At 41.9% G+C, this 68,559-nt stretch overlaps 1 protein-coding gene across 2 annotated transcripts; it reads left to right on the top strand.

The window, feature by feature from the left end:
* Window positions 1–2,474: 2,474 nt before the first annotated feature.
* On the top strand, window positions 2,475–57,649 carry tle5 (TLE family member 5, transcriptional modulator). 2 transcript variants are annotated; one of them, XM_031736036.2, is made up of 7 exons: window positions 2,475–3,531; window positions 26,745–26,833; window positions 33,518–33,581; window positions 41,616–41,660; window positions 49,966–50,028; window positions 50,816–50,890; window positions 52,553–57,649. In XM_031736036.2, exons 1-7 carry the CDS (start codon window positions 3,505–3,507, stop codon window positions 52,775–52,777), a joined length of 588 nt encoding a protein of 195 aa, XP_031591896.1. In that variant the 5' UTR covers window positions 2,475–3,504; the 3' UTR covers window positions 52,778–57,649. The 2 variants fall into 2 exon arrangements, with proteins under 2 accessions (XP_031591896.1, XP_031591895.1); XM_031736035.2 differs by having other exon boundaries at window positions 2,477–3,531; window positions 52,550–57,649.
* Window positions 57,650–68,559: the final 10,910 nt, after the last annotated feature.

Here is a 68,559-nt window from a genome sequence, read left to right on the forward strand (position 1 = left end):
TAATCGCACACTACTTTTTACGAAACTATTTTGATAACGCAGCACACTTTTTTTTTTTTTTTTTTTTTTTTTAAATTGCTTTTAGCTCCTTTTAAATCTGAGATTAAGACGTCCTAAAATGAGTTTTGAAGTATGGAAATCCCAGCTTCTGATGTGCACAAATGTATACATTCAATATTTGGTTCAGCCTCATTTACCATGAGTTACCCCAAATTGTTGCAGTGGAGGCGATTAGCTTGTGCCTCTGCAGAGGTGTTACTGAACCCAAGTTTATTATCCTCCTCTGTGGGCTTTGGCCAGCTCACACACGTGACTCAATCAAGTACACTAATAAGGTGGTCAGCAAACCATTTGGTGGTGGTTTTAGCACTGTGGGCAGGTGCTGTGTCCTGCTGAAAGGAATTTAGCATCACCGTAAAGTGCTCTAAAATCTTGTCATACGTAGACGGCTGTGTTGACTGTGGACTTGGTGCTTGCTGGTCCACTGTGTTTTACCAACACAAGCAGATGACATGGCACCTCAAATCATCAGACTGGAAAACGTTCACTGGACTTCAGACGCCTGGATTCTGAGCCTCGCCTTTATTTTCCAAGTGAAAATGTGCAAACTGTACAACTCTTGTTCTCTTTAGCCCAGGTAAGACGCTGTATAGACGCTGTCACTGGCTCAGGCGTGATTTGATATTAGGAAAGTACATAAACGAGGTGCTTGATGCTTATTTTGTTTCTAAGGAGCCAGACTTTATTGTAATTTTTAAAATGGTCTTGAACAGTTTTTCCTACAGCTGATCTAAAGGTTTTTCAAAGTTTTTCTTTGGCCATTGGGTGCTTTTTCAGTCTTGTCCTTGACCCTGACCATTTTCAGAGGAATATTATTTTTTTGTTTTGTTATGCCATTTAACACTGACATATGAATCATTCAAGCATACAAAAGGCCCCTAACTAAAGGGATGATACACAGTTGTCTACACATAACAGACAAATTGGCAAATAATCAATTTTAAAGTATCTTTGAGCACTTTGTTGCCACCAGTCTGATGCAAAAACAAATAAAATGTTTCAGTTTTAAGATGACAATTTGACAGCTATAAGTGTTTTTGCCCTAAAAAGTGATTCCAAGAAAGCCAAAGAGGCGTCACATTGTTGAAGAACAAAGGTGGTCATAGTATAGACTGAATTTCAAGCTTTCCGACTGTTTTTGCCTCACATACTTCCATGCATGTTTCCACTTCGGTGCATTCATTTATTGAATCATGTCCCATTTTTCCTAACAAAACAAAGCAACGAGGGGTGATTCAAAACTTTTGCATCTTACCGCAGAGTTAAGGAATTTTCATTTATAACTTCACTCATAACCAGGGGTGCACATAAGTGGTCCGCAGGTGCACATTCACTGTCAAAATAAAAGACGCGCACAAGATAAGAAGTTGCAACGCGCGTTCGCGTACATAAGATTTTCTGGAGCAGGACAGACATTTGTTTAGAACTCTTAAAGATGTCGAAGAAGCTCCTTTAAGCAATTACTTTGGTGTTCCTCCACCTCCAGAGAAATGTCAGGAGTCCGAACAGCAAAAGAAGCGCGTATTCTCGGAAAAATGGTTGCAGGAGGTGAGCTGGCTTCAAACAAATGATGAACGCACAGAGATGTGGAGCAGAATATGCCGTGAAAATGCCACTCTGCGGACAAAAACAGTGCCTTTTATATGTATGCAAACGCACGTTGCAACTTCTTATCTGGTGCGCGTCTTTTATTTTGACAGCGAATGCGCACCTGTGGACCACTTATGTGCACCCCTGCTCATAAAAGTCCAAAACACACTCTGTGGTTCTATGCCCATAACTGTGAATTTACAGGTAAATAAGTCATTTGCTCCCAGTAGAGTAGAGTTCACGTAATAGTTCTTCAGTTCAGCTCTCTACAACAGGGATGTCCATTTTATATCGTTTACTTTGATATTAATTGGGCCGAACCAGTGAAACTCCTGTTTCTGTCAGTGCAAAGTAGTTTAACTACACATTTAATCCCCGAGATATCTTAATATAAGAAAAAGAAGTGCAATTTAAGCACTTAAAATTCTCAGCTTTTCTAAATCTGCTTGATGTATGAATTGTAAGTGTGGACCTACTTTTAAAAAAGTTTCCATAGTAGTTTAAAAAAAATAACTTTTCAGTTACATAATTGTCTGTGTACTTACTTTGGTGTAGTGTGAGTGGACATGGGGGAGTTCTGTATCAGTAGGAGGTTGTAAAATGTAAGTCTAAATTTTATTCCCTCATTCAAATGTTTCAAAGCCATTGGTGGGCTGGATTAAGTGGTTCTCGGACCGATTCTTGTCCGCGGGCCTTATGTTTGTCTAACAACTAAAACCTTTTTTTTTTTTTTTTTAATGTTATATTTTTTAATATAATAATTGCTCGTTATTCTTGGCGATAAACTATGGCGCACAAACCTCCTGTGGTGAGTGGGGCGAGCCTGTGTGTGATGACCTGTCCGCATGAGGCGCTGCTTGCTCAGACTTGGGCCTGCCGCTGCTGTAGATCCGCGGGGTGTAGAGCTGCTCTGCGCGCATCTATCCGCGGTGTTTCTGTGTGGGGCGTTCAGCCCAGCAGCGTCGCCTCTGCCTACCCTGCCTACCCCGCCTACCCCACCAGCTTCGGGAAGGGACTGACTTTCTGGCTCCGCTGCCGATCCTCCTGCACTCCCTCCGTTCAAGAGGGGATAAACACTGAGCGTTAAAGTCCAAGCCGGGCAGCGTTGCAGTTTCAGCGTTAGCGGCGATTGTTATTTATTTTTATCCCCCCCCCTCCCTCTCTCTCTCGCTCCTCTCCACTCACGCGACTCAATTGTTGCCGTTGGACCAAACGGGGTTGAACTTGAAGCGAACCCGCAGACATTTTGTTATTTCTGAGATTTCTTCTTCACTTTTTTCATCCCTGTGGAGGCAGCTGGCTACGGGAGCGAGCCGCGAGCTGTGAGGGGGCCAACGGCACGAGGCGAAACACGGTCGGCGTTCACCTTCCGCTCCGCTCGCGGGCTGCATCCAAACATTTACTGCATGCACGGCGTTATTAATTTACCTGCGCTGAGCTCGCGACGCTGCCGCTCGTGCGTTAAGGCGGAAAGCTTACATCGGCGATGAATCATTTTGACTGACAGCTTTTGAAGAATTAGCTAGCTTTAGCCAGCACTGATGGTGCTTTCCTGCTCACGCTCGCAGTAAATACGGGGTCGGGACAACCCAGATAGCACACCGACTCTTTTGCCTCTCTAACGGCCGCAAAGTGCATCACTTATAATCGGCTTAATTTTATATTTATTTATTTAGTTTTTTAAAAGGGGGTGGTGGGGTGGGGGGAGTCCCCTAGCTACTGTTAGCTAGTCATCCTGCTAACGCTGGACAGCTCCTGTGTACGGCTGGGCTAGCTTTGGACAAAAGAAAGAGCAACGCAAGGGGACATATAAACACCGTGTTTGGGAAGGAGAGCAACAAACAAGGAACTGACATGATGTTTCCACAATCAAGGCACTCAGTAAGTGGCTTTTCATCTCAACAGTTAGGTCTGCTAAGTGTTTACGCATGCAGGTTGTGTCAGGTAGAGAGGAGATTACGCATGTGACTTGTTTCATGGCTGCAATTAACAGAGTTGCGTTTTTTAGTAAGAAGAAGCAGCATTTTGGGGCAGTATCACAGTGTTGGCTTCTAACTGCACTGTTTAGTTCTGATAAGTTCTGTAGAGGACGTGTGGACTCGACATGGCAGTATTTGTAGTATTTGCATTGAAAAGCTGTTAAACTTTTGTTTCTCCCAGATGATTGCACTGAAAATCATCCGAATCAAACATCTCAGTTGAATGCTGTCACGTTTCATGTGCCATGTAGTTTCATTCTCCAAAATGCCAAAAAGCAGGCATTTAGGCAAATTGAGCTGTGCACTGTTACATGCAGGTGGGTGATTTTTTTTTTCTATTTTTTTTATTTATTTATTTTTATGAGTGGAAAATGCACATCTCTGTTCTCCTAAATCCCAAGTTTCCATGGTAACAGATACTCAAGTCCAGGGCATGCATTCATCAGTGAGGAAGACTCTCAGCCCATTGGTCAAACATTTATGTTTAGTAACTGGCAGAACTGTGTCACCTGTCACTGCAGTTGTGTCAGGATGGCTTTAGAGCCCTGATTCTATTAGCTATAAGATTAAATTAAATAGTATGTGTTTTTTTCTTTCTGGGCTGACACGTGACTTAAAATGACATTGGAAACCACCTCCATTATGTTATGAGAAACCTTTTGGTGGCCTCCAGTTTTTGCCCCCTGCAAAGGTGAAAGTAACAGTGTGATAGATCCAGGTAAACACAACAAACAGCAAAAAGACTTTGCTTTGCTGTTATGAATCATGCCCTCTGTTTTTCTCTGGCAACATTTTGTTGCCACCGCTAGTTCTCTTACTGTTGAAAGGGTAAGGGTTGTTTGCTGAAGCCGAAACCAGAATGTCTTCTGACACGAATGCTTTGCCCTTTGGCAGTCTGTGTGGCAGCCTGATTATGCTGCACTGTGCTGCTGCTGCTGCTACTGATGTGAGTCTTCAGAAGTAGGATGGAAGGATTTGGGAACCTCTGGTTGCAGTCTGGCTTGTCAGATCGGTGGAACCCTTCATAAGCACAGAGTCCCAAGAAACCTCAGCGAAATTATGTTATTTTCAATACCATCTGCAAATCCGAGAATACATAAATCTCTGTTTTATCCTTATGAATATCCCCTAAAGCAGAGAGTTTATCAGAGGTATGAAAGCAAGAGAAAAAAATGTATTTGTCTACAACCATTTTATTAGCGTAATAACCAAATCAGATACAATTACAGCCTCTTACATTTTGTTTGTCCTTGTGCTAATTAATATGCTTAAGTTACAAACAGACCTTTCACAGTTGTTGAGGTTTGTGTAGCTACAACGTGTAGTTACATATTTAGGAAAGTGTAGGGCCAGCTACGGCGTAGCGTATGGAGCTCTCTGAAGTCTACCCTGTAGATTAAACACAGTACTATAAATCAAATATTATGCAGGACACAAGTTGGTCATCCGTTATTCTTTATCTGTATTTAAAACTGCTGAATTTCATGTGAGAGAAAGCAGACTTGAATTATTGCTTCACTAACTGACTGCAGTTCAAGGTGGCTCTCATGAGGTTGGGAGACACCCCCCCCCCCCAGTCCATACCCAAACCCTGCATTTATTGCAGATGTACTGAAGTGAACCTTAATGTATAGAAAACACCTTGTTCTTAGTAGCAGAGCAATCCAGTTTAAACAGTTACGCAACTTTAGAGCCAGCGTAATCTACATCAATACTTGCATCAAACAGAAAACCGATAGCTGCCAACAGGCAGAACAAGAACTCCTGTTCTGACAAGATGTTTTGGACTTCCTCTCATAACGTGCACTGTCAAGCGGCAAGAAGGGGTTGACATTAAAGTTCTGCCTGCATACGAGGATTTCCTCGGGTCACAGGGTGGCAGCGTACTTGACTGCTTGCTTTAAATGTGTTCACTGAACTGATCATGGTGATTTCATCTTTATCCTCGCCCCGCAGTTCTGAATTAAATTCATCGAGCAGGTCAGTCAGATCTGTCAGGAACGCTAAGTCCAAAAGCTACTGGCAGTCCTCTAGTTTTGCACGTTTTCGAGCTTTAGAAAACCTTTGATTTCAAACAACATCTTGCCAGGAATTTCACACTACTTAGCCATCTAAAATTAGTGTGAAGCAGTGGCTCTGTCTACTGTAAATAACCCAGTACACTTTGAACCTGTACTTGAACTACTTCTTGTTTTTTTAAGAACTGTAGCGATAAGATGCTACCATTGCAGCCTTGCCCGTGGTGTTGGGGTGGTAAAACCCAACTCTTTTAGGGTGTGTAGCGTTCATACCTCAGAAAATTTCCTTAGTAAGAACAAATGGGCTTAGAATTTGACAACATTTGCGTACAAGTACTTTTGTGCCGTCTGGTTACTATTTAGTTATGTCCTTACTGTGAAAAATTGCAAGTGTGTATGTGAGACACCGGGGAGTTTTTATTTGTCACTTTCACCATGAAGACACAGTAACATGTTGAACTTGTTTGCAGATAGAGATGAATACTTGAGTCTACCTTGATTAGAGGACAGAAGTGGATAGATATCAGGTACAAAAACAGGAAAAACAGTGTGAAGTCATAACATTTAGTAGCATTTAAAAAAAAATATTGAAAGTTAATGTTAAAAGTGTTTATTCTGTGTAACAGTCAATTGAGTCTGTTAGGTTACCTAATTTTTGTAGTGGTTGTCTAAAAGAAAACAAGTACCACCTGTGCATAGTCCCAGCAGTGTTGCAACTTGAGTCTCCTGATAGAAAAGGACATTTAGTCACTGTAGTTATTCATATAAACACTGGTGTACATTTTTGTGTAAGGTGTGTTGTGTAAACCACAACACTGTGGAGCTACTACAATAACGCAGCTGCTGGCACCTTGTTTACTTACAGTTGTTTACTTGCACTTACTGCAAGCATCAATAAAACATTGTTCAGTATTTTTTTTCAGTATTGTCATTTATGCAAATTTTCTTGAAAAATTGTGATGTCATTTTGAGGCTATGTCGCCCACTCCTCATTACAGTTGTGCATGACTATCTCTGGAAGAGAAAGTTATTATTGTAGCTTTTGTCTTTGTCTTTGCCAGAGTGCTGGTTACCACAACACTGTGTATATCCTCCCAGACACTCAGATTATTAAATACTCCTAACATTTGAGTGAATAACAACCTCTCCATTTTGTTTGCTTCCTGTGGATCCTAAAGAAAACCTTTTATCAGAGAGTACAGTAAAGGTACCGTTTCTGGACAAGCGAAAAAATAAAACAAAAAACTTATGTCAGACAGTTGTTGTTATTGTATTATTAATATTAAAACCTGCACTCCACATTGGGGAATTACTGGGACGAGATGCCATCTTTGGTCTTCTCTCATCTCTGGTTGAAGTTGTAAACCAGTCACCTCCTGATGGAGTGAGTCCTCAGTCACCTTTTCCAAGGTGAGAGCAGCTGGGCCACTCCACTCCTGCCTGTCTACTTATCTAGGAGGTTATTTTTCTAATCCAATTGAGTGCTCTTATGCCTTATTGGAGTATTAAGACCAAACTCACAGGATTAGAAATGGGGTTTGGGAATTTAACGTCTTTTCACCGGAGCTGCAGCTGGTTCAGTCTTAACCGACTACAGTCAGTCACGCCTAACCTTTCACATACACACCGCCCTCCACCTTGAATTTTCACATAAATAAACTGTACAAACACACACATTCCCTATTCAAATCCTCTCTTCAGTCGCTGCTGTTGTCATAAAGGTTCAGGGATGGGAAGTATATGTGACACCCATATAGATATGAGTGTCACCGATAAGGACCTGGCGGATGAGAGAAGTGGCACCGCGATATAGCAAACTGATGGGTCTCGCAAACAAATTTAGTTACTTACACATTCAACAATCCTCTCATGTCAGATTTTCAGGGGAACCTCTTATTGGTTGGGATGCTTATTAAAATATTTAGGTATTTCCTATTTTGAATTTTTAAAGCTGTTGACTTTACTGAGACATTTGAGGCACATTTCCTCAATGCAAAGTGTATCTAAAAGGCATATTTGCAGAGGCCGGTAGGCTTTTAGCTGTTTCATAATTGTACACAAGTGACAGATGTTCCCGTCTCCATACTTTTTGCTGTTTGGATAGTTGCTTCTTTCCACAGATAACTGAACCCATGGACCATATCAGCTAAGTCAATAACATTACAATTTTAGCAAACATTTAAGTGTAATTTATTTGCTTCATTGTATTTTCAGTCCACTCTACCTTTGTTAAGGCTACAAATTTAAATATACTGATTCAAAACAATTTTATAGGTTTCATATACACTGAAGCAAACGCTATCATATTGTCTGACGCTGGGAATACAACGGGCAGCTGGGTCTTGGAAGCAGTTTTGTTCCATACTTGGCATGGCTTTAGATCAAACTGGGAGCATTTCAGAAGCAGTGTTCACTCTGTATAAGGTTGTTTAATTTGAAAATTGATTAGATTCTCTTTGCCATTCCTGTGGCTTGACTTCCTGCCCTCAAGTGTTCTGTGCAACTTGACTGCTTTGGTTAAAAAAAAAAAAAAGACCTGCTTTTTTTTTAAGCAGCACAGAGTGGAGGACTGCTGGAGGAACACTTCTGAAATATCTGCTGGAATTACAAGTTGTTTTAGGTGAGAATGAAAAATGTGACCTTGATGACGAAGAAGAGGCTATCTTCAGCTGCTCTGTTATTCACAAGGGGTCTTCACAGTGGGTAGCTCGGCATGTTTGATTTGGCAGAGTTTTTACGCTGGATGCCCTTCCTGATGCAACCCAATAAGGACTTGTGTCTCCTCTGGGATCCACTCGGGACACGATCAGTAAGCGAATGTGTAAACACTGAACTTGACCTTGACCTTAAGCACAGTTTGGGTGAACACCCATTAGTTGATCAGTAATATTTTAGGAAGAATAGAGATACTTGTGAATTTTGATCAGTGCATCCCTTGCTGTGAGCTCATCGGTCATTTTACTGTTTAAGCTATTCATACATGATTTTTGTTAAGTGATCCTAAGGAATGGCCAGTTCATTGCATGCTGCTTGGTTATTGACATTTGTTTGCCATTCGATGAAGCATTTTGAAAACAGCCACAGCAGATATAAAGTGTTGTTGAACAAGTGAATAATTCCAATGAAAATGATAAAAGTCCAAAAACAACATAAATAAGAACAACGATAATACAATAAAAACAAATAAGATCACTGTCTTATGTTGGGTCAAAAGTCAGAGTGTATAAATGTAATTAAAAATAAGTTTTAAAAATGGACAACATAGGGGACTATCTCACGTGCAAATGGCAGCAATGGAAAATGCTCTGTTCTCTTTGAGCTTCCACTTAGGTTTCTGTATAAATTGGCATTGTTAGTCAGACTGTCTAAATTCTGCCTATGGAGGAAAGGTTTTACCTTTGCCAATTACCTTAAATGAAAGAAGCTAGATTTCACTAGTGCACCAATTTAACTGTCCAGTTTAAAGTCACTGTCTATTATAAAGCCCAAATTTGAGGGAACAAGTCAACAGGAGGGGGGCCATAGGAACTACTGGGTCTATACACCACCACTTCTCTTCTCTTTCTTTTCATTAAAACATAAAAAGTTACGGCCATCTAAGTGATGATGTCACCAAATACTTACAAAAAGTGATTTAATTGAGATTGCATTCTTTCGCCTTAACAGGAGATAGAGCTGACTATCATCAGCATAGCAGTGAAAGGAGGTTTTTTGAATGGATCCCAGTGGAAGCCCTAAAATTGAGCCCTGTGGAACTCTGCATTGCAGGGATCAGAATCAGTGAGACAGACAGAAAATAGTTGGAAAATAGACCTAAAGAAGTGCCACAAGATGCTGTAAATGACTTATTAGGATATCATAGTCGACTCTATCAAAAGCAGCGGTTAGATCAAGCAGAGGAGGAATTACATAGTCACCAGAATCTGTAGTAGGAAGGGTTTTAAATACGGATTGGAAAAAACTCCCAGATATCATGCTTTTCCAAAAAGGTCAGTGGTAAATTGGTTGCTAGTGGACATTTTAACCTCCAGTTGCCAAGGTAACCCTGTAATGTAATTGCCACCCACTCATATGTCAAAGAGCCCCACAGATGCTGGTCTAAAATGTCCTCCAGTGGGTTATCTGATGTTCATATATCAGCTAAGGAATCAAATATTTTGCACTTGTAGTTAAAAAAGAATTGGAGTATTCCCTGCAGACTGGAACATTTCTAACGTTTTTAAACATCTGGCACAGTGCTCATCGCTTTGGTTTCTAAGTTCCTTGATACCGGAGTTTATAGTGGAAAGTTGGAAATTTCAAATTGTACTGTAACTTTCACGTAGTTTACCACAGTGTTAAAGAAATAAATGTACACAGTTAACTTTCACGTTGTGTTTGTGTTATTAGTTGGTGCTTTATGGCATCGGAATAATTGTTTTCCATAGAACTTTGGAGAAAGTTGAAGGTGCACTGCTCAGCTGGCTACATGACAATGATGGAGGAGGATATCCAGCCCAAAGAGCTGCAGCATGGCTCTGACTCTACTCTTACAAACCAGTGGGAGAGTCTGGTACAACCCAGCCGTGGACAATAACTTGCGCTAGCTTCAGAGCAGAGAATTCAGGTCTTGTCAAAACCATGCGGCTTAGCTGGCTTATCCAGCGCCTGTGCAAAATATTGCGGCTGTGGATGGGAGCAGAGTTGACTGCTTCTGTTGTAAGACAGAGATGTTGTATTTAAGCTGATGCACTGCTGGCTCAGCGGTTGAATTGATATTTTTTGTTTGCGCTTCTTTTCATGTTGACACTAGTGATCTTTATTTGGCGCTGGAAGGGCGCCAGATTTTCTCCATGCAAGAAAAACGCTCATGTCTGAGTGTCAGAATCCTTTAACATATTGATAAAGGCAGCAACGTTGCATATCCCATGTCTGAAAAGGGCTTTAGAAACAAAGAAGACTAAGGTTTCCGAGGTTTAACGCGGGATTCACTTGTCATTTTATGTCAGTGGGCACGTTTTAATCCCCCGTTGCAGGTTACAGGCACAGTTCATTGGTTTAAGAGGGAAAAGCCTCATTTGATCGTGGCACAGTGCCTGACCCAGTTGACAGCATTTGCCATATTGTTTGGGTGTTGATTAATCCTAATGCAGCTTCAACAAAGCTGGCTGTGGCGTGAAAGTGGAGCAACTGAAAGGCCTGGTGCCAAATCCAGAGAGTAGCGCAAGTAATATGGAGGCAAAATCTCACAAGTCCCCTGAGCATGTGCTCGACTGTAGAGATGGCCACAGGTTGCACACACACACACACTCTTGCACACAGCACACACACTTCCACCTCCTCTTGCCTGTCTCCCTTTATCATGTGTTTCCTCCCAGATCTAATGTAGTGGTGGGAGGGTCAGGGGCAGAGGGTGCACAGGCATTATTAAGCCCACTTGAATTAACAGAACAGCCCCCAGCCTTTCCTCTAAAGCCTCCAGCTGGGGGGAGCTTAATCCCCATGGTCCCCTGTCTCGCCCATTAAACAAACTCCCCCCGCCCCTGCTCCATCGCTCTGCTGCACACACACAGACACACGTTACTGTGTGTCTGTGTATGAGAGAGAGCAACAAGCTTAACTATGTGTGTCTGATGATTGGCGGCGGGGGGGGGGGGTTACTGGACCTTAGTGCGTGCACAGTAATACGCACAGAGGCGAGCATGACAACGCACAAACATGCACGTTGGCTTTCTTTTCTGGTAATTATTGCTCTAGTACATGCATAGAAATAAAAGGATTTTTCCCTTTCAACGTCAATAAGAACCCCCCACCCCTCCCTCGCTCTCACACACACACACACACACACACACACACACACACACACACACGCACACACATTCTTACCAGCCTCAAGGGTCTTATCTGCTTTTTGTATCTGGGGAACAAATTGAATGTGGGGCTTGACACACGCAGGCCAGCAGATGTCTGGGTCATTGAGGTTAGGCCAGCTGATTAGCATGACAAACACAGCCCTGCATGTGCCCCCCACCCACCAACCCACCCAAACATCACCAACCTGCAGGAGGCCCCTCATTTAAGTGGCCGAGTAGAGGCCATGGGTCACAGGTGATGTTGATTTTGGTGAAGGGCCACAGTGGATGATTGTCAGAGTGCTTTGGGGTTTGGTTAAAATGGAGGGGTGTAGATTGGTACAGCCCTTCTCTTGTTGAGCATACACACATACTGACTTAGGCTCAAGTAGGCAGAAAAGATGCGAGTACAGATTCAGACACTGACTTATACCTCCTGCTGGTGGCTGGCTTCCCAAACTCTGCAAATGCACATTGGAGGACAGCGAGCTGAGTCTGTTCCTTTTTCTTCTTTCTTTCTAAACACAGAAAGCCCACCTGAAAATGAGAAAACACTGCAGTGACAGCATAATTTTCATGCTTTCTTTTTCTTCAACAACCCATTTATGTGTTTGGTTGTAGAAGAAACAGTTTCTGCTCACCTATAGAGTAGATCAGATGTGGGAACATGCTATGTAGTCAAAACAATAGATGGATGTAGTCATTCATATTATGCATATTGAAGCCTTGCCATGTTCTTTTTTTTGAGCAAGAAATTATTATATTTGGATTAGAGATTCCCCAGTTGACTGGCCAGAGACAAGAATCTGTCTGTTTCCACTGCTCTCCGCACATATGACCATTAAGGAGCTAGTCTGTGTTATGCCACAAAGCCGCACAGGCAAATAGTTGGACACATGCTTAAAGCCTCTTACTTTGTTGTTAGCTTGGAACTGAGTGAAGACTCAGACTTTTCACTAAAGTAAACAGCAGAGAAAACCGCATAAATGTTCGTGACAACAAACCTAATGAGTCACTTAAACATGGACATTTTATAGAAATTAACAAAGAAAAAGTGGCTTAAACTAAAGCTATCCAGAACTCGGAGCCAGCCACAAACTAACAGCCTCAGTTTGAGCAAAGGATCAAAACAGTTATGAGAAAAATTATAGAGCCGAATGAATCCGAGAGAAGGGTTGATGTCCTGTTATTCAGTGAAGTTATCAAGTATATGCATATGTATTGTATAGGCTGCCAGTTTTAGTTCTTATAAAGAATAAGAATAATTGGCAGATAGCAAATAATCAGAAATCATAATTTGCTGAGAAAATTGCAATCGGTGCTGCTCACACTCTGCAAACCTGCTAGAGTGTGCTTGGGTCCAAGTGACATAAATTTTGTCCACATACTGTGAGTATGAGGCTCCGTGCAGACGTCTGCGTTCCTGTAAATTTTATATGATCACACAGACTGAGAAACTGCACTGCAGTGTATCAATTATACACACGGACCCTTCAGGCAGACTTCCAGCAGAATTCCCAGAAGTAGAACAAGAGTGACGATCGGTCCATGGTGTTTGAACTGCCGAGGGGCGCAATGCAAAGACACATCTGATTAATCTAATTACAGTTTCACTGACCAAAACGTCTTGGATGAACTGTACACAAGAAGCTATATTATTAGTTAGATAGCTGCATTAAAAATGCTCCAAAAGGCATCAACAGCACAAACAAAGTTAAAAGATCAGTGGCTTCACTTAATTGATTTGTATTTGGGTTTGCCTTGATGATAGCATAGGGGTAACTTGGGCTCTGTGGTTCATGATTGCCATTTTAACCCCTTACCTTGCAGTTCTCCGCATGTATGCCTTGTTTGTGTTTGACTCCATAAATAAGTTGCCTTTTGCACATCATCAGTTTGACAAGTTACTAGAAAAATATGACCATGTTTTTGTGAAAAAGGCTGAAGAAAAGGCAGATTAATGTAAACTTTAATTCAGTACTGTTGGGCAAATATTAGGAGTTGAGTGCATTAAGATAAATTGAGATGGGAAAAGATGACGTGATAAACAACATGGTAATGGACTGGCATGCATATAGGGGCTTTTCTGGAGTTGCTGACCGCTCTAAGCACTTTCGACTTCAACCCACATTTATACATTCACACATTGCTTTATTCTATACACTTAAAGCACTTTGTCTGCCACTCATCACTGGCTATTTTAGAAGCACGAGTTAACCTAACATGGATTTAACCTGAGCACTCAGAGGAAACCCATGCATGCACAGGGAGAACATGCAAAACCCCAGTCTGGATTAAAAGTCGAAATCTTCTTGCTGTGGAATGACAGTGCTGAAAACGTCATCACTGTATTTATAGTTTTTCATGCAGTAATTGTTGAAGGTTACCGTTTTCTCATCATATAAATATCAATGCTATTTTAGTTTGCTGCTGCTTCAGTTGAGCAGACGCTGTAGTGTTTGGTGATTCAGATTCTTCAGCCCACATCACATCATGATTTGTGCTCTGAGTTTCAGTCACTTTTGGCTTTTATCAATACTGTTTCCACTGAAGTTTAGCCAATTATAGCATACTGTACATTAGTTAGTTTGAACTTTAAAAAAGTAGGATTCATAAGTATGTCTGCAAAGAGGAATATTTTTTATGTATATTATGCATAACAACAAACGCACAAGCACCTTGGAGTTTATGGCACCCCAGAGAAGCATATGGCTTGAACAAAGTACTGAATCAAGGTGACGGAAAACGTGTCACTGCTCTATAAATGATGCACTTCCCTGCTGGGCCAATCAGTCACAAAACTCTCACCTTGTGGTGATTTTATAAATAAATAAATAAAGAGAAATTAACATGATTATCCACAGATTCTGATGAAAAGAAATAAACAACTAATGGCGTATTTTTAAGGTACAAGCAAGGCTAAACTTTTATGAGAGAGCTCGTAAATGCTTGTTATGTGCTGTATGTGTTACAGTTACTGTCATGAAACCTACAATGAAGCTTAACTGAAGCTACCAGTTTTTTTTACAGCATTAAAAAATAAAATAATTGTAATTTTAAAATGAAAATATATTTCATAGTAATTGATTTTCATTTTTAGCTTCTCTATTTAAATCACCCCTAAACTTCTTTAGTGGCGAGGAGTCAATTATCCATCTCTTATCTGTCTATTTGTCCATCTATCTGACTCCAATTGACAAGATTCAGTATTCCTCCTTGAAAATTGAACACACTGATCACAAAATGATGATAAATGTCTTTATCCAAAATGTGCTCAAGGTCATATTTGTCTTTTTACGATCACTTTTCCATTTTACAGGAGTACTGGTCAGATTTTGTGAGCCTATTTAGCTTCTCAGTGTCTTTTCTTACTCTCACTTAGTCCAATACAGGTAACAAATGACAACAAAACTTTCTTTATGTATTTCACACATTGCAGTAACCTATGAATTGTGATGGATCACAAGCCAGATGAGGGACTGCGTCATTGACATTCTGGTTTTGTATGATTATAATACAGAAACTAAAGGTTCCACAGAAGCATGAGACTTGCAAGTTGAATTGTCGGTGCATCACTTTGTCAGCTCGGGCTGCTTTGCTTTACACAAAGTACCACAGCAAATTTACCAGAAAGAATGTGACCATAAACAAAAACAGATGTCCTGTGTTTGGTTTCGCTCAAATCTGCGGGAGATACTGATGCATGTTTCTGAGTGCGCTTGCGTGTATTTCTGCTGCATTGCCTTCACGGACGAGGCCTGCATGTCAAGGTTACAAATTCACAAGTAATAGAGGACTTTGTTCATGTGGGATGTCCTTTTATTGTCTGTATACATTCTTCTCTTTTAGCATGAGTACAAAATGTGTGTGTGTGCCCGCGTTTCCACACAAAAAAATGTGGTAATGACTTTGTGCGTGTGTGTCTTTGCATGCATGTTTGCAAGTTTCTCTTAAAGTGTGTGTGTGGTTTTCTCGTGTGGGAGTTAATGTTGGGGGGATGTAGTGAGGAACTGCATCAGTATTCAGCAGTTGCTTCCTAGGAGGAGAGTGTGGGAGGTGGGAAGAAAGGAGGGTGGCGGTGGGTGGGGTAAACCTTCCCCAGAGCAGAACGGTGCGATGGGCTGGAACAAAGCGGCTCGACGGGAGGCGGCTTGATTGCCCCTGCCTGGCCGCGGCCCGCAGATCTGCCAATGTGCAAAGGCGAATTAGATGTTCTGTTTGTGTGCCTAACAGCGGTAAGGCCATGACTGAAACAATATGCTACCACATCCCCACCAACAGCCTTATCAGAGACCATTCAACAGCAGGGCAATGAGAACCTCCCTTGTTCAGTCTGTCCTGGTCCCATTACTATAAAAAACTCATTTGCATGCTGTTGGCGTAAACATGAAATCAAATAGAGCTCATCAGCATACACTTGAAATTACAATACTCTGATAGAAAACAATATGTGCCAAAGAACTTTGGAGTTCCCCCGGTGTTGCCCAAATATCAGTGCTCCAGCTTTCTCCTTTCATTGTTCACTTACTTGTTGCAAACTTATCTAATCTTCCCTTCTTCGTTCCCGGTCTTTTTTCCTTCTTTGGCTGTTGTAAGTAATAACCTTGGTTTTTACAAGCAGGCATCAATCATCTACACAGCCGTACTGGGTGTAATCTTAAAGCCCCCCTTCTGCGAGTCTGGCTTTAATCTCAGCCATGGTTTCCAAACCCACAGTACTGTCGGCCTCACCACTTTCCCCACTTTTGACAAATTGCCCATTTCCCTTGGCTTTGCAATCTCTGCACTCTTTTCCTGTGGTGTGTGTGCATGTGCGTGTGTGTGTGTGTGTGTGTGTGTGTGTGTGTTACACTATGCCTCCCCCACCTTATGTTAGGTCTTATTGTGTACAAGCCTGTGTGTGTGTGGGTATAGTGTACTATATTTTTGTACACAGGTGCATCTGTGTTTGCAGGGCAGCGTGCTGTAACTGTCATGTTTGTGTGTGTTTGTACTGTGTACTTGGCTGGCCTCGCTCGGGGGGGTCAAGATAGTTCAGAATGGGGAGGGAAGGTAAGACATGCCAAGCCTATGTTTGCAAGGGCACTTCACTCGAAGTGATAAAAGTAGAATAATCCCCTTTAAAGCGTCTTAACGAGGTCAAATCTGTTGGGCTGCAAGAGGGAGGTGTGTGTGTGTGTATGTGTGCTTGTGTGTTGTGGGGATAATGCTGCAGAAATGGGGGTAAGCCTGTGCTTGGTTTGTGAGAGATAATAATCAAAATCAAATTCCTGGCCGAAACAGGATTAGGCTCTCCCCGTGCTCTAAAGCCCTGTCCAGAGCGGCTGAAGACACAATCCTATTCCTCAGCCTCTCCTCTCTGATACATACACACACTTAGCCGCTAACATAGCAAGGCTTCCTTTTGGCCCAGACAGAGTTGGCTGGGGGTGAGCTTGGATGTGGGCCAGTTAGCCCTGTCCCTCTCTCAGATCACTGGGCTCATATGCTTTAGTCCAAACACTAATCCGGGATATTTAGATGGAATTGTTTGGTTGGAGCTATTCTTAGATGGAGGATGTGATCTTGTTTGCTGCTCGTGTGTTAGCAAAAAGCTTAAGCCCTCAAAGGCTCTGTGAATCATGTCAGGATGGATTTTTGCTGAAATGTTTGCCCAAATAAACGCACACACCATGCGTTCGTTTCACCAGTACAAAGAGACGGGATGATGCTGAAAGTGGAATGACTGGAGTCGTGCTCAGACAAATGGGCGATGGGTTGCATGTATATTTATAAATGCAGAAGACATTGTTTACAGTACATGTTGGCATCAGTCTGAGTCAATGAGTGAAACTCATCTGCAATGTGTGCCTTTGCCATAAGGTCAGGTGGTTGTCAGCCTGTTATATTCCTATGTAAAAGCAAGGTTGCTGAGTACCTATGTCATTTTGCTGTTAAATCGCCATACTGCAGCAACTTCATCACTAAAGGCGGAGGATTTTCTTACTTTCTGTTTTAGTTCCGTGCATTACTGGCTGGAGTCCGAATGCAACTGGTTAATGTGAATTTCTCTGATGTTGAAAGCCACAGGTTTGCAGATTTTTTTTAACTCACAAACAGATTGCACATAACTGCCAACTTCACCCCATTAAATCATAGACTGATAGCAACTTGACTCCATCTTTGAAACAACTATTTCAAAGACGGTGCATTTGCAAATTAATTTCACACGGTTGCAATACTTATGTTGTTCTGCAGTCTCCAACTGCTGCTTTCTGTGGTGTGACTGTAGCATTATAAAGCAGCTGTACACGCAGGTTTGACATGCTATCTAAATTGAGTTAAATTTCAGTGAATACTAGTGCATAAAAACTGCTTGTATAAAATCATCAAATTTAATAAAAGGTGCCAGAAAGTTTACAGACTTTGACTCCACACACTCTTCCAGCTGGAAGTTATACTTATGTCACCGTCTTTGCTCTTGAGGAAATCTCCCATTGATTTTAAATCATGACAGCGCACAGAATGGATGCGCCAACACCGCATTTCTACTGCAGTCAGTGAACGTGGCTATAGCAGGTGTGAGAGTAGTACACAAGTGGCGCATATCAGTTTTATAGTCATGAAGTGTTTGTATTTAAAAAAACAAACAAACTGCCAGTGTATTGCTGTAGCGCTGGGTTTTATTTTTATATTTCCTGTAGAGCTGGGCAATAAAACGATAACGATATGTATTGCGAAATAACTTTTTCTCCATAGAAAAATTAAACTATTGCGATAGGCCTCATCTCTCTTGTCCTCTTAAAAAAAAAAAAAAGAACAGCCAATCCAAATTAAGTAGCACAGAGCCGAACCAATCACAGGCGCAGCATCACGTCACGTGACTTGTTACGTACAGCACAAGCGCCAAGGCGCACATGTGTATTTGTTTTTGCAGCCGTGGAGCCCGAGTAATGAAGGAAAGGAGTTTGCCGACTAGAGAAAAATCAACCGAGAGCGTGAGCGAAGGTTACCGAAGAAAAAAACAGATGATGGTTCCAATGCCGGAGAGCTTGTCGAACAGAAGGGCCACAGAAGTTCCGTAGTGTGAAGGTATTTCGGCTATTTCAAGTCTGACAAAAAACAGAGTAGCGCGCACTGTAAATTGTGCCGAAAGCAAGTCTGGAAATACAATAAAGCGGTGCATGCTCAATCTCTGACTGAAAGCGCTGATTCGTCATTCGGCTTTTGTCAGACTAAAGTCACTGTTAAAACTGTTTGAAAAGCTAAGCTATACAACAAGGAGAGATTGAGAATTTCCTTTTAGTTCTCAGTTTATTTGATATTGACAAAAGTTAGTCAATTTTGTCTGTTCTTCTGTAAAACGACCTAAGATTTATTTTTATAATTAATATTTTGTTTCTAAGTGGAATTGACAATTTAGTCTGTTTTGTTTGTTCTATTTTGAAACTTAAACACTTTAGCGGCTGCCTTTTGTGTAGTTTGCAATATTTGCCTTTATTTATCTGAAACTGAAGTCTCATGTTCCTTACGTACATCTACCCTGTTGAACTTATTATGGGAAATAAATATTTTAATTAAAACAAGCTGCTAATTATTTCACATTTTACTTGTGAGCAACGGCACATTTAAATCTTACAAATATAGTTATTTGGCTTATATCGTGATATATATCGTTATTGCCTGAAATGAAAAAAAACATATCGTGATATGAAAAAATCTTATATCGCCCAGCTCTAATTTCCTGTGTATAATCTATATGTCTTTACTTATTCCTGTTGCATAAAGTCAGTGAAATACATGGCAGGGTATACGTGCTGGTTTCAGAATCAGAATCATACAGAGCCTACAGATTCAGATTCATGACGAGTATTTGGTGTACATTATCACTGGATTTTTAGGGTGCTTCTCACTTTTATGGTTGAAAATCTGCATTATTATTGAGTCCTTGGTATTAGAATATGTCTAAATGTAAGCACTTGTACTTGGTGTGAAAGTAAGTTGAACTGGGGCATCGCCCACATGCATACTGCCAGCAGTAAATTACCCATAAAATGTATAATCTCACCATCAGACTCAACTAAAAAAAGAATACTCTTTGTTTTTGCTTTCAGCAGAAAAAGAAATCAGATGGAAACACTTGTTCTTTTCAGCCACGTAGAAAAAAACGTCATGCCTGAAGAATAATAATATGCCTATACTCCACACTCAGATGGGCAGTGGGAATCTGTGATGGACAGAAAAGCCGGACGGCTCAAATGGCATCCTTGAGACTGTTGCTATGGAGCAAACACAACCTGGCATTGAAAAATAGGCCAACTGTTCGTCAGTGTGGATCTTCTGCATTCATTTAAAAGTGGGAGTGAGATAACATCCAGTCATTAGTGAGTGATTACAATGCCAAGGTTTCATCCCTGCCCCCAGCACACACATACATGCACGCACACACACACACACACACACACACACACACACACTCCGGCTGAGATGTAAACAGTTAGGCAGTGCTCCAGGAAATACAATCCCCACACTGCTGCTACCCTCAGGCAGGATTTATACTGAGGAGGATGTTTTCCAATGTATCCTGCTGTTATTGTGTGTGTGTGTGTGTGTGTGTGTGTGTGCGTGTGTGTGTGTGTGCGTGTGTGTCCGTGCGTGCATGCGTCACTGTGTGTGTGTAGATACATGCTGTTGTCTCCGCTCTGTTTGTGTGTCTAAATGCTCCACTGTATTCATGTATTGTTGGTGTGTCTAATCACTGTAGTGTGATCTATGTGTGTGTGCGTAAAGCTGAGTGCCCTCTGTAATCTCCATCCTTTGCCATCGCTTTTGTCGACTGATCCGTGGAGCAGAAACGGCCTTAGCCTGATTCTTATTTAAAATAGACATTATGGTTCACAGTAGACTTCACATGGATTGGACCAGATGATGAGGCCAGGAAGGGTGGGTGCTTGGGGAGGGGCGGGGGTGGGCGATGAGTGTGCTTAGGGTTGGTGGGTGGGGGATGGAGGTGGGGCAGCAATTTCCTGAAACGATGAATCCCATTTATTCGCTGAAGACTGTCTCAATTGCCTCACCAGCGCACAAAGCTTTTTAATGCTTTAATTACGTCTCAAAGGAGCAGGGCAGAATCAAATTAGAGATTGTCCTACATTTAGGTGCTATGCGCACACGTGTGTGTGTGTGTGTGTGTGTGTGTGTGTGTGTGTGTGTGTGTGTGTGTGTGTGTGTATATATTATGCAAATTTGTGAGGGTGTGTGTGTGTGTGTGTGTGGGCTGTTGTATCCTTGTGTATGATTCATGGCAGTGAACATTTGTTCCTCTGGCAGCCGAGCACCATATATAGAGGCTTATCACACCCCACACACAGATGTGCACACACACTTACACACACACATCCTCTCAACCGTTTACACTGTCTAGGCTATTCCTCTGCAACACAAACAAAATGCAACACACACACACACACACACATACATTAGCCCAGCTCTCTCTTGGACAAACACATCCACTCACGCAGCATGCAAGCACCTTTTTTTTTGTCACCGCAGATGGCATGTGTCACAATATTACGGCAGTATTTCATTAACATTATGGGCATCCATCTGTTGTGTGCTCTCAGGTCCCCATAGAGCACCTTGTTTTGGTCACTGACAGAGAAAGAGATAATAAACATTGTTAACAGTGTATGTTTCATGGCGCTCGGATAGCCTTACATACTCTGGTTGTAGAGTGGTAAAAATCTCTCACTAGCACTGTGAGAATTGTGCTCATAGCTCTTGTACTTTGCTGGATGTCTTATCAGAAAAAGGGTTTGATTTTGCTGTAGAGTTTTAAAATATACTTAAAACTGTGAAGCATTTTTCTAAAGCTATATTGACTTATGCAGCCACTTGTTGACAGCTGCCAACCACTCAGTCTATCTACCTTCCTACATACGACACAGTTTGCCTTTCACCATCACGCTCTTGTCCTTTTGTGCAATACAAATAAAAGTAAAGTCTATATCTCCACGCCTGAAAGGCTTTAGATCACGCCACCTTTTTCCTCCTCCAGGCACATGAACTGAAATAAGCTGATTGAGTTTTTTTTACATTTCTGCAGAAACTGAAGAGACTTTGCCATGCATTTAACTAATTAGTAACTAAATTTACTAATAATTGTAACTGAAAATTAATTACTGAATTTATTACAGTAATGCATTACTGAAAAATGTAATGTGATTACAGTAATTACACCCAGCAAGTAATAGTCAAATCCCAATCTCTTTCCCTTAGGGCCGTATGATGCACTGGGGTAAGTAACAGTGTTGCCATTGCTGCAAAAATAAATGAAATAAAATGAAAAATATCAAGCTGAAAGTAGAGAGTGTAGAGTAATTACTCAAGAAGCAGAATTATCAATCAGATGTGAAAATGTCATCAGCGATTTGGAGTCAAAGTTGGGCTAATAAGCATCAGGTTCCTGTAGGCTGCAGATGTTGTAATTCATTCTGTGGCTGTTGTAAATGTGGAGGAGCAATATTTGTCAGACACTGTTTGTCATTTTTGGTGAAACTGAGCCACTTGTCCTCAGTGACTTCAGTGTGCTGTGTGTGATGTACTAAACTAAAAATGACTTTTTTAATGTGACATTTTCATTATCTTGCCTGATAAGTCACACAAATCTATCATCGCTGTTTCTTTATCCAGTTTAGTTTATTAATTGACATGTTATAACTATGGCAGCCAAAAGCTGATTTCTTATTTCAGGCTGTTATATAATGTGAATCTTTTGCTGTTGCATCCAACATTTCTCACCTGTTTCACAAGATAGTGATGGAAAGGTGAGACAGAAAAGGTGTCATTGCCATAAAAGCCCTAATCTGGCCCTTGTGAGTCTTGGTGTTTGGTTTTATGGTGTGTTTTTTAGAAAGTTCTTGCTCCTTTTCTTGCTTTCTTCTGTTTCTTATTTTTCTTCCTTCTGCCTCCACTTCTTTTCTCTTCTTCAGCTACCTGGGGCAGCTGACTCTTTGGCATGTTAAACGCTTGCATATTACAGTTCACATAGAGGAAATCGGATCTTGAGCAACAGCTCTGCCCTCTGGCACAGGGGGCAGCCTGTACATAGACACACAAACATGGACACACAGTGCAGTGTGAGCTCCACGGCTGCCTCTAGCCAAGTGCCTTGTGTTGACACAGGCTCTGTGTGGCACAGGCCCATATAGCTGAGCTGTTGTTTGCTGAGCTTGGTCCATGCCGTACTGGCTAGAGAGATAATGGAAAAGGTTATTCTTCTTTACAGTCGAAGCCTCTGTCTCTAAGCAGCAGACTGGTTTGTTTGGGATTGGGGTTTTTGTGTCTGTAGGCAGAATTATAATGTCAGGGCTTCTCGTACCATTTGGAAGTGTAATGGCCGAGGTCACTGTCAGAGTTTTACGGGACTGCACGTTTTATGTTTTTCTAAATAAAAGTCTTAAGTTCCTGTGCCTCTTCCGATCTTAGCGCTTCTGAATTTCCCAAATGTTTTGCGGCCATAGTACGAAACGCATTTCATACATGTACATGATACCAAATGTTTTTACCCTGAAAGAATGCCTTCCCTACTTAAAACCATGGTGGAGTACTCGCTACTGAGCCATTAACAAAAAAGCGAAAAAAAAAACAACTTTATCCTGTGAATCAAATAGATCTGCTCTTACAACCTGAAGCTATCTTGTTGCTTCGCATAGTCTCAGTCTATTGTTCTGTGAATGCAGAGGAGGCTATTTGCAGTTAAAAATGATACTGAGCGGCATGTCGTGGGGAGCGGGGTACAAAGCGACAGGTCATTCCTAACAATGTCGGGCTAGCTTCCTGTAAGTGCTGCAATCAGAATTCTGATGGTTTTTTGTACCTGCTCGATCGTAGTGTGGAAAATGTCTTTCTTTTTTTTTCTTTTTTTTCTCCCCCCCCACATGACGCATTATGCAGCCTGCTGAGAAATAATGAGATTTTGTCCCTATTTGGGTTTGATGCTCTCTGTGCTCCGTGGATCCACTGCTGCCCGGGGAATGTAGTGTGGAGAGAATTACAATAAGGGCTAATGGCAACATCCAGGCTAGGCAAAAGATGTTGTTTGCTAAAAAGCCCAATGTCTCTTTGACATGACATGGGTGTCATTTGAATCACAGTATATCTAAAGTGCTCTGTGGTTGTTTTTTTTTCTTTTTTCAGTGTGGCAGGTTAATTTTGAATGCACAGGCCACTCTGGGCATTAACACATGGCTTTGAGTTAAACCAGTTTAAAGTAACACAAACTTTTAAATAGGTAGCCTTACCTATTTTAGCCTTGTCTTTTACCAGTGAAACAGATAATCAACCCATGTAACCTTTGCCTCCCAACAAATGAACTTTTAAGATTCTTTTTAAAGGCATCAGTGGGCGCCACAATATCTCAGAGATGAGCTGGCACTGCATATGCTGAAGGCTGCTGCAGGAGCTTGGGTTTGAATCTGCCTCAGACCATTTCCTGTGTGTCATCCCCCCTCCCTGCTTTCCTGTCTGCTTTCTATGCTTTCCTATCAATAAAGGCAGAATGCCAGAAATGAATCTTTTAAAATCACCATAACCAAATCTGTTATTTTTTTGTATTAATGTGGTGTAAAACCAACCTTGTCAGGTGATTCTCCAAATTAGCTCCAAATAGACAGTGTCATTGTGTTATTTTATGTATGCTAATTTAACAGATCGGCCACAACATAAAAAAACAGTGACTGAAGCAAATTCAAATGCAGTCATCTAAAGGGAAACCCTGGGTAGTGGAATTTAATGTGATTTTTACCTTGAAATATACCACCCACCTTAAACTTTTTGGAAACCAAGGAAGCACCCAAAAGACAGCGCTTCCAGCCAGAATCCTCAGGAATGACTTGAGGAGAGTTAAAGGCACAGATCCCAACATCACTGAGCATCCAAAGTACACGTCAGAGCAAGCCTGACCCATGGAAACCCTGCCCACAGCACTCAAAGTATCCGCTTCCAATATCCTCTTTCCAAGATAGCACAGGGGAAATTCTCAGAAATTCTGTGTCTGTGCCCTACTATGTCATACCTGTTTTGCTGGCATATGGGTAACTTACAACACAGTCTCTGTAGTTATTCATAACAGCACTGCTGTCTTGGCTGAAACACCTTTTAGTGAAGGTTACGAATGATCTTCTTACGGCCTCTGACAGCGGACTCGTCTATGTGCTTGTCCTGCTAGATCTCAGTGCAGCGTTCAGTGCTGATCATAACATTTTATTACAGTGATTAGAGCATGCTGTAGTTATTAAAAGTACTGTGCTGCAGTGGTTTGTATCATGTCTGTCTAACAGACTCCAATTTGTTCATGTAAATGGAGAGTCCTCTTCACACACTAAGGTTAATTATGGAGTTCCACAGGGTTCCGTGTTAGGACAAATTCTGTTTACATTATACATGCTTCCCTTAGGCAGCATCATCAGAAGGCATAGCATACATTCTCACTGCTATGCAAATGACACCCAACTTTATCCATGAAGCCAGATAACACACCAATTAGTTAAACTGCAAGAATGTCTTAAAGACACAAAGACCTGGATGACCTCAAATTTTCTGATTCTAACTTCAGATAAAACTGAGGTTATTGTACAGAGCCTTCACCTTTCAGGCCCCTCTTCTGTGGAACCAGCTTTTGGTTGGATTCAGGAGACAGGCACCCACTCGACTTTTAAGATAAGGAACCAGCAGCAATAGATCTAGGGTCCTGGGGGATTCCAATGATGCACGGAGTGTTTCTTCTTTCACCTTTTTCACTCACAGTGTGTTTATACACCGCTCTGCATTTAATTATTATTTGCTATTATTATCTCTGGCACTCTTCCATAGCATGTTTTTGTCCTGTCTTCATCCACTCACCCCCAACCGGGGCGATCGTGGCTCAAGAGTTGGGAGTTCGCCTTGTAATTGGAAGGTTGCCGGTTCGAGCCCCGGCTTGGACAGTCTCGGTCGTTGTGTCCTTGGGCAAGACACTTCACCCGTTACCTACTGGTGGCGCCAGTGTCCGGCAGCCTCGCCTCTGTCAGTGCGCCCCAGGGTGGCTGTGGCTACAATGTAGCTTGCCATCACCAGTGTGTGAATGTGTGTGTGACTGGTTGTGTAAAGCGCTTTGGGGTCCTTAGGGAGCGCTATACAAATACAGGCCATTTACCAACCAGTCGTGGAAGATGGCCGCCACTCCTTTAGCCTGGTTGTGCTGGAGGTTTCTTCCTGTTAAAAGGGAGTTTTTCCTTTCCCATCTCGCAAAACTGTTTGCTCATAGGGGTTCATATGATTTCTGGAGTTTTTTCTTTTGTCTTATTGTAGGGTCTTTACCTTACAATATAAAGTGCATTCAGGCAGCTGTTGTGATTTGGGGCTATATAAATAAAATTGAGTTGAATTAAATTGGCCATCTATTCCTACTCAACTCATGCTTTACAAACACTGCCAGAACTGTTACAGTGTGGCAAAGAGACACATAATGTCAGCACTGGAATTTAAATTCCCCATATTGATACTTTTATAAAGATACACATAAAGATACTTTTATAAAGTATCTTTATGTGTATCTTTATAAAAGTATCATTAGTTATACAAGAAGCAGGCCTAAATGTTTACTCACTGTCACTCAAAGTGAATGCTGGAATAACAAAAAGGAATGTTAAGATAATCATTACCCACTTTGTATTACCATTTTGCCTCATGCATCATCAATCAATAGGATGTTATGGCTCACAGCATGTGCTGTTTTTCATCACGGCCCTGGCTAATAACTCATAAGGTTGCTTCAGCACTGTAAAGAAGCAGTGTGTGCCAAACCAAGGACAGACTGAGTCTGGGTTATGTCTATTGAAGGTTAAGTAGGGGTGTGTTTTAATCTATTTATGGCTAATTATATCTCTGTGTGGGTCAGGTTTGTGTGTAAGAGAACAGTTCGTTTGCAGGGGTTTAAAAAGCTGGCAGGAACATTAGGTTTAGATGTTTCTGTTTTTGAGCATGCACACAGTTTCAGGGTTTTTCATTTGGCCCATCACACTTGGAAACATGCTTGGCAACCAATTTCTTCGTAATGCTTTGCTCGTTGGACTGTGGCAAATTGAAAACTGTTTGATTTCATGTTCGTGTTTTTAATTATTTCTCCCACAGTGGTCTCTTGCTTCTCTTGCCTTCACTCCTCACCTATCCTGCTTTTTTTTCCTTTCCTCTTTCAACATGGTTCTCAGTGGCTCTTCTCTGATGTTTTTCTCTCTATGTTTTTGCAGGCCTCATCGCAGCAGCTGAAATTCACGACCTCTGATTCCTGTGACAGGATCAAGGATGAGTTCCAGTTTCTTCAAGCACAATACCACAGGTGAAAACACTGCTGCACGCAAACAAACATGAAAAGCTGTACATACGACAGCCTATTAAGTGCAGCTCTTTTTAATAAGGAATATATCCCCAGGCTGAACATGTGTTTTTTCAGGATTTCTGTTTATTGAACATACTGTGTTTGTGTACCAGTATCCGGTATGTTAAACATAAACTGAGCTGAGTTATGGCAACAAAAACCTGTCATTTCTTGGTCAGGAATGGCTTTTAATGCGGATGTATGTCCTTTTTTCTTTTTTTTTAAACACTTTGTTTTACATCATGTAATCACTAACAGTTACACTTGGAAACTGCCTGACTCTACAGCTAGCTAAAACTCAGGAACAGTGAAGTAGTTTATATTTGTGAGCATATTCAGAGAACATTTACTGTCTTAATATTAAATAAATTCATATAATAATAGTGATAATTAATTTTATAGGAATTGTACAAACAGAGGGTTTGCTGATGGTACACGTCCTCTTAATTAAATTTAATCGAATACAAAGAACTAACAAAATATGATAACAGTGCCAGAGTTAAGTCTGAATTTTCACTTTAAAAAACAACAAATGGTATCATTGTTCGCAGGAAACCTTCAAGAATTTAAATAAAAATCGTTAGACTTTTAAGATGAATGTTTGCAGCCAAGCACAGTGTGAACTCGAAGAGAACCTTTCTGTGGTAAGAAAAAAATGGAGATGTGTGCCTTTGTTTCAGTAGTATCTCAGCTCTACTGCCATACTGCACACTAAGGAAGCCTTTATTGACTCATACCTAAATCAATCTCGTTTACCCTCGGCTATTGATCTTGCTTTACTGCTTAAATACCGCTACAGCTCCAGAAGTCTGAGGTGCTTCCAAATTCCGACCTTCACTGATCTGTTTGATAGCTGTTGTAAAGAGGAGGGATGCCACGGGGTCTGCATCAAGAAATCCACTCTTTGTGCGAGTGGAGTCTTTGAAGCCTGTCTTCCTTCCTGAGGAGGTTGGTTTGTTCCTCTGTACCTGTACTCCCAGAACCTTCCAGAGGCTTGCCTCAGCCGGTTACAGACACAGGCAAAGGCAGATGAAAGAGTAACACATTGTGTGTAAAATCCTTGCTCTGGTCTGATCGCTTTTGTTTGTAGGGGATTCTAAAGCTGCAGTAATGCCCTGTGCGTCTTTTTCCTCGACTTTGGTTTTTGTAATTCCCACAACAGTGAGCAGCACCATTTAACCCCCTTCAGAGAGTCACGGCGCAGTTGAAAGAATGCCTTTTTTGTCTGAGCATACAGAACATGCATACAGTTCCTATTGACTCAGGAGGGGAGCTGGGATTGGGTGGGGGGCTTGGGAGCCATAGACGAGGCTTTGTAGTATTCTGCTGAGCTGCGTGTGTCTGTTGCTGAAGACTTTAAAAGGCAAATGTACCGCAGGCGTTCCCCCGGGTATAGTACCGAGCATTGTAGCTGTCGCTGTCTTCTTCTTCCCACCCGACAGCCCACCCTCCTTCCCCCGTCTCTTCTCCCCTCCCCTCGTTCACATGCATAAATAGATCAGGGAATACATAAATCAAAATAAAGATGACAGCAGGAGCGATTTAGAGGCGGAAGAATCGGCAATAAAACTCCATCAAAGTGTCGTTTGAGAACAGTGGCGCAGGCCCGGGGGCTGCTGAGCACCAATCAGAGGAGGCGCGGAGCCAATCCCAGGTAGGCTGGCAGCGGGGACGCCTGTTGTCATGACAACCCACCATACAGCCTACGCATGTACACAGGGATGGCGCTAAGGGTTTTATGTAAGTGGGAAGGGGACCATTTTGGGTGAGTGGAGGCTGCTCGTACGAACACAGGATTAAGGATTAAAATCACCAGCCCAAAGAAAAAAAAAAAAAAACCTTCACACATGTCAGTGTTATCAGGTTGGACATCTGTTGCTTACCAAGGTGTGAGCAGTCATAACCAGATATCCTTAACTTGGACCAGCCAACAAGTGCACATCTTTACTTTGCTTGGTTGCATTTTGGCTGCAACTGTTCTCAATTTCTTCGTATTGATAAAAAGAGTTAGATGGTTGATACGATAAATGTTGAGTGTTATTGCTCCAGAGTGGATTTTTTTTTAAAGCGGGTCGCTGTTTACTTGTTTTATACACGTGTGGATTCTTGAGAAACATTGTCATGCACGAAGATGACATTCTTGTTTTCAGCAGCAAGAACCAATCATTATGAGTTTAAATATTATGGCAAATAAATAATAAAAATAAAGGGCATTAAAAATGTTACTGATATGAAGACCTCAAAGCTGATAGTGGGAGGCTGGTTGGATTTAAAAAAAGAAACCTCAGGCATGACAAATGTCAAACTAAAGGTAATAAATGGAAGAACGAAGAAGTAGCCAAAAGGAGAAGCTAAAACTTCAGAACAACACAGAGACGTGGAGAAAGACAGAGGCAGTAACCCAGACAGGAAAACAGCCAAGCAACTCAGATGAACTGACAAGTAAAGGAAGAAGAGACTATCTATAAATACACGGAGAAGACTAATTGGGAAAGAAGACTCAGGTGAATCTAATGAGGGCAGAGCAGACAAGGGGAAAATGCTAACACAGTAAGCAAACCAGCACACAAGACACACAAGGTGACTTATTAACAAAAAAACAGGAAGTAACAAGGTTACAGAGTTGTTAACAGAGTTCAGAGTGACAGAAAATACACATATAAAACGAAGGGAGACAGAAAAGGAAACACAGGAGACAGAGCGGGGGAAAAAAGGTAAACTGTTTGGCTGTTAGCGTTTACATTAGAAAGAGCTGCTGTGAGAGCACCATGAGAGCTGAGATAAGACAGAAGAGGATGTTTCTCTCTACTTACAAACACAGATATCCCATCATCAATTACAATAGTGGGAAAACATTTTTTTTCATTCCAGAAGGTAAACTTTAACATGTTCTTTTTTAACTTTTTAGTTTTGATTTTGATGATTATGTTCTTATAGCTCATGAAAATGAGAAATCCCGTAACATAAATTATGTTAATTAAATAATGTTCAATTTCCTTAAAGTAATTTCACTTATACACTCAGCACTTGGGGGTCCTTTACTGCAAATTATTGCATCACTGCAGCTTGGCATGGAAGTGGTCATCTTGTGGCACTGCCAATGTTTTATAGAAGCTTTGATAGTAGCCTTCAGCTCATCTGTATTCTTGGTTTTCCTCTTGACAATGGATTTTCAATGTGCTTCAGGTCAGTGGACATGGCTAGCCAATCACAAACGTCTGCAAAATAATGTTTGCTGACCATTAATAATATGGTCAGCAAATGTTTTGGCATGGATGGCAGTTGCTAAGGTCTGCTGAAAAAGAAAAGCAGCATCTTCATAACGTTTGCCAACATATGGAAGGATAAAGTGCGTTGAAATCTCCTGGTAGATGGCTATATTGATTTTGGACTTGATAAAAACATAGTGAGCCAATCACCAGCAGATGACATGGCATCTTAAATTATCACAGACTGTGGAAACATCACCCTGGACATCAAAAACCAACCTTACTTTCTGTGCCTCTGCACTCTTTTTCTATACTTTAGGACCTTGGTTTCCAATGAAATGATACATTTACTTTGAAACACTGTGTATCTGTCCAGTTCCTTTTCTCCTTAGCCCAGATAAGAAGTTGCGACATTGCATCTGGTTCAGGAGTGGCTTGATATTAGAAATGTGCTGGTTGTAGTTCTTTTCCTGAACATTTCTGTGCTCATGATGCAATGACACCAGCCTCAGGTACTCCTTGTGAAAATCTCACAAGTTCTTGAATCAACTTCTCTTGACACTCCACTCAAGACTGCAGCCATCCTTGTTTCTTGTGCATCTTTTTCTCCTAAGCTTTTCCTTTCTAGTCAGCTTTCCATTAACATGCTTAAATCCACTTTTCAGTAATGACCTTCTGTGGCTGTGGTATTCACGATTGTCATCTGGATAATAGTCAAGTCAGCTGTTTTTCCCGCAATTGTGGTTTTGTTAACTTTGGACTGTTTTTGTTTTATACCTTGTGAAGCACTTTGTGATCTTTTATCTAGAAATGTGCTATATAAATAAAATTTTACTTACGTACTTACTTACTTACTTACTTACTTGTGTTTAATGAACTAGACTGACTAGACTAGACTCTTCCAGTGCTGCTTTTATCTGAATAATGTGTGTTTTTCTTCATCCTGGCCTTTTGTAAATTGTACCTATTGGTAGGATATTTTTTTTTTTTGGTGCACGTTTTTTCTTCTGTCTGCCAATGGTACCTTGGATGGATCAGCATTGGTCTTCTTCGCCTTTCCTTAACACCTCTGTCTTCTGCTGCCTGAGGCACTCTCACTGCTTAGCAGCAATCCTTGCCGTTCACTCTTGGAGGACATCTTACTATTCATGACTGCTCCACACGTCCTGGATAGTGGTATAGACATGAATCTTTGTTCCCTGTTCTGTTGTTTTTTCTGGAAGATCCTTGGAGTACTGGACTTTGGGTGGATTCCTAAGAATTTACTTTTTTTCCAGCTATAAACAACTTACAAACTATTCCAACCATTGAGAAAGCTTCTCAGCACCTGTTTTATCCACTGAGTGTGTGGCTTTCCTTGCCTTGTCATCAAGCCTTATTTGTTTAGTCTTTTTACAATTGTACGGTCATGAAATTCAATCTGAGGCCTCTGGAGACTGAGATGTAGCTCTTGCATGATGAGTTAATGAATTTCTTTTGATTAGCAGCACCTGGCTGCTACTTAACCTCCTATTTCCTATAGAACCAGTAAGGAGTTCACAGGCCTGCATAGTACTGTGAAAACTTGCTTTTTCACATGACTACATTGAATAAAACACATACTCTATATTGCCAAAAGTATTCACTTGTCTGCTTTTGCCCATATGAACTTCCGTGACACCCCGTTTTTAATCCATAGGATTTAATATGATGTCGGCCCACCCTTTGGAACAGCTTCAGCTCTTATGGGAAGGTTTTCCAGAAGGTTTAGAATTGCGTTTATAGGAATTTTTTTTTTTAACCATTCTTCCAGTAACGTATTTGTGAGGTCACACACTGATGTTGGGCGAGAAGGCCTGCTCTAATTCATCCAAATCAGGTTTCGGTCAGTACTCTGTGAAGATCAGTCAAGTTCTTCCAAGCCAAACTCGCTCAACCATGTCTTTATGGATCTTGCTTTGGACACTGGTGTGCAGCCATGTTGGAACAATAAAGGGGCATCCCCAAACTGTTCCCACAAAGTTGGAAGCATGAAATTGTCCAAAATGTCTTGGTATGCTGAAGCATTAGGAGTTCCTTTTACTAATTAAGGGGTTGAGCCCACCTCCTGAAATACAACCCCTTCCATAATTCCCCCAGCTGCTGTGGAAATCCGTTCCATGAAGCTCTGCACACTGTTCTTGAGCCAATCTGAAGGCCGCGTAAAGTTTAGAGGTCTGTAGCGATGACTCTCCAGAAAGCTGGTGATCCCTGTGCACTGTGCTGTAACTTTACATGGCCTTCCACTTCATGTTTGAGTTGCTGTCATTCCCAGTCACATTCACTTTGTTATAATACCACTAACGGCTAACTGTAGAATATTTAGTACCATGGAAATTTCTTGACTGGATTTGTTATACAGGTGGCATCCTATCACAATACCAGGCTGGAATACTATATTATATTGTGGTTTTTGTACTTTTTTTGTATTTAAAGTCAGGGCAAGGATGGAGACTCTAGCTCCAGTCTACACTGCAGTAGCTACAGTAAGTATAGAACAAGCAGCACAATTCTGTGTGTATGAGTAAGCTTACATTATTGCCTGTGTGTAACACGGTGTTCAGTCTGCCAGTTAAGACTAACAGCGGCAAAGACTGAGCCATCGCTCGCTATAATCGAGCTGTCATTCCCGCAGACAGCTGAGAAGAACATCCCTGCATAAATATACACACACCATCAAACAGGTTACAGACTTATCCTAAATCTGAACCTATCTAGCATGTGTGTCTGCATATTTTGATGAGTCTTACCCACACTTCACATCGGATGATTCCGCCTGTGACTGACACGCTATAAAAGGCTGCTTCAATCAAAATCACAGAGGGGCTCTTTTTTTTCCACCTCTGTCGTTTTTATTTGACAATCAGGCTGACTTGTTGATGCATCCTCCTTTGTCCTGTCGCCTCGCGTGACATCAACGCTGACATGATTACAGCTAATGGCTGTCGCAGGGAAAGGGTCGCAGAGAACGCGTCAACACTATATTTAGACTTTTTGCTTCGCTGCCTCTTCTTTGATTTAGTGAGCAGACATTTTGGCTCGGCTCGTCTCTGGAGTTCAGAGCGAGTTTGACCTCCTCCTGTCAATCGACACATGTCAAGTGCGGCGAACACGCTGCCACTGACTAATAAAGGCGAGGATGATGATGATGGTGCTAATGATGATGATGCAGTTGGCAGCGATGATATAGATGAAAATGGTGGCGGGGGATGATGAGAACGGAGGTGGTGCTGCTGCTGCTGATGATGGTGGCGGTTGAAGCAATGATGAAAGTGATGACAGTGCCGCCGGTGAAAGTGGAGGTAATGATGATGAAGGGGGGTAGAAGTCACCTGGTGTCAGCACTTTTAGAAGGAAGACTGTCGAGCTGAATAACAAGGTCTGACTCTGTCCTCCTCTCCCCTCCCTCTCTCTCCAGTTTGAAGCTCGAGTGTGACAAGTTGGCCAGTGAGAAGTCAGAGATGCAGCGCCATTATATCATGGTGAGTTAAGCTGTGTGTGCTGCGCATCAGAGATGATGGAAATCTCATCTTTTCACTGTTTTTAACCAATGCAGATTTTAGTTGTGCAACTTCTTTGTGTTATATTCATATATATTTTCACTCTACCTCCTCCATACCCTTCACCACCTTCCCTTTTGCACAGCAAGCCATTTTTATAGGTTTTCTTAAAATTGCTTGCAAATGATTTCAGTTTAAGCAAAGAAGTGACGTCGTCGTTGTGCTTCTCTTGAAAAATGTTTCCTTTGTTTGGGAATCTGACAGTTACATTATTAATTTCCAAAACTCATCTAAACAGTCTTATAACTCGGATGATGTGCGAGGAGCTCTTAATTAGATTCTTCTTCGAAGAAAATGGACGGCATCAGTTGTTTCAGCAAATGCCCTGAAAAAGCATGCCTTAATAATGATCAAGCGACATATCCCTTTAGTGTTTGCTGGAACAAAGGCTGTTGTCTGTCAGCGAACAAAGAAGGAAGTTGGGTGATGTTATTACAGAGCCATGAAGCCTGCAGCAGGAGGAGATTGGACTAAGTGAGCAAACAAAACTTTTGCCGTGCTAATGGATCGTAAAATGTAATTTTTTCCAGCCGTGATTTGCACAATTTTGGCACAGACAAATAATGCCGTCCTTCAAATTGGGATGTCATATCTGGAAAAAACATTTTTTTAGTTCAGTTTGAAGGACATGTTGGTGAAACCCTAAAGTATGCAGTACAATCAAATCCAGTTGTTGACTGGTGTTGATTGTAGCCCTGTTTGACTTGAAATCTCAACACTTAACATGATTGAAATGATGGTATCATGTTCCCTAAAAACAAAACCTGAACTGAAATAAACCAGAATTTTTCATGCTTTGTTCCTTTTTGCTTCTGTAGTTAATGTATGTGTTACTCGTCTCTCCCCAACCCCTTTCATTTCCTCTTTTCCCCCCATCTCTCTGTCTCTGTCCACACATTCACATCCACACACAAACATGCACACGCAGATGTGCTTGCCTGCTCTCTGCTCCACCTCGGGGCTAATCTCATTGTTGCTGGCCGTAGCTGTGTAGCCGTCTGATGTTTTGCCTCTAATTGATCCTCTGACTGGCTTTAATCTCATCTCATCTGCGCTGCCGCACTGCTCTCTCCACCATCAGCAGGGCAGCAGACACATACAAACACACAATTCCTCTGTGTATCTTTCAGGCAGACATGTGTACACACAGTTTCACACACACACACTCAGGCATTGTCGTCCTTGTGCACATAAGCACACACCCACTGAAACAAGAGCACAGTCGTGTAAAACAGATTTAATGAAAAACCGATGCCACGAATTTCAGAAAAAAATGGAAACTCTTACTAAAGTGTGTTGCAGAGCCCAGCATATTCTGATTTGTGTTTTTTTTTTTCTTCGTGTAATTGCAGCGATTTATCCCGATTATAGGTAATAGTTGATTTAAGCATTTAAATGGTTTGAAGAAATGCAGCTGCACAAATTAATAAGGGACATGATGACTTTTATAGACAGAAAAATGTTCTGCAGACTGTTTAGTAGCCTGCAGGCTGATATTATCAGCACAAAGTTTTCATTAGGGTTTGGTATTTTTCTGATCAGCTTGTGAGGCACTACAAAGTGATATACAACTTTCAGCTGCTCTGTTTTTTGGCAACATTAACCAAAGCATCTCTTTTTTCTTTTTAAGAGTGCTCCTTTGCCTCCAGTTTGTGATGCATGTGCTAAATCAATTTAAAGGACACTTTGAAAGACAGAAACCAGACAAGGCTGCATACATGCAATGGATAATTCAAAGGCTGCTGGAAGCAAAGCTCAGTTTGAGTGTTCTGTGTAGTTTTTATCCCCTTAAAATTTGTGGTCCTGCTTTTAAATGACTAAGGGACAGATTATTATCTCTTAGGACCACTTTAAAATCCACTATTGTACCAACTTTTAACAAGATAATGTAAGTCTTTATTGTCCCAGCATTGTGTCTATTTCTAAACAGATGGGAGAAGGGAGTTCCTGCTTTTACTGAAGTTGCTGAACCTTTCTTGCTTAACAAGAGTCAGTTTTGGTACAAGTTAGCAGCTTGGTGCTACATTACATTACACAGCCAGGCTTGAAAACCCCTAAAACTCTAGTTTAAGATAATGGGTATCACAGCAGTGGTTATCAGCTTCCATTGTTAAGCTAGACTTTCTTTATCAGATTTTGTCTGCAAGCCCATAAAAGGCGCATAAAATGCATATAATAATAAAGTGTATATTTTGACTCTTCTGCACAAAACTGATTAACTGAGTGCTTCTTACATTTGTTAAGAAGACCAGATCATATGTTGCTTATATGTTGAATATAAGCACAAGGGAACACTGGTGCTACAAGAAAGGAAAGCTAGCAGCAAGTTTAGCTTTCTGTCTTTCATTATTTCTAATGTGATAGCTGCACTTTGGACATCTTAAATCTTAAAACAGAAACATTGAATCAGGATACTCGAGTGGGTTGGTCTTTACTGCACCTTCAATGATATATCAGTGCAGGAGCTCAGAGACTCCCAGATTACACATCAAGAGATGTCAGACGTTCTGAAGCAAACTTTGACAAAACTTTCCTTCCCATTTCAACATCTTCTGCTTCTTCTGACTGGATGCACCTATCGTTCAGAACAATACTGCAGCCAGGAGGAAAAACTGGGCTGGAGCCAGTCCCAGCAGACACTGGTCTAAGGCAAGGTTCACCCTGGATGGTTTGCCAATTCATCACAGGGCTAACACAGAGAGACAGGCAACCACATGAACTCCCAATCTTACATGTGGCCAATCAAGAATCAACAGGAAACTTGACATTCCTGCCTTTGGATTGTGTGAAGACGCCAACAAGTTACTCAGGCGAAGCTGCTAAAATTGGCCAAAACAAAACTGGTAAATTGGTTTGGTTAGATTTGGTTATAGGTGGGGCTTTTCCCCATTTTTATGTTGCAAGAGGGGAATGATCTTTTCTCTATTTGGTAGGTGTAATTATTTTGCAAAATAGGCCCCATTTAAAACTTTCCAGTGATGTGATGTGATACTATTTAAAAACTGGGATAAGACTTAGTCTTTCCAGGGAAACATTGGAAAAATAGAACAAATAGTTGAGTAAGATCCCTGGCTTCTCTCTCTCACCTCCGCAAAGCATGAAGCGGGTGTGAATGTCGGATTTAGAACATTACAGATCGAGTGTGTGTGTGTGTGTGTCACCCACTATCAAATGTCAGAAAGGATGCGGGTGAAAGGCATTTCTAACGCTATCTGACCATCAGACATGCAATTCAGACAGAGCGTAAATCCTGCTTAACTGCACATGTCCAACTTTAGTGAGGAGGAGAATATGAGGCAGCTTTTTCTTCAGCCTGCATCTTATAGCTATCGTGCTGGAACACAGTGATTCAGGAAATGCACAGCTGAATGAAACATGGACACTTTTAGGAGAAAATGCCAGACAAGTAGCACTTTGCAGTGTTTCCAGAGTCTGCTGAGGAGTTCTGATTCTTTGGATAAATGCAAATCAAGCACACCTTTTGTTAAAGGTTGGAAGGTCTTTCATTTTTTATTTGAAATTCAAGCTTCATATATAAAATGTGAGGGGCATAAAAGTGCAATCTGCTTGAATCTGAACAGTTTCAAGCAGATTGCACAGTGAACACACCAGTTGTTTTCTAAATATGTAATTGGAAGTTACACGAAGCCATACTTACTATTATATAAAGTCAAGACATCAGACTATCCAACAAGATTTGAGAGAATAAAAGAAGCTGTGGAAATAAAATATCTTTGGGTCTGGGAAATAAAACAACATTTTTTTTTTTTTTAAAAAGGCAGCCAGCAAATAAATAATAAATAGTTTACTTCCAACCCTGTCACAGATTTAAAAGAAGAAATAAAATGTTGTCTAGAGATCTGTGACAGTTTTTAAAAAAGCCACCGTATTGAGGCTAGCAGGTAGACCAACTTATCTGCAATCCCAGCTGATCATCTCACACGATTTCACCTCAGCTCCTTCTTTGCTGCATCTGAATTAATCAATATTATATGTGTTCTCTCTATAGATTAAAAGGAGTCTTGTGCTCCTGGTCTTAAGAACATAGAACAGAAATCCAAATTTCAGTATAGTGGTCCTGACTCAGGGTTACACACACTAAAACCCTGAGCTTTTTTATGAGCCTGAGGTGGAATTGGGAATGCAAATGTCTGACATCACCCCGTCATCCGATCTGTGTCATTTTCCTGCACTTCACTCAGGCAGCAGCCTCCTTTCCAGAAGTGAGAACATGGATCACTTTTGCCAGCTGTGCTTTAGGCTACGTCCACACTAACCCGGATAGATTTGAAAACGGCGTTTTCGTCTGAAAACGCTCCGCGTCCACACTAGTGTTTTCAGTCGTTTTCACAGAGGTGTGCGTCCACATTGAAACGACCGAAAACGCTTACGTTCCAGTCCTGCGCATGCGCAAAAGCGAGTGAGAATTAAAGAATTTGAAGAAAAGCTGTCTGGAGTATGTACAAACTAATATTAATCTTTTTTAGAGCTGTCAAAATTGAGAGCAATCAAAACAACTGCTGTATAATACACTCCGCTATCTTTGTTTAATTGGTCACATGACTGCATCACATGGCTAAAATGCATCATCGTTTTAGAAAGTCTGCGTTTTCGAGCGTCCACACTGCGACGGGACAGCTCCGTTTTGAAATGTATGCATTTTCGAGAGCGTTTCCAAAACGCTGTGTTTTTCCTTGAGGAAAACGCCGTCTCAGTGTGGACGGGAGGCCAAAACGGAGAGAAAACGATGCGTTTTCGTTTGAAAACGCATTAGTGTGGACGTAGCTTTAGACTGGCAGCCACATTTAATTTCAGTTCAGTTTAATTTTATTTAGAGAGGGCAAAATCACAAGTCGTCTCAAGGTGCTTCATATTGTAAGGTAAAGATCCTACAGCAATGGAGAGAAAACCCCAACAATCAGATGACACTTGGCGACAGTGAGAAGGAAAAACTCCCTTTTAATGGGAAGAAACCCCCCCCCGCAAGCTCAGGCAGGGACAACCACCTTTAAATGCAAAGTGGTGTGCAACACATATTTATAAGAGGTGTGTTTAGTAGAAATAAGCCATCCTAGGAAATGTGATGAAAGTTGAAGGCTCCCATTCTACTTATAAGTACCCTCAGAACCACAAGTAAACCAGCAGACTGAGAATGAAGTGCTACATTGGGGTCATATGGCACTATGTGGTCTTTAAGATAAGATGGGGACTGATTATTCAAAATGTGAGGAGAAGAATTTAAAATTTGATTTTGGATTTAACAATGAAGAAAAACCCAATATGGGAGAAATATACTTTCTCTTTCTAGTTCCTGCCAGTACTCGTGCTTCAGCATTTTAAATGAACTGGAGGTTTCTTAAGGAGGTTTTAGGACAACCTGATAATAATGAATTACAATAGTCCAGCCAATAAACTCTACATCACTCTTAGACAGGATTGTTCCAATTTTAGAGATATTGCACAAATGCAAGAAAGCAGTTAAGCTAACATGGATGTCTTTGAGAGGAAGCAGATACAGGGTTTGCATGCAAACTTCACACCGGATCGTCTTACTCTGAGGTGACAGCGCTAACCGCTGCACCATCGATACATGTGAGAAAGGAGAGCAGATGATGCCCTGACCCGATTCTGCCAAAAGTTTTGGAGTTTTTAGCGAGGAGTGGGACTACCACATGCTGCCAGAACAGCTTTGGAGTGTCTTGGCATTTATTTTGCAAGCCTCTGGTTCTCTACTGGAGGGAAGTAATCATGCTTTTCCAAAAGAATCACATTTTCTTAATTATTTAAAGCATTCTTTACCTTTTTAACTCTTTCCCCCATGACTGCTTTAGATCAAAATGACTGGCTGTGCATCAGAAGTTAGTGAGAGTGATCTCTGCCTGTATAGCTTACTGGAGCAACCCTTGGAAAAAGGTATAACCCATTCAAATAGTCATCCAACCACATCTATATTGATATATATTGAGGTGTCAAAACTCGTCATTAAGAGTACAGGGGATGTCGTTTTTATGGGGGAAAGAGTTGGTGAAGAATTGGCATCACTTGCCAAGACACCACTCCCATCAGTATGGAAAATTTTCATTATAGGATAAAGGTGATGCCTCAGAAGGGATTTGTATTGATTTGCAGTTGCTCTTTCCTCCAAGGGGACACCTGCCCCAAAATAATTACTGGATCTCCTCATTTGTAGAGGTCAAGTGTTGAGATATTTCCTTCACTTTATCACCCCTCTGTAGATCCGCTGTATTGGATTAACTGAGATAAATTACACATTTGTTACCATTTGCTTAAAATGTATTTGTTTTTTTTAATATGTGCACAGCCCTTATTGGATACATGCTGATGAAATTGTGCAGCCATCTTCAGATTTAGCTGAAATAAAACCTGTAAAATTGAATTGTGAATGCAGTATTGCCAAAACACCCTCCTTCGCCCACTCTGACTCGAACGCACACACAGTCAGTCACGCACACGCACACACATACGCGCACTTTCAATCGCACTTCCACTCCATCAGTGGCAGGCCGAGTCTTGTATCCCCACTACGACCTCCCCACTCCTCCTCTAATAGCATATCAGGTTGCCCCACTCCCCCAGCCAGCGGCAGCACCTCCATTTCCCCAGCGCTGTAATTACTTTAGGGAGCTTCCGCGTGGGCACAAGCAGCTACGGAGCTATGTTTTAGTGCGCGCGCATGTGCGTGCGTGCACGTGCATTCACTTACAAGAGAGAGCCAGTGTGAAATTGAACACAAACAACTCTGTGTGTGCGTGCGTGTGTGTGTTTGTGTGTGTTTGTGTGTGTTTGTGTGTGAGTGACAACAAGCGAGAGACAAAAATGTGTGTGTGTGTGTGTGTGAGTGAGAGAGAGATCTGTGTGTTGTTTGTTTTCCAGTGACAGAGCCAGTCCCCCTGCAGACAGAGTGGGTGATTAACAGGGTTGACGCCTAGAAGGTGGCCCTCTCATTAACACTGAACACACACACACACAGACACACAACAGAAGCTGTTTCTCTTCTGTCTCTCCTTTTCTCTCGCAGTCTCTCTTCTTCTTTGTGTCTTCTCTTTGCATGTGTGCGTGAACATGTCTGAAGTGTAGAAGTAAAGGGACTGTTACCGATCACATCGCCTTGTCTGGATAATTAATAATTCTTAATAATAAATGAGGCAACATCTCTTGTTCCACGCGCGCACATGTGGATCCTGCTGCTGTGCGATGATTGCAGAGATTAATGAAACTCATCCTGCACACAAACAGCTGTAAGCGGCAAACAGAACTCCAGTAGGCCCTTTAAATTAAACAACTGTGTTTATATTCTGTGGCAGTTCATACATGCAAATTTCATTTGTATGAGGGAGCTGGCGTGTACATGAGAAGGAGGATAAAATGACAAACTGGCAGATTAATTATGCAAATCAGTTGATCGGTTTATTTTTATGTGCTGTCATAGCTTCGGTTTCAGCAGCACATCGTTTTACATCAAATGACATCGAACAAAGAACATTGGAGGTTGTTATTAAGGTGTTTACTTAAAAACGAAGACAAAAATGAAAAGTCTATAAAGTCTTCCGCAGTGTTTCAAGATTACTGTACCCCTGTGAATTCTTGTTCTTATTAATCTGCAATGTAATGATGCCTTTCGGGAATCACCTCTTGGATTTAAGAAGGCCCGTATAATGTTTTTTATGATCATATTAGCATTCGTTGCTTTTGGTGAAAAAAGCAACGAACCAAACTGAAGATGCTTCGAGTGTTCCAGCTGAGAAACAGAATTTTTGTGTGATTTCCGATTGTGGTGCAATCAAAATGCACATTAGCTTCAAACGTGATTTGTCACATGCAGTCAGTTGAGCATGATAAATTGTTAGCATGGAGCTCCTGCACAGACGATTTTCTGGCAACAGTTTGGTGCCTCTGTTTTTATAGCTTTTTTTTTTTCTTCTTCTCTCTGTGTAGTACTATGAGATGTCCTACGGGCTCAACATTGAGATGCACAAACAGGTAAGTCCGTATTTAGTCTCCGTAAAGATCGCTCTTTTATTCCCATCACATAGGATGTAAAACTGTTGTATGATCGTAAACAGAAGATTGCTTTTGTGAAGAAAATTGAAACACAGGAGGATGCCTTTTCTGCTTGCAGGATGTGATAGATTCAAACTGAGGGGCATGCATGTTTATCAAGTTTCTATTCTACCTTCTGTGTGTGTTATGTTGGTTACGGCTTCCTTTCTAACATGCTTCTATAAACTGAGGTGTCTCCATCGTCATGTAACTACTGCTGAGGGTTATGCGTCTAATTTTTTGTTATTGCTTTTACCAATATTTAGAATTTTTCTTCCTGTCAGTTAGCTTTGACATGTGGATTTAAATACTACAGGAAAAAATCCAAAGAAGCCAAATCTGAGTGAAATATTATGTTTTTGTGCTGTCAGCAGGAAGTAGCTACTTTGCTCTGCATAAATGAATTATTTTATAAACCTGGCTACCAGCTGTCTGACAGGTAGTGCTCTCTCTATACGTGTTATGGATAAACCTGCGAGAGCCACAAATAAAAGTTGTAGTAATTTCAGAGCAATTTGTTTTAATACTCACAGATAAATCATACATTTACCAATAATCTAGCATCATTTTGTACTCTGTGATTGAAAAATGTCTCAAGGACTCCCTGCCCTGTATAGTTGCTTGTTGTTCATACTGACGATTCAGCTGGGAGAATTTCCTGGACTTTGAGGTGCCAGTTAGCGAACCTCATCAATGCAGATAAAAAGACCTTGAATTATGCACTTCATTACAGTGTTTTTTCCTCTTTAACCTGGCTCAGATGCATTGGTTGCCAGGATAGGGAATGTCTACATAAGTTACCTGTTGCATGTGCCTCACTGATGTTTGACTGGTAGATCCACTGCAAACAAAATAGTCCTAACTGTTATATTACATTGCTTTATTGTGGTAGCTTTATTATGCTACAGACATGGATACTTAGAGAGCAGCTTAGTGTTTTTTTTTATGGGACGGGTGAGTAAACAGTGACAGTGACTGGTACAAAGATTTACCATAGACAGTATATAAGATGCCAACATCTGAAAGTGAAGCTAATGTGGAAGTACTTTAAACTTGCATTTTTTTAATGGCCAGCAGGGGGTGACTCCCTTTCTAACAAAAGTATGTCTGGTAGTATAGATGTCTATGGGGCAATGGCCCTTGGCTTTATAGCTGTGTGACATCACATCACCTTCCTGATGAGTTCATGGGCTCAGTCACTAGTTTCAGGTCACTGATTAAAACACAAAGTTCAGTTTGGAAATTATGGTCATTACTAGAATATTCTAGTAATTTTTGCAAAAAGGATTTTTTAGGATTTCAGTTCAGTGGTCTCAGGAGTCTCATCTCTGCTTTTGGCGGATGCTGTGGTTCCTTTGGACTCATCATCCTTGCTCCGGAAGCCGAGTGTGAAGCAGCTGGGGTGAGAATTTAGCACCTGAAACTCCGAAGCCACGGTTCTTAGTCAGAAAAGGGCAGCGTGTCCACTGCACGGTGCAGGAGCGAGCTGCTGCCTCAAGTGGATGGTTTTAAGTATCTGTTACGGCCCTAGCTGGGCCTCCTGAAACTGCCCTTGTGTGGGCGTGGTGTTTTTCTCCGCCTCCTCCTCTCTTGCCACTCCTACCCCCTCTGTTTCTCTCACTCTCCTCTCTCCCCAGGACACAGCTGCTCTTGGTTAGCCTCGTTTGCCACCTGAATCCATTCAGCAATCACCTCTGAGGCTATTTAAGCTGGGGATGAGCTGTGAGCAGGGTGGTGTTCTCTGGTGTCTCTGTTTTGTGTTCTTGGTGTGCGGTTATCCTGCCTGAAGTGTGGAGTTGTGGAAGCAGTATAGCTGCTTTACGTGAGTAGTGTGGGCTTGTGGGCCTCGGCAGCAGTAAAGCTAGCTGCTGCTAGTGACAGGGTGAGCTTGTGGGCCCCTGGAAGTGCCTCCTCGTGGTGTGGAGTTTTTGTTTGGTTGTTGTGTTCTTTGTTGTTGCAACCTTTTTTTTCCTTTTTCCAAGTGTTATTGGTAAAACGGCGTTGCTGGCTCTTTATGTTAAGACTATCTATAATAAAGACTATTTTATTTACTAAAAACACCTGTCTGTTCTCCTTTCATTCTGTTCTGGACTCATCTGTTACTGGTCCCCTCACTCGCCTGCCTAGACCCCTTCGGGGGGGACGTAACAGTATCTTAGGGTCTTGTTTACAAGTGAGGGAAGAGGAAAGCAGGAGGCTGACAGACAGATGGATGTGGTGTCAACAGTGATGCAGACGCAGTACTGGGCTGTTGTGGTGAAGATAAAGTATGAAAGTACATCTATGATGCATCTTCTTACCCTCAACTTTGGCCCAGCAGGTTTTGATTTAGTTGCAGTCATAGTCTTTTGATTAAAAAAATGTTTAGTTTTATTCCTAATTAGGACTAAATTCTTTTAGTTTTGGTCAACTAAATATCATAGGATTGTAGTAGACTAAGTCTAAAATACAAAGTGTCAAAGTTTGACGTGTTTCTATGACGAAAAAAGGAAGTGTGCATTCCTCGTGATGCACCGACAGCTTATTGAACTGTTGGTGTGATTATTAAATATAATCTCTGTTTCCTTTGGGGATCTCATTTGAATGAGGTCACCTAATTCTGTGTGTAAATCCAGTTGCTGAGGAATTAACATGTTGTTTTGTTGTTTTTAGTAATTTTGAGCATCACACAGTCATTTCATGTGGATGTAGGTTTTGGCAAAATGGCTTTATATTTACATCCAGTGAAAACGGTGCTGTAAGAACTAGTAAGGTATTTTGAAACGGAGGAGAAGAAAAGGCCCTCAATCAGGCAGGGCGTGGGTGAGGGAGTGGTCCATACATCAGTTTGTGTTGCTGAAGCAGGGGGAGTAATTTATGCTCAGCCTGTAGGAGGAGAGAGCGATGGGCCTCCAAGGGGCCGACCCTTATCGATGACCTCGTCTGGTATTGCCCATCCACACTCACAAACGCGCACACGCACGCTGTCGTATGATTGACGGCGTGCGCTGACAGCCATATTGGGAGAAGGGAGCGTGCTTTGACGAATGGAGACACACACGAAAGTAGCAGCTTCCATGATTTAAAGACCTTCACTTGTATGCACCCGCACAAACTCTGAGGTTGGAAGCACAAGACGGGCACCGTGATGCATGCTGAGCAAACGCACACACCTTTCTCCTTTATCTCATAGGGATTAAATTCACAGGCACAAATGGAGTTGTGTGTTTGTGCGTGTACCCAGCAATCTTCGTACGTGCGTGTGTGTACATTAGCTCATGTACTTTCCCATTGGCTGTCTGCAATCTTTTAGAAATGTCAGTGTGTGGGTAGAGCCAGCGTGAGCTTCGGTGTGTTAGCGTGCACGCTCCTGCGCCCCTCCAGTCGCTCCATCACCGCATGCGCCTGCGTTTTTTGTGTGTGCGCGTATGTTACCAGCACATGTTCATAAACGTTTGTGTCTCTCTGCTCGTGTGTGCTGCTGCTCGTGTGTGCTGCTGTTCCTGTGCATGCACACGCCCGTCCTTTGTGCACAGTGTGAGTGGGTGCCGAGAATCGCTAGTTCCATTAGAGAGTTGAAATTGAAGGGGATGTGTGGAAACGAGTGTCGAGGAGCATTCATGTCTAGGCCTATTGTGCAGAGCCACACTCCCCTCTCTCCTCCCCCTCCCCCTCCTCTGCTCCTCCTCCTCCACCTCTGTCTCTGTTTCCCTGTTTTTTCTTTCTTCCTTTCTTTCTCTCGCTCTCTCTCACACTCACACATTCAATTGCTCCCTCTTGATCACTCTGTCCTACTCAATTCAAAAAATGCCTCTCCACTCTGTGCAGTCTGTCTCTTCGCTCTCTGCATCTCTGTTTTGTCTTAGTGAGGAAAAGCAAGGTTGAGTTGCGGATCGAACTGGGAGCGTGTTGAATGAAGCTGTATTGTTTATCTGTTTTTCCTCTTTTGATTTCTTTTCCTGACAGCATTTGTGCTTTGTTTGTGTTGTGTATAGTATAGAAGTTCTCATTGTGCTCTTAAAATAATGTACATTGTGTGAACAAGCAATAATCATCACATAAACCAAACTATGAAGGCAATTCTGAGTATATTCATCTGTATGTGAGGTGAGCTGCATCTGCAGGAATAGTTGTTCGTGTTCGGCATGGTGGAAAACTCTTTGTTAAGCAGAATTGGCGACACTGAAAAGGCTGTGATTCAGTTATCCAGTCCTAGTTTTAGGGAATTTCAAAACAAAAATGCCAATTATTTTGACCTCGTTTTGTGAGCATTACTTTTTTAAAATTCTTTTTATCTGATAACAAACTGAAGCTATATATGGAAACTGGAGCAAAAGTCCTTTTGATTTGTCATGTAACTGGTCACATTTGTGTACATAAAAAGAATATTTTCAACCTTTTAAAGGGAGGAAAAAGTATCAATTTAGAGGCCAGAGGGGCAATTTGACTTAATTTTCCACTCATACCAGAGGCCATTTCTTTGGGGGTCTGGAAAAAAAGCAAGGTTGAGTTGAGGATTAAACTTGGAATATGGCTAATAAAGCTGTATTCTTTTTCTGCCTTCCTGTCGACCTGTTTTTTGTTTTGTTTTTTTTTACTTAGGGTTAAGCAGTCAAAACTACTTGGGTAGGTTTAGATAATGTGGACTACTTTATTAGGTTTGCACAGTCCTGACTATTCAATTAGGTTTGGACAATTCAGACTAGTCGGTTAGGTTTAGATAATCTAGACCAGTGGGGTGTCCAAATTCATAGGCTGCAACCTCCTGAGGACCCGGCCTTCGCAGTCTACGTGGGCCGGGTCCTCCAAAGTTCGGGTAGGCCGGAAGCAAGCGGCTGTGAAATTGGACGGTCTAGCCTTCAGTTTTGTGTCACCAGCTGTCTTGGTGGAGTTTAATAAACTCGGCCGTCTGTTCCTTTCTATCTAAAATATAACAGGACACTGCCGTAAATTCTCGACCATCCCACGCTTCTGTTTAATCAGTTTTCTGTTTGACGTTTATTCAGCTGTGTGAAAACTGTAACTTTAATCTCAGCCAAACCGAGTTACTCAGAAACAAATAAAACACTGAAAAAAGCCAAACAATAACAAGTTATTAAGTTCTCATTACTTACATTATGTTATTAGTCATTAGTTACATTCTCGCCTGAAAATATGTTAAAAGTTTATTTTGTGACCCAGAAAGAGTAATAAGAGTAATATTAAAACTTAGTAGAGGCCGCCATTGTTGGAAACTGGAATTGGATGGGCTGCACTATGAATTCTGGGATATGGTGGGCCACGAAGGATACACCCCACCCATCCTTCAAATTCGGGGAAAAGGAGGACACATTTCTCGGCTGCATTCGGAGGAGTCTACGCATTTGGACAGCCTTCGTCGCGTCACTGTGACGTAATCGGTCTACAAATGCGGCCTCAGGAGGACGCAGCTCATGAATTTGGACACCCGCCTGGAGCGTCAAACTCCAGGCCTCGAGGGCCGGTGTCCTGCAGTTGTAGATGTCCTTGATCCAACACAGCTGATTTAAATGGCTAAATTATGTTCTCAACATGTCTTGAAGTTCTCCAGAGGTAATGAACTAATCATTTGATTAAGGTGTGTTGACCCAGGGTGATATCTAAAACCTGCGGGACACCGGCCCTCGAGGCCTGGAGTTCGACACCCCTGATCTAGACTATTTGATTAGGTTTAAACAATCTGGACTACCTGGTTAGATTTAGATAATCAAACCTGCTACCACAGGTTTAGATCATAAATCTTCTTGATAAAAAACTACTCAGGGCAGATTTAGGTGTTAAAACTATTTAGCTAGGTTCTGAAAAGGGTCGTGGTTTGGATTGAAGTACAACAGATGGCACTTTCATCAGCACTCTGGAGCCACCTGCAGCATGTTATATGTGTGCTGCAGGCGTACAAACTATTACTTTTCCTCTTTGTATTGAAATATGTTTCAAAGTCACGCTTACAAAAAACAGGACAGCTCGCTTTCATAAACGAGAAAAATCTATCGGTATTTCACATTTTGCCATGAGACCCTGAGACTATAGGGGAGCCCACGCAGTGACAAAGCCAGTACACTCTAAGGAAGTCTGTGTAACGTTAGGTTTGTTTACTCTGCCTTCCATACTTCCTTGAAACAGAATTTCATCAGTGAAAAGTGCTCCAATAGCACTTTAGGAAAGCCAGAATGAAGCAGAGGGAAATGTAAAGTGAGGACACGAGAGAGGAGGCTGCAGTCAGATAGAGAAATCTGAGGGAGAAGAGAAGGTGATGGAGAGCAGGGATAACAGAATAGACAAAAGCTGGGTTGGAAAAAAACAAGATAGACAGAATAAAGGGTACTGAAAAAGAGGCAGAGCCATAGTTAGCGTGGAGCGAGTCCCGCAGAGACATTTTAGAGATGTCAGGGAGATTGTATGTGTAATGATGAGGAGATAGGAGTGAAGCGCTTGATGGGAACTGTGCTCTGCATGCCTAATGTCTGTTAGAAGAGCCTCTCTCTCCTCATCGCGCCTCGAATTAGGCTCTAACACAATTACTGCTGCTTTGCATATCTCTTATGGATTGGATGATTACCAACCAAATGTGATAATAGACCTGCATGTGAGAAAGATAGGGAATGTGCATGATGTGAAAGAGAACACGGCGTATGCGTGCGTGCATGGGGGATTATTACTGTGTGTGTGTGTGTGTGTGTGTGTGTGTGTGTGTGTGTGTGTGTGTGTGTGTGTGTGTGTGTGTGTGTGTGTGTGTGTGTGTGTGTGTGTGTGTGTGTGTGTGTGTGTGTGTGTGTGTGTGTGTGTGTGTGTGTGTGTGTGTGTGTGTGTGTCCAAGAGTTTTTAGAAGCGTATTAAGTACAAGCAACTAAATTAATGAGGTGAATAAAGGGATTCTGACACATCTGATATATGTGCATGTGTGTGAGATATATTTGCTCCAGTTTGGGAAGGTCGTAGCAGATGTTTCCCATACTGATGAGTGTGGCTTAAATTCGCTGCATGACGATTCACATTTAACAAGGGTTTAAAGGATAAGTGTGGTGATACTCTTTATTTTGAGCTGTCATTAAATCCCATGAAAAGATTAAAATGAGCCGTGAGCTGATATCAGATTTTATCTGTGTAGCCAGAGGCTATTATGCTGTATTCTTCTGTTCCATAGAGTTGTTGTCCTCGATACTTTGCCCTGGCATGGTTTTTGTTCACTTTTTTGTGGCTTTGGTTGTTCTATGTTATCATCTCTGACTTTATTCATTTATTCGTTCATGAAATCTTCTCCATGGATCACACAGGCGGTGAGGTGCAGTAATATTTTTTACATTCAGCAAATCCACATCTAAGTGCTCGCTAAAGACACCACCACCCTACATTTAGTTGTCCAAAGGTGCTCTACAGCCTCCGACAGAAGCAAAGCTGGTATGAGCTTCCCTCTGTTAGTGTATCCCCTCATGACCGAGCATTACTTAAGTGACTTAATCTAATAGAAAGTAAGAATATCCTTCCCCTCTATCCCCTGCACCAGTAATTCTTGAGTATAGACAGTATAAATATGGACGTAGGCGCCCCCATGTTGTCTGTCTTAAACCTCCATTCTCGTTAATGGCCACCAGGGGGAGACACCTGTGGTGGCAAAAAATAAAAATAAAAAATCTGCAAGCGCTATCCCGCTGAGTTTATGGGCTCAGTCACTCATTTCATACTGTATAAAACAGTGGTGGTGTGGTGTAGCGTTGCAGTTTGAGACGAGGAGGTGTACTCCTAATGTTCCAAACCGGGATAAATGAGAGGGTTGCATCTGGAATGGCATCCGGCATAAAACCCAGTCATAAATCCCAACCTGTGCGCTGTGGTGAACTCAATACACGTCCGTCAATAAAGTCCATTTTGTAAATTTTGATCATTGTAAGTTTCAGAAAGGCGAATAACCCAGGATCTGAGCCTACATTTCACAGTCAGATCCACCCCTTACTTCATTATGAACACGCCCAGTGTGTTTTATTTTGAGATACTCATACATGCACTATTCTGTTCTAACCACTGAATATACAGTTATCCCTTTTTATTACAACAACTATCAGTTTTTAGGAAACAGTGGAAAGTTTTTTTATATTTATGACCATTTTTTAAGGTTAAAATTATTAAGCTATGATGCTGACAGGGTGGGGAAGATGGAAAATACCCAATTAAGCTACATATTTTTTCACTGGGTTTGTTGGGAGTGATAAAAATATGGAATACTATAAACCACTATGCTCTCCTCCAACAGGCTGAGATAGTCAAGAGATTGAATGGGATCTGCGCACAGGTCCTCCCTTACCTGTCTCAGGAGGTAAGCATGCGCGTGCACACACACACACACACACACACACACACACACACACACACACACAGAGACTTCAATAACCCTCTGACCCTCAGCACTATTCCTTACATCCTGGAATGAGATCACCCTCATTCCCACCTCATTACCTCTCCACCTTCGTGACCTCAAGCTCAGCATCCCTCTTCTCTCCTCCCATCATTCATCATCACTCGCTTCCTGTGTTTCTTTCCACCTCAATTTCCATTTCACCCTGCCCCCACCTCGATTCTGCCATATTCAATCTGTCCCATCCTCACGGTTGTCCCTTCCCCCTCCCCTTTTGACCTCTTCCTTCACTCCCCTCTTTCCTTCCATTTTTCCCTCCTTTCCCTCCTCCTACTCCATCCAACTCTTCTCTTCCTTTATACATGTGTGTGTTTGTGTCAGTGTAATAAATGGCTGTGCGATTCAGATAAGCCATGCTCTTATCTGCCCACCAGGGGGTTGACCTCCACCCATTACTGCACACCAGCCAACCATCCATTCCCGGGTGTCACACAAGGCTTTTGTGTGTGTGTGTGTGTGTGTGTGTGTGTGTGTGTGTAACCAGATGAATAGCAAAATGGTCAGAGGGGGAGGCGCAACACCGGAGAGGGTTGTCGGGTCTCTGTTGGGACTATTGATATTGATCTAACCTCTCCACCCCCCCCAACTCTCCTCCCCATGTTTCTGTCTCGCTTTTATTGTCTTTCTCACTTTCCTCCTCTTGTCTTTACCCCCTGCCTCCCCCCCGTCTCCCACCCACCATCTCCAGCACCAGCAGCAGGTCCTGGCAGCCATAGAGAGGGCCAAGCAGGTCACCCCCCCAGAGATGAACTCCATCATAAGGGTGCGTTGTTGCAGCGTTGTTGCCTGAAAAAGTGCAAATATTGACCAACCCGATCAATTCTATTGTTTTCTTTTACATCTTGCATTTATTGACTTATTGTTTGTGAGGATAAAAACCTTTGTGTGTTATCGCAGGGTTTTTTCTCAAAAACCTAAAATGCGCTTCTCGTTTTTTTTTATTGCTTTTTTATATTGTGTGAAATAGAAAAGCCCTAAACCTCAAAGGTTTCCTCCCCCAATCTGTTTCCCCCTAAACAGAGCATTATAAAAATAAATAAGCTTTTATTAGCTTCAATTGCTAATGAAAAACGTTAAAATGACCCATAAATCATGATTATATTCAAGCGCTAGTAATGTATGCCTGCACAGCAAAATAAACATTTATAATTGTTCCCACTGTTTTGTTTAAGCAGCCCTGGGAACAATGAATTTTTAAAGGGTTTCTTTAGAGTTATATTGATGGAGTCCAGTAAAAGAAAGAGAAACTTTCAAAGCACAGATTTTTATTTTTTATGTTTTGCTCCAAACTTCTGATGCACCAAAAGTTGGAATATAAGAAATTAACTTTTCTAAAAGTGGCTGAGCTCCAAAGAAATGCTGGATTCTTCTGTTAAAGCCTCCTTGCCTTGATTTCTTTTTGTTTAGATTTCATGTTAAATGTATAGATTTAAATAGACATAACCTCGGGGCTGTCCTCGTGGCATTATTAGGGTTAAAATCTCTTCTACACTTGCGTCTTAGGAGTGCGTAGTACTGTTCATCACAAGTAAACTGGTTTTTGTGTCTTTTAAAAGTGGTGGTATCCATCCCATCGAGGGGATAAATCTGATTATGCCACAATCGTGTCCATTGAAACAATTAGCGCACAGTTATCTCACTAGCTAAAATACCAAATCAGTACAAACCAGGCCAGCTCGTTAGCCTGCTATGCGCAGATATTCTTTATATCGGCAGCTTTAACTACTTTAGCTACGCTTCATCATTATCAGCCTCGTGTTAGCTATCCTAGCTCCTCCATCATTTCACTATTGTCTAGTGTTCGCTAAGCCCAGCCACTCCATCACTGTGATGGATGATTCACGGTGGTGCGTTGCTTTTGTCTTTGTGTCTGCGACTTGTGATAAAGAAGGTGGCGCTCGGTGTTGGCGTTTGTGGTAGGGCGTTCTGTTGTCTGTGGATCTTTTGCTTTGATGTTGGTCACATCATGTAGAAAGTTAGAGGCAGTTATGTGTCGATTATAAGAGGTCAGCGGGAACTGCCGTAAAAATGAGCCCACTTTTGGGTGTGTGTAAAAGAGAAGCGAGGCAGTAACAATGTATCTTTCTGTACTTTAAAATCAAATGCATGTCGATCCCATGATATTGTTTTTGCCAGTTCTGTGCTCAGATACCTCTTTGTCTGCACTTGTTTTCTTAGGCTTTTATACATCTTAAAAACTGCATCTATTATAAATAAGCTGTGTGTATCTTCTACTGAGCCGTGCTATGATACGTGCGTCCCATCTATCCTGTTGTCTATAAACTATTAGCGCTGTGCCTCAAGGGTTATATATTAAACATGACTTGTGGTTCTAATATAGGTCTGTCCTGTGTTTTGCAGTGATTTGTGCGCTTGATCTATCCCACTGTCTCTAAGTTGCGTCTGATTCTTTTCCATGCAGCAGCAGCTCCAGGCTCACCAGCTGTCTCAGCTCCAGGGCCTGGCCCTGCCCATGACTCCCCTGCCGCTGAGCCTGAGCCAGCCGACCCTCCCCGCCGTCACCACCTCCTCTGGTCTCTTCTCCCTTTCTTCCCTGCTGGCCTCTCAAGCCCAGCTGGCCAAGGAGGAGAAAGCATCGCGGGATGGAGTCGACAGCCACCGTGAGGAGGATGGAGACAAGTCTGATTAGATGGTGTCCCTGTTCAGCTCTGTTTTTATCCAGAGACCTGAATCCCTAGATTTAAGCCCACTTGGCCTATAGCCTCTCCCCCAGGTCTCCCTCTCTTTGACACTACCTAACATGGGCTTCAATTTCATCTCCTCAGACCCCAGCCAACCCCATTATTGGGAGGTCTTTGGCACATACCACCTTATATCTTGGTATTCACCATAGTTGGGTTGTTTCTATATCTGTTTTTTTTTAAACCATGAGACTGTCTCTCTCTTATGTATCTTGTATCTTCAAGTGCTCTCTCTCTTTTTTTGCATGTGATTAAGCCACATTTATCCCTTTTTAAAAAGAAAATCAGGACTACTTTCTATTTCTGTTTCTTCCTGCCTCCCTGTTGCTTTTTCTCTCTCTTCTGATTCCTGTTGAGTTTCCGTGTTTTCCTTTCTTCTCCATGCCTCCCTCTCTTCCTCCCTGTCTTCCTCCCACCTCTTGCCTCTGCTCTTCGTAGGTCCTCGTTAGACAGGACTGATCCGTCACACTGAATGCACTGTTCCGTAGGTGTTAAAACAGAAAAACTGTTAAACACTTGGATTTGCTGGCAAGCTGTAAAACTTGTCAGATGCAACACGGGATTCCTAAAAACTTCATTTTCCCAACATAAAGGTCTCACCGAGATCAGCAGTGTTGATATTTCATGGTATTTCACCTCGCGTGTATTCATTCTAAAGGTGGGCTCAAAGTTTAAATGTTGGATTGATAAAAGATCAGAGAATTGTTTAAATAATGCCCTGGCTAAAGACAGAAAGCATACCTAAAAGCTATACTCACTTTCTAACCAAAAACCTCTGCCTTCAAAAGAGAATCGTTGTTATGAAACGACATATCCGGGCAAATTAGAGATTTTGTGAGTAATTCTAATTTAATATAAAATAAAAGCACGTTCTTAGATCCGACTTAATGCTGAGAGCCGTCAGAGTAGATAACAGACCCACCTCGATAAGTAATCCCCCTCGACGTTTGATCCTTGGCCGACCCTGTGAGGTACGTTGGATAAATCCACCCAGCACCTTCACTGAAAGGCATCATTAAACGGAGCTGAGGTAGCACAACGTGCAGCAAAGAGAAGTAATGCCACTTCTCGTCCGTGCCCTCCCACCATCTTTTTCCTCTTTAATGTGCACTAATATCAGAGCAGACACTGAGGCGAGAAAGAGTGCATGTTGTGTGTTTGACAGCAGAGGGCAGCGTGTGTCTTTGAAGCATCCTCCTCGCTTGGTTCAGGCTTGTGCAGAACAAGGACAATGACAGAGTGCAGACTGTGTCACAAAGGGAATGGCTTATTTATCCAGTCTGTGTGCAAACGTAACACACAGTCGACACTAGACCGGTGGCATTAATTACTGTGATCCAGTTCTCGAAAAGCGGTCTGCTTTGGTTTATTTTGGTCTCTAAATGGAACGACTCCATCCTAGCATGAAACAAAAACATGGGCTCTCTGTAAATTCACTTTTAAATACTCTATGATTCACTGCACAGAAAGATCTTTCACATATCAGATTAATCCTGCGTTATACAGTTGATTTAATGCCTACATGGGGCACTGAGTATGATTGAATATAGTTACATTACTGTAATCCACACAGATGAAGCACAAGTGCATCCCACAGCTGCTGCTATGAATTCAAACTAAACAAAAACATCGCCTTCAAACAGAAAGGTCCTGTATGCACTCGTTTAGACCTCGAGTCTGCTGGAAGCTAATCTATACCAGCCCGCCACAACATTGATGATCTCATTGCAATACAAAGTTCAGCTGGGAAATCTTCTGGTTTGGCTTTCCTTTAGATGTTATTAAGAGCAACGGCACCCGTGCCACATTGCTGAAGGTCTTTATCCGGTCCCAGAGGATCTACGACTACCTTCCTGGTGCCAGACGCCAAAGGACAATTCCCAGATGTCTCGTTTCCATGCACCAACCTGTTGGAGCTTTTTTGGAGGTGCAAGGTAACGTACTCAGTATTAGGCTGATGGCTTTAAAGTTGTGGTTTATTATTGTATTAAAATACCCACTGCATCTTTTACCAAATTCTTAGTAAAAAAAAAAAAGTTCTGCTCCATGTGGGGTCTGCAAAAAATAGTAGACACGCAAGACTAGAGCCTGACTGTCTGCCCAAATTACCTCCGTGTGGAACTATTAGTATTGTGATTTCTAACGAGTTCGGTAGAAACACCCTTCAGGCAAATGTTGACGTTGCATAGTTTGTCCAACAGAGGGCACTCTGCAACACGTGATTTGAATGCCACGCAGCAAACACAACAAGCAGCCCGTCACTAATCTGGGAAGCAGGTTTACCAAAGTCAGACTCTAACTGTAAACTGAGCAGATCAGGAACTCTGAGTTGGTATTTTCATGGAGGCTGGTCGGAGTAGGCAGCCATTTTAATGATGCTGTCTGAAACAGAGGTCGCTTGTGACATATTGAGTCTCATAAAGGTTAAATAAATAAAAATAAAATCATGTTGGGCCACTCTATATTATCATAGAAAAAAGTTTGTACCATATGTCTGCCATCGGATCCGAATTGAATCCGATCATTTCCTATCTGATTTCTCAGGATTAACAAACTCTGAATTTTAGCTAAACCTGCTTCCTGGAATAGGGCTGTGATCTGAGAGGAGCATAATATAATATAATATCACCAAATACTGTTTGTTTGTTTTAAGAGTGTCTTTTGCGTTACAGTCAGTTCCTTACTGTGATCTAAAATTGGTCATTCCACAAAATGAAAACACATCTGCAGCTCTTTAATAAGCTCTTCTGTTTATTTATTCTTCAAACCAGCATGGCAAGAATTCATGTTATTAGTAAGGAGAATAATCAGTTATCGCTTTTAGATGCATCTGAAAGTCTTATGTTGCATTTAATTGATTAAGACAATTTGTGTAATGATAGCATTACAGTCCAAATTCTCAGTCAGTTAGGAGACTATTATTTGTAAAGTAGTATAGAGCCAGTTTGACAGTATCTTTTGTTTGGTGGTTTTCACTTCAGACATTTTGACATGTCACAGTAAGGTAAGGTGTAAATAGTAGAATTAATGACTTCCATTGAGCTGTTAAGGTGTCAGTGTCCCGGTACTGTTCCTGCTATCATACTGTCATTGCTTAGTGGGAATTTTAAATTGAACAGAGCTGTAATTTATATCAGTAACACAGATATTCTTCCTGTTAGTACAAGTCAAAATATCTGCTGTGAAAAGTATCAGTGCAAATTAATAAATAGTGGAAGTAGACCCATTTTTGTACCTAGTGCGCATTTATGACACCAAAAAAAAATGCAAAATAGGACTGAAAATTTGCCTATAGTTAAAAACAAAAAAGAATAGAGACTACATCGCTTTCTTCATTATATTTGGGTTGAATTTGTTTGCTTTTTAGATATATTGGAGCTTCTTTTTTACTGTCCCGGGGACTTGTCAGGCAACAGAAGTGCGAATGGACAAAATGTCTGCTTTCTAAAAGATGACATGCAATTTGAGAGGTACCACGTATACTTTGAAAATGTCGAACCACACTTAAAAGCACGTACACCTGTCTTGACCTCCTCTCTTTTCATCACTGAATGGCTTCATTGAGTGTAGCCATCTCGAGCTGTATATGTATTAAAAAACCCTGCTCCTTTCATTTGGGGGAAAATAAACTCAGAATGGTCTCCGGTTTGATGATAAAGCACATTTTTATTGCAGAAGTACCCTTCAAAGAGATACACGTACATCCACGTTTGATATCCAAAAGTGACAATACATATGAGGGACTTTCAGAATAAAAGCCTCCATCTTCTAAAGGTTCAGATGATAAACTGTTGATGGCATTTGCTGGAGGACTTGTTGTTGTGTATGTATGTGAATACATAAAACAAGGTGTGTATAAACACTTGTACAGATCTCGTCGATGCTAAACCAGATGAAATGCGTTGCTGTTCTTACAACTAAAGCTAACATGCTACCTTGCTTGTGAATTAAGCTCGCGGCACGTCGTCCTCCCATCTAGCTGCATACTGTATGTATCTAGTTACATACTGTACTTGTTGTAGTGAAATGCAGAGCGTGTAGACAAAGCAGAACACACACACACATCAATGCATGTCTGCGGGGGAACTGAGATTGATTTCTTTCTAGTGGAGACAGGTTTTTTTTCTTTTTAAAGAATGTTTGATCCAAACTTTCTGTGATCGATGCACTCGTTCCTTTTCTCCCCCCTTTTCTTCGTTTTTAAATATTAATCGATATGAGCTAGAGGGAGATTTGCAAGGCTGACGTTTTAGACGTACAAATGAAATTCTATGTATTTGTTGAAGTAGTTGGAGGTGCTCGCCTCTGTATACAGTTATACATAGAAAGCTTTATGTGTATATGGCTGCATCTTCTCTTGTCTGTCCTGGATGATTCTTGTGCTATTGTGTTACAAAACCGATGTGACACCAGGGGGGAGGGAAACTGCAGTATGTTGACCTTTTCACCCTTTGATCCCCCTTTCCTTTTCTCCCCCCTCCCACCTCCCAAACACTCCCTCCCTCCCACCCACTCCCCTTGACTCCTGTGCCACCTACCCGCCTCTTTGCCCTCATAGCGTGAAGCATTGTAAGCGTTTTGAGCTTTGTAAAGGTCTTTTTTTAAATACTTATTTTGTGTATAATGTAAAACCTAAAAGTGTGTACTTTGGCAAAAAAAAAATGTTTTGTGTCTGAAATCATAGCTTCATTTAAACAAACGAAAAAGAAACTATAAAAAAAAAAGTACAGCAAACATTTACTATAAATAAAATGAAATGTTCTGCAGTAAGGAAGGACTTCTGGTGCCTTACAAATAAAGTCAATCAAATCATGAAAAAAGTCTCGTCTTTGACTTGATGCACACCGTCTCCTGAGTGGGATGATTGGCTCTCGTGGGCTTCCGACATTTTATTGTCCTCTTTCTGCTTATTGCTGGCAGGATGGAAGAGTCATTGCTTCCCGGTTATCTCAGGGTTTGAGTGTGAACATGCAGACTGAAAATTTTGCAGTCAACATTAACAATAACCAATCCCTAGCTTGGCTGGCTGCTGCACCACTCACACCCCAAAAAGTTGCAAAGACAATGTTATTGCAGGGTAAGTGAGGTTTTTCAGGCATGCTCTACTGTGAGGGGAACCCTAGGGTGGAACCAGGACGTGTCTTCTCTTGGCTGACCTGGGACCACCTTAGTACCGCCACAAAGAGCTTAAGGCCTGAGAGAGGGAGGTCTGATAATCTCTGCTCAGGCTCGTGACTCTGATAAGGACAAATGGAGGGATGGATTGATTATTAGGAAATATGCACGTTGTAATCAGGTGAATACTGTTGCTTTTCCAAGTGTGCAGGTGTAGCAACGCTGACTCCTAAAAATAAGAATAACCCAAACCCCCCTCTCTAGGTTTTTGCCACTTTAGACAGGTGACTGTGAAAGTCTTATTTATTGTAAGGTAACACAAACCTAACAATTTTTAATTTCAGCTCTAAATAAATCACGATTATGATCTCTGCCAACAGATTCCACTCGATCCTACTTTAATTTCAGCATACACCCATGAAGCATACTTCACAAGGTAACATACTATTTGGAAAATGGGCAACTTATTTTTTTAATTGATGGGATGAAAGATGCAGAGCCAGTGATATATTTTTAAATCAGTTTCACTTCATGATACTGAAGTGCTCTTTTGCCACCATTCAGAGAGACCGATTAAAAACCCAGATCCACAAAGAAACGCTGGCATGGCTGATTAATGTGCGGATTAATCAAATCTCTCTCAAGTGTTTCAGCTTAAACTTGAGCTTGTGCGTGTCTTTGGTAAGCAGTTACTCATCACGCCAGCGCAGATGTTCTTTATAGTGGCACTAAAAAACTCAACATACGAGTGAATCACCCATCTTTTAAATTTTAGGGTCTAATTCTAAAGCCCAGATAAGAGAGCACTCGGTGATATTTGAGGTTTTTACCAGACCTGGACTTATTAATTTAAACCTGATGTCCTGATGTCTTCTGGCCGCCCCAGGGTGGCTGTAGTTCACGTCAGATCCACCAGGAGGAAGTGTTGATTTACGTTTACCAGCCCTTTTTCCACTGAGGTGAACCCGGCAGGTAATTGCTCTGAGGTATTCTCACATGCGCTCCTGTGTTTGTGTGTCACATTGGAGGGGAAGCTTCCTGTTCTTAAGGCTGCCATGATGAGATTTTATCTATTCTGCACTGCGTGCGTCCAGATTTGATGTTACATCTCGAAGGCAGCGGATCACGACCCCGCTTGGCACCTGTACAATATCCCCATTTGGATGCTCTGTTTATCAGGTTTGAGCCCTAACTTGGTTCACCACTCCTCCTTGTCCGTTCAGGTGGATGCACATCCAGTGGATTTTTGTTTTTCTTTGTGCAAAATCACATTGGTTTCTTTCTCATTTCCTCCTCAGTCTGTTTTCTCTTTTTCCTCCCTGTCACCGTCTCCCTCTGGTTGCCTTCCTCACCGTGTGTCCAAGCAGCCAGATGTGTGCGTGTGCGTGTGTGTGTGTGTGTTTTCAGAGATGAGGGAGAGGAAGGCTTGTGAGCCCTCTGAGTTCCTGTGGTTGCAGCCCTTCCTCCCCTCTTCCTCCCTTTCCTCTCTTATTCTGTCTCCCTGCAGACGGCTCTGGATCTGACACTTAAATAAATATGAAAGTGCCCTATTTTTTCCTCTTTCTGTCTGAGGATTCACACATTCCTCACAAGAAGCTACACAGGCAGCAGAGGAGGCGCACATCTCTCTCATCCAGTGTTTTTTTTTTTTTTATTTCTTTCTTCCCCTCCCCGCCCCTTTCTAAACCCCACTGGAAAAAAGTGCCACATTCTTACTTAGGTTGTTTAATTAGTGGCACTTTAAAGGATAAAGTTGGTGTCATATTATGTGAACAAATCCCATGAAAAGATCCCTATTGTAGCATATTCCTCAGTGCCATCTCAGGACAACAAAAACAAACAAAACAAAACAAAAAAACCTCTTTTTCAGGCCATTTAAAAAAAACCTTTCAGATTTTAGCAGTCCGTGCTGGAGAAAGTCAGTCTTTGGTCCCCTATAGCTCCTCTCCTCACTAACACACGTAAAAGACTCAGAGCTAGGACAGCAATATGCTGCTATTTGTTGTTAATGGTGCTTGGCGATACAGGCCAGTGCCGGCCGCTGAGCTACATTTATTTAAAGGTGCCCAGCCCTGCAATGCATCGAGGCTGCGGGGGGGTTAGGGGTGCAGGGTTGGGGGGTGGTTTCAGATACATTATGCTTTGTATACATGAGAGAGTGAATCAAAACCAGACAAAAGCCACTCACATTTGTTGTGATGCTGAGATGTTACCAGCATGAAAGAGCAGCAGTGACAAGAGTACCAAGGCTCAGGTGTCAGTGTTTTATTTTTTAAAGGCACACTGCTTGTCCTTAAATTCTGCCATACAGTGTATATATTGTGGTATCCAATCTTGAAAGTCAGGCTTTGTGCAGCTCATCCCCATGAATCAAACACAGCCCAGTATAATATTAGTAAGAGGGTATATACTCAACATAGTAATCTCGCGCACACTGCTCCACCCACATCCTGTTTATACCTTTTGCTTGCAAGCGGCGGCCAATCAGAAGGAAGCTGGCTTAAAAATGGAATGGAAGGGAAAACTGTGAGTCATACAAAGCAACTCTAGTAGAATCCAATAATAAAAATGAGCATAATTGACACTCATTATTTTTTCCAAAACGGTTAAAACCTGACACTGTGCTCTCATTGCTGCATAAACAAATGAACCTCTTTCATTACAGCAGCGCTCAGAGCCCCTCAGCTTTTCCCATCGGGCACTTTTCACCATTCAGCTGAGAGCTCTGCTTATATCCGTGTCTGCTCTTCATATAGCATACAAATGTAAGTTAGTATTGTCACTGCCCACTTGCTGCTTGTGTTGAGCTCGATGCTGTTGACAGAGCCGGAGTGGAAAAGTCAAATCTGTAGATCATGTGCATTTATATTTTAATCCATTCCACGTGCGTGACTTAAAGCTGCACGAGCCAGCAGGTTTGGAAAGGACACGTTTGAAGACGCCGGCTGCGGACCTGCAAACTGAATGAAAGCACCAACTCTGTGTATGTGTATGCAGTCCTGATGGGAATGCACAGGGCCTGCGCTGGAAAACAAGCGTCTGTGTGTATGTGTGCGTGTATATGATGATGATGATGAGTGCAAGCAAAAAGAAAGAGGGAGAGAGCGGCGGAGAGCAAGAAGCGTCTTGATTAATCATGATTGACTCATTCAGAGCCCACTCGTCTTTTCCCCCTCGCTCCCTCGCTCCAGCTCTCCTTTATGGCTTGATTACGGAGACGTACTCTATCTCTCATTACCTCCCCTCCTCCGTCTCTCACTCCTTTTCTTCATCTTTTCTCTCTTCTTCTGACAACCCCCCCACCCCCCACCCCCAATACTACTCACCACCCCCGCTTCAACGCCTACCCCACTGCGCCACTTTATTCATCCCTCCCCGGGAAAGGAGGCTGTCAATCTCCACGTCTGCCGTGTCTCCATCCTCTAACCCGCCGCCGCACTAGCCCTCCATCCATTCATCCCTGGCCCATCCATCACAGTCATTCTTTTCCCTCTCTCCTTCCTTTTTCCCTCCCTGCCTCACTCATTCCTGCCACTTTGTGACTCTTTTATATATAAAATTTCCCCTCTTTCTCCGTTCAAAGCCTTCCTCTATTTATCTTCATCCCCCCTCCACTGCATTCAGTGATCAGTGTCTGTGTGTCTGTGAGGCACGCTCGGAAATGGAAAGAAGCAAACACACAAAGCAAAAACCATCTCTCTCTCTCTCTCTCTCATTCTCAGCCTTTCTCTGTGTCTCTCTTCCTTTTCTCTCGGCCTCAGCTGGAGGAACTGAGTGTTGACACAGCCCGGTCTAATACAGATGCTTCCAGAGATGCACCCTGGGAAAGCATCTCTTGGCCTGCTTTTCTAATCTTGTCTTCTCTCCGTACAGTTCCCGAATGCACACACACACACACACAGTTTATGCATGCTTTTATGTGTGTGCTGCATCTGATCTTTTCTGTATTGGTGTGTGTGTGTGTAGCTGGTTTTCGAATGCAGAAAGAGAGATGAGAGACTATTCAAACTTTAATGCACTCATACGAGATACAAACGACCTTTCTCTCACTCCTTCATGCTCTGCCCTCTCCTTTACTCACTTCCTCGTCTCTTCTTTCCTTTTCTCTCTTTCTTCACTTTGATATTTTCATCTTTTAAAAAAAACCAACCCAAAATTTACTCTAACCCTTTGTCTCTCCTCTCTCTGTTCTCTCTTCTCTTTGCTCGCCTCCTCTTTCGTCCTCTCCCATTCTCTATTCTCTTCATCATCTCACCCCATTTCATTCACTTCTCTTCTTCAGTTTTGTCTTTCATCTCCCACCCCGTCCTCGTGTTTGACTCATAACCACTCTCGTCTTATCTCTATTACTCAGCATCTATCTCTGCTGCTTTTTTCCTGTCTGAGCCTCTCTTGTTCTGCTGTCTAACGGCTGCCGTCTTCAACCAAGGCCTTTTTTCCCCGCTTGGACATTTTTCGAATCTTTGTTGATAAAATTGTCAAGACTGTCTTTTTTTTTTAATAGTTGTTGAAATGCTGTGAAAATAATCAGAGAAATATGATTATTGGAGTTCTTTATGATATGATGAAAAGTTTTACACTGCTCTGTATCCGTGCTTTAGGTTTACAGCAAGGAGTCTGTGGATTGTTCAGCATGGCTGCTGTTAAAACTAAACACTTCTGTGCATGTGACTGATTTAAGAGCTGTTGTGTTTCTGCACAGACCGGGCGTTTCCAGGAAGATTTCAGGTTTAGTCACTGCATGTAGATGTTACTCACCGATGTTAGATGCAGGGTGTAACTTGGGTAGAGTCACTATTACCACCACAGGCTACATTCACAGACTGACACATTCACAGTTTTCAGACCAAAGTATTTGTATATGAAATTAACATCTTCATATGTATTTCTTGAACAAAACAAATAAGCAAAAGAAACTTTAGTTATATATTCTTTTTGCCTGACATTTGACTTGGTTCTTGGTTGTCTTTGTGTGTGGACAAAACACAGCATTATTACTTTTGTAATGTAATCCCATCATGGATTAGGTTCAAGTGGGGTTTTATTGCACGCTAAGCCCACATTAGACTGCATTTGTCTACAGTTGAGCACACCGGGTGTTTTTATTTGTTTGTTTTTGTTTGGGATGCTTTTAGGTCCATAAGCGTTTGGCCAATGGCACACTTTTCCTAACCTCGCCTCTGTACACGATCACATTAGATCTTAAATCAAATGATTGGATTGAAGTGCAGACTTTCAGCTCTAATTCAAGGGTTCTAATTAATTACATTAACAGCTTCTCTGGGAAAAAAAAGGAAAGACGGGATATTCTTCAATGGCCGACTTAGTCACCTGATTTCAAGCCAAGAAGGCATTTACTGAAGGCAGAGAGACCGTGTGGCTGCATGTTTAAAGGCCTGGCAGAGCACCTCAAGGGAGGAAATGCAGCATTTGGTGGTATCCATGGGTTCTGCACTTCAGGGAGTCATTGACTGAGCGGTATGCCTGGTTATGTCCAGTGTTGTAAACCTTGCACCCTGCTGTGTCAGGCTGCGTCTGGTGCATCTTCATCCATTTACTCCTCTACACATTCCTTCTGGCTCTTTATCCATCTAACCCATCCCTCTTTTCTCTCTTTCTTTCCTCTTCCCTCTCTGTTTCACTCATTCCCGAAGTTCCTTCTCTGCTGACTTTGCACAGTCGTTTCTCTATTTGTTGCTTGCACGCTTATTAACTCGCAATCACTGAAACAACCTCAGACCGTTAGAGGGAATGAAAATCCCACCATCGCTCATCAAAACATTACCTCACGCTTCTGCTAGGGGTCAGATAGTCCACGTGGTATTATCTGTCATGTCATTCTTTCCATGAAAATAAAGCAAAGAAGCTCCGAAACAGCTGTTCCCAAAACAAATTTTCTTTTCTTTTTTTTTTTTACTCCTCTGTGCTCTTTCCATTTGATTTTCATCTCTGCCCCCCAAAACCTCCCCACATCTCCCTCTGTAGTCTCTCTGCCCCCACTGGTTGTGTTGTTCAGTGTGGAGCCCTCCCCTGTGTGGTTAGTGGGCTGTTACCCAGCTGCCTCTGATACTTCCTGCCTGTCACTTCCAATCCCAGTGACAGTGTGTGTGTAAAACGTGCACACACACACACACACTCCTCGTTTTTTTCCGACACACCATAGTTTAGAAACATTATTTAGCCGCCTGTCCAAAAGATATGCACAAACACGCACACGGATGCTTTTTGCACACAAATCTGCAGAACAATTTGCGTATTAAGATGCACAGAGACAGCCATGCAGAGGCACACACACACACACACACACACACACACACAGAGAAACCGTTGCTGGCAGTCATACATGTGTTTATATGAGGATATGAACATACAAGCACATGTGCCTACACACACACACACACACACACACACACACACACACACACACACACACACACACACACACACACACACACACACACACACACACACACACAGCACACACATTACTGGCGCAGCAGTGCAGTAGACTCCCCATCGCTGAAAGCCAAATTCATTTAGCAAGTGCCCTCTCTCTCTCCTCTCCCTCTCTCCAGCTCTATTTGCAGCCTGCCACGCTGCTCCTCCTCCTCCTCCTCCTCCTCCTCCTCCTCCTCTTTGTCTCCTGGCTGCCAGAGGAGAAACCAGGTCTTCTTTTTCTCTTCCTCTACCTTCTGTCTTCTCATCTTTTTTCTGCCTTCCATATTTGTCAGCAACTCGCTCTCCTTCTGTTTTTATATTTGCTTCGAGCCTTTGTCTGTCTGCATTTCTCACAGTTTTAACAGAACAACACTTACTCTGCACGCAGACTACTGTGCATTCACAAACTCTGCGTGTAAATGGATTCATACATTTACGTAGTGTACATAAGTAGCTTGGGAAAATTAGGGCTACTGTGCAGACGTTGTGAAACGTTTCAGAATGATGAAGGTCCTGGTGCCACTTTTCCACCTGTCAATGCACTTCATCTCAGTGGAAGTGCTCAGAGTGGTTATGATCAGGTTCAGTGGTTTGAAGTGGACTGTTTCTGTGCACTGCAGAGATTTACGTATTCAGGATCCCTGTGACACTTAAACAAACTCAGAATGCTCCCATCTTACTGCAACAAATACTGCCATTCAGTCAAAAGCCTCTGATGCATCCACGTCACTCACAAGGTGTCCCCTGGTCCTCGATGCACCGGCCACGGCAGCACTGGATGCTGCATCAAACCACATTGGCGGGTTGGAGTGGCAGCAGTTTGCATCCCATTCGGACCTTTGTTTTCACTTCCTCTATCATTTTATTTTGGTTTTAAGATGCTCCTTCACAGCAGTAAGGGCACATTTCATTATATGTAAATCTGTGTAGGATTTCAGTACATTAAGGCAGTGAAAACAGCAAAATGAAACATCAAAGCTATTAAGTGTAAACCAGTGTTGAGTCTCTTTTTGAATATATGCACAGGTGTATTTGACTTCAGGTCAGCAGTAACTGAAAGCACCTTCAAGACACTTAGATCTGATTCTAGGCTTGTAAACAGTGAGCAAGTCAGAATTGTACTGAGGAGCCAAACCATTGAGGTACTTCTATAGTCCCCTGGGAACCAGTGAAGTGACTTCAGTGCTGGGGTGATGTGGTCAAATGTCAGCGTACCTGTAAGAGTCCTGCAAATAGAGCATTTCAATGATCTAAGCTACTTGAAATGAAAGCGTGGAGCAATTTGTCAGAGTCAGTTTGAACTTTTCTGCATTAACGCTGCACTTCAAAGGATGCCTACTCCATGCATTTATTCTAACTTTGAATCCCCTGTGAGCGTCCTTATGTGATCACATGGAAACAGAGACACGTTAAAGGCATGAATGGGACACGTTAAGCGAGTTTGATGAAACTGCGTAAATCGATGCTCCGGGAATGAGAGCAGGCCGGATGAGTCGTACGCTCCCTGATTATAATGGGTGATGAGGGCTTGGCACAGCACTGTGTGGTTGCTTATAGGCGTCTGATAAAATTGTTTTCACAGTTACTAAAAGCTAATGCAACCAATCAGGATCCAGAATTATTAATGCTCTTACATTTATTTATGTGTTAAAACAAACATCGGACTTTACATGTTTCCTTTGGCTGTTTGTTTGCAGTTTAGGCTGAGACACGCAGGAGCCTTAAATATTATACTATTACAATATTATTGTACTTATTACACACTGTAAAGGGGTTTAAAATGCACCTCTGCTACTCCATATAAGGCAACATACATGCCATAATTCTAGGTTATTGTATACAGCATAAATTAGTCATATATTTTGTATATTTTTGTCATTTCATTTCACAGTTTTATTTCTTGAAGTAAGCTCCTTGTTGCAGAGATGGCCAGATGTAATCACAAACTCTTTTTTTTGTAATGTTTGCAGATATTAGGCCAACATAAGTTTCCTTATTTGCATATCTCCCGAGTGCCTGCCGGGAGGTTTGAGAGGAAGTTTAGTTCCATTTGTTTTAGCTATAAACAGAAGACATTATCCTGTTTTGATCATAATGGAGAACAAGGCAAAAACTGTATTTATCATATGGATACAAATCTATGCAGATGAGGTGAATAAACCTGTTTATGCAGACTAGAACGTCAGCACAAGCGCACGCATGTTTAATAAAACACAGGATGTATGACGACTGTGGCTTTAACGTTACAACATTTTCTTAACTTTACTAACATATGTTTCATGTAAACTCTGTTACGTCTTTGGTGCTATGAGCAAATTAAGTCCCTCCTGAAACTCTCATGCAGAGGTTTTATTTTTTTTCTTTTTCTTTGACCTTCGTTTTGTCTTACCTTTTTTTGGCTTCCTTGCTTTTCTTTTCTGTTTTTATCTTCAAGGGAGTGCTGTTAAGCTCCAAGTGCATCTAATTCATCAAAGCCTGGCTAATTTCTCAGCTTGTTTGATTTACTGTTAATTGTTGCTAAAATGCCGGTATCGAGCTGTGAACTTTGGAGGAAAATCTTTGAGTGGATGAGAAAAGAAAAGGGAAAAAAAAGACACTGAAAACCCTGAATGCACTAAAATGAGATAACACTCACACTGACAGGTCTGCAGATTGCACTGAAGCTCGGTTGGCATGTGTGATACGTGTTGACAGTTCGTGGGTTCATGGCCAGCCCGTCCCGTCTATCACTCCGGCCTCACACCCTGGGCTTACCTGTCCCATGTGTCCCGGCTCTGTCTGGTCAGGCCTGTTGTTTCTGGAAAGCACTTTCATCCTGATCCTCATCACTAATTCATCCGCTTACGACCTCCATCCATCAGTGCTAGCTCAAGTATGAAAACACCTCAGGCTAACTCACTACAATAGCGGTCTGGCTTCCTCCTTGCACCATGAAACCTGCTCTGCCTCTTTCTCTTTTCTACCTGAGAAAAAACACCATCTTTCTCCCAGTTTGGCTTTTCTTCTTCGATTTCTCTCTTCTATTAGTAACTGTCAGAGTTTTTTGTTGTGTTCCTCTTGTATTGTCTGTTTATTCTATTCTTTTGCCATTTATTTCTCCCTCTCTCTGTATTTCATTTCTTACTGCGTTTATCCTTTAAATGCAAGCACTGCAGCGAGCGCTACTGACAAGATAATGGCCTTCCTCTAGTTAGTCTCCTAAACACAGTAATGCTAATGTTAGATCCTCTTGGCACCTTTGTGTGCTTCACAAATATATTCCTGGCAACACGTGCTTCCTAATTCTAATTTACCTGGTTTTCTTTTTTTCTTCTTCTTCTTTCTTTTCTTTTGTTGTTTGTATTAAAAATTTATGCGACTCGTCTGCAGCACCGCTGCACAGAGATCAAGGTTGCAGACTTTTTTCACGTTGCAAATTTATTTATTTATTTATTTTTTAAATGTTTTTTCCCCTTTCAGTTCTGGCCTTTGGCAGCCACTTAGAGTCTCTTGTATGACTTAAAAAATACACGGTTGTCAGGCTGTGAAATATTAGGTTTGCTCAGTTGCTCGAATGCTGATTCCTCGGTGATGGAAGTGTTTCCAGCTGTCACTTGTGCCAGCCAACATCCCAATACTTAGAAAACCGGTCAGTCCACAGGATTTTATCCACGCTAGAAACGAGATTGTACCGAGGTCGCTGTTTATCTTTTGGTAACTTGGTCCGACTCTTGGAATTTTTAAGTTCACTAATTCAGCCCACTGTTGTAAATCTTTGTGTAAATATTAATGATCCCATGCAAGTAAACTGATCAGCCACAACAATAAAACCAGCTGTGGCTCATTCCACCATGTTTAGCCTAACCCATCATCACAAAGACTCCAGAGGTAGTTTTAATGGGAATTATGCAAAATTTTAGATCTCTGTTGTCATTAGTTTCAGGAGTGCAGTTCAAGTTAACACAATGACAGTGTCATGGTCCTGGAATTGTTTACCCTGCGTTTGACTATTTGGACTTTTTAATTTTATTTAGTTATTATACGAGATCCCAGCATTGTGTAATGCTTATATTACTTATTGTATTCCTCCTCTCACTTTAAGTTTGATTCCTCCCTTAGTGTTCCTCCCTCCTGTTACAAGTCTCTTATATTAAGTTCCTTCGTTTGTCTGTGCCATCCCCATTTAGTTATCACTTCC

Source organism: Oreochromis aureus, linkage group 23 (assembly GCF_013358895.1).
Source record: "Oreochromis aureus strain Israel breed Guangdong linkage group 23, ZZ_aureus, whole genome shotgun sequence".
NCBI classification, from domain to species: domain Eukaryota; kingdom Metazoa; phylum Chordata; class Actinopteri; order Cichliformes; family Cichlidae; genus Oreochromis; species Oreochromis aureus.

Excerpts from the sequence above, each read along its gene's own strand:
- tle5 (XM_031736035.2), top strand. The coding sequence starts at position 3,505 with ATGATGTTTCCACAATCAAGGCACTCA. Across the intron at positions 26,834-33,517 it reads CTTCAAGCACAATACCACAG|TTTGAAGCTCGAGTGTGACA; the intron begins GTGAAAACACTG and ends CTCTCTCTCCAG. Across the intron at positions 33,582-41,615 it reads TGCAGCGCCATTATATCATG|TACTATGAGATGTCCTACGG; the intron begins GTGAGTTAAGCT and ends CTCTCTGTGTAG.